This window comes from Serinus canaria, chromosome 1 (genome assembly GCF_022539315.1).
Source record: "Serinus canaria isolate serCan28SL12 chromosome 1, serCan2020, whole genome shotgun sequence".
Taxonomy (NCBI): Eukaryota; Metazoa; Chordata; class Aves; order Passeriformes; family Fringillidae; genus Serinus; species Serinus canaria.
The window spans coordinates 32,021,366-32,082,313 of record NC_066313.1 but is presented as its reverse complement, the minus strand read 5'-3'; the positions used below and the strand labels follow the sequence as shown (position 1 = coordinate 32,082,313).

Genomic DNA, 60,948 nt, shown 5'->3' with positions numbered 1-60,948 from the left:
ATGTTCATTTCTGATCTGGAAAGAGGTGAGAAGCAGGAAGGTAAAACCTGCAGACTAGTCAGTATTATTTCAGGAAGGAAAGACCTGGAGACAGAGCAGAGAGTTTTTGAAGATATTCTGAAATAATGTGCTCAGCTTGGCCACTGGGTCTAATAAAGGATATAGTTAAAAGAAAAAGGTTGAAAGATGGGCAGTAAGACTCACATAAGAATGGAAAACCATGGGTATTAAAGGAAAAATACTAAAACTTAATTTTAGCAGCAGGACAACGAGGGGAGACTATGATGAATTGCATGAAATGAACACTTAAAAGAGGCACATTGGAATTCTTCCATTCATGTAGTTTTCACAAGCCATTCACAGAAAGAGTATAGCAGTGAGCATGAAAGGAGGGAAATATTATTTCAAACACTGCACAGCCCCCATTGGCTTACAAGGTAGTAGAGTGAGAGACTAGCTGTTCTTAAAAGAGAAATTTTTATTTTTTAATTAGTATTTTCTGTCTATTCTCATGAAAAATTGAAACATTCTCATTTAAAGGAATAGTAATGAAACTGTGGTATGGAAGCGATATAAACTCTAAAATTCCATGGCATGAATGCAGCCAAACTGCAAATGAAACAAGGTAAGTAACTCTGGTTTTGATTGTTTGTGGCAGCTGCCTATATTCCAACATCTATTTAAAAAAATAAAGCTATGCCAATATGAGCTATAATAATTTCTGGGATTAGAAAAGAAAATAGAGATATGCAAAATTATTTTTTTACTCAACATTTTTCAAGACTTCTCCTTTTGGAAATGTGACACCAGCTTTTGGTAAGGAATTTATTACTTTACAAATTGCAATGAATCAGAACTACAGTGAATATGAAATCAACATACAGAAGGGGAAGACAGATGATCATAACCAGCAGTCTGATGGCCAGTGCCTGTTTAGCTGCTGTGGGAATCTATGTATGAACATGAGCATCATTGAGATATTACATTTTCTTTAAATGTGTCCCTGGGCAAAACAAAACAAAGGCTAGACTAAGTGATCACCATTGTAACAACTCCTAAACAAAAACAAGGCAGTCTTTCTTTTCTTTTCCAGTATTTAAACATCTCATTGTTAAGCCAAGAGTAAAATAATGCTGTTCTGAAGAAGCCTATATATTATCCTGATGTGCAGCAGCTGAAGATTTAATCAAGGTTGCTGACTGGGACCTTCTCCCTAAACCTCTATTCTCCTATAAGGTATTTAACACAGTGACTGCACTCCAGTGAGTATCTTCAGGGAGCTTGAAAATAAGCTGATCTCCAGCTTTCTTTGTGGTCTGTAGTCCAAGATGTAGGCAGAGCTCATTGCAACGACAATTTGGAAATGCACACCTAATATTACCTCTCCCATGTGTCTATATTGTTTTGAAACTTGACTTTATACATAAGATGGTCAGCTTTAAGGTGGTTTTAGGTCTACAGATGAATTGTGAGGATGGTGTTAACTGTGGCATTTTGCTATGAGGTCAGAAGCTTTGGGCTATGACTCATGGGCACAGGCAGATGAAAAATGGCTGTAGGCACTGACACCTATAACATGAAGGCAGATTTCAATGTCCTCCATTGCATTGACACTGGAATTTGTCCAGTCCCTTGATGAGCTAGGCACCAAAGTGCCAGGAAACTACTTCAGTGAAATAAGTGAAAGTTTTCTGGGGGTTTATTGTCTTGGAGTGGGGTCCTTGAGAGTCATATAAATAGGAGAGCTGGTACTGGCAACAAGATGGGATGATATGGGCAGGGACTAATCAGGCTGGTTTAAATTGCCACATAATTGTGACCAAAGGTGGGCAATCACATCTGTGGATGGAGATCCTTTGCTGTGCTCAGCAGTGTTTGCTGCTGCTTCCAGACTTCTCCTCCCAACACAAGGTGCTGCTGCCTGACGGCAAAGCTGCTTGCAAAGCTGCCCGGTTGGGTCACAGTGAGCCAGGACACTTCCCATTAAAATAATTAAGAAACCAAACTATTTGTGTTTGAAACAGGCTGGGAGACAGGTCTGACAGCAGAAAGAGACAGGCAGCTCCAGAGGAGAAACATGGCAGGAGGTGTGGTGGGCTGGACACACAGGATGCTGGCAGCAAGTATGCTTGTGGTCATGGCTGCTTACCATAGGTATGCTGGTTTCTACACTTAAAAAGCTATGTTTTAACTCTAAAAAATAAAAAAAATAGACCCCCCCCTCCAAAAAATAACAAAACAAAACAATCCCCAAAGAAAACAAAGATAGATTAGGAAGTGGCTTGATAACAAAACTTATTCTTACAGGGAAGAAATACCAGGTGCCACTTAATGTCACTAACGGCTGGGGCCAGGCACATTTCACAGGAGAAATAAGGCATAATTGTTCAACTGTGAGAGTGATTAATCAGTGGAACAGACTACCATGGGAAGCAGCAGATTTTCCATTTCTTCAAGTCTTCAGCTCAGGACTGGATGCTTTTGTGGAAAATACTTTAAATAAACATGAGATTTTGGGCTCAACACTAACTAATTCAGTAAAACTCAGTAGTGCTCATTAAACAGGAGGTCAAGTTGAATCATATAATACCCTTTCTACTCTTAAAAATCAATGAAGTGTAAATGAAACAGCTACTGAACTCCACTATGGAACTGGTTAGGGAACACATTCCTATGCTTTCCTTGTCAGTGGCAATGTTTTGGCTGGAATATTGCAGCCTCTGGTGTCCAGGACAGCTTCTTGCTCCTGCTTAACCCTCCTCTGAGGTCAGCCTGTCTCTGTCTGAAGCCCTTCAGCTATGATTATCTCCAATTCCATGTTCTTTGTGTCTAGTTCAAGTTGTGTTACATAAAAGCAGAAGTACAATAATATTGGAAAAAGAAGCATGCTTAGTACCACATGAAAGGTAAATAGAAAAATGCTTATTTAGTTAGATACAACAGATACTACATGTGAATGAAGTCCGAGTTATGATTTTTTCATGCAGTCTTAAATCTGCAATTTTCTCGACAACTCATCTCTAAAGTCCCTAAAAATGCTGGGGTTTTTTTCCTCCTGAAAGTAATAAAACAATACTTAAAAGTGAACTTTTCCTCAGTAGGTCCCAAAGTCAATTAGTGAGGAAATCATCTTTATTATTTGCTTCAGATTTATAGATGGAAATGAAAAAAAGTGAGTTGTTCATAGGTAGTCAGAAACTAGTGAGGATAATCCTGCTGTCTGTATGTCAGACAAGTGTCCAACAAGATTCGAAGTATACACTTATCGATATTTTATTGCAAGAAACCAAATGTATTTTCCTAAAGGGCTTTTCTGTGGCTGTCTTGATAATAATCCTGAAGGAAGTGGGCTAAGGGATGCTCTTCCTCATAGTTGGATCTGATGATTTCCGTCAAATACAGTCTCATGACAGATAATGTACAGCTAAAGCTGTAGGCATTTCTGGTACCCTCTGGAGTGACATTTCCAGCCATTTAAGATGTTCTTTAGATGCAGTTAAGCTGTTCAGAGTCAATCCATAGCCAGCAGTGTGGGTAATGTACATCCCGATGGCAAATGAGAGATACCACAGGTGGGAGAGGGGTAGCTGCAAAGTGCCTGGTGCTCAGTCTGAAATTCAGCACACAACTGCACAGCTGCTCTGCATGCACAAAGCTGGTGCCTGTGTGCCACCCACATATTTACAAGGAATCATGACTGGGAACAGTTAGCTTGTACAGACTCGGACCGTCTGTGCACTTAAAAGCAAGCCTTCACTCTGAGGATGACCTAAAATCACTGTTTTACAATATTACACCACTGTTGTCACCCATTAAAGAGTCACAGCATATAGGCAAGCACAGGCCATGGTACACATAAAAGGAACTTGAAGGCTTCAGAGTTTTCATAGTGACTTTTTTCTTACCAGCTAACTTTAGAAACCCCTTCTCAGTAATAAGCCAACATGCACACTGTGGAAATATTACCTCTTCAGTTTCTCAAAGATTATCAGAAATATGTAGCTACCCTGAGCCCAGATTTTACCTTGGCATTAAGGGTGAAGGAAACAGGCCAGCAAGACTTTCCCTGATTCTGCTGCAATGTAATCTGTTAGACTATTTTGTTCTCTACTAATTCCTGTTAATTCTGTGCTTCCTCCTTGTCTGCCCTGCATCTGGAACATGCCTATATAGAAAAGAATTCAAGTAGCCATTGGCCTCCCTGGCCTTATATGGGATCAGGTATGCTTAAAATATTAATAACTGACTTTTCTCTAACCTTGAAGCTTCCATATACTATCCTTCACAACAACCTCTTCCTTTTAATTATCCATTATATTTTCCCTATACATAATCTGAATCATCTTTACTGCAATTAAAGCCCATTGCTTCTTCTCCTGAAGAAAATAATTTATTTCTTCAATGACCTTTCCTTTTTTTCATGTCTGTTATCACCTCTCTTCTCAGCTTTCTGTTATTAAGGGTAAGAAGTTCCAGTTTTTCCATTGCAGGTCATGGTTTCAAACCTATCATCATTCCTGCTGGTTCTTTTCTGGACACTCTCCAACAGACCCAAATTATTCTTGAAGTGTAGTGCCTCAAACTGGATATACAGATAAGACCTCAGCTGCAGTAGTTGACATTATTCAAGCCTTTATGTTATAATCCCCTCAGCCTCCTTCTTGAGGCCTGGTCTTTACTTTTATGTTGTCTGCCCCATGCTTGTGCAGTTGAAGTGCAGTATCTCAATTTTACCTCCATTAAAAAGCTATTTTCAGTCCCTTCTATAAATATCTCAAGAGTGTATGGAATTCTAATCCTATACCCCAGTGTTTTTTCAGTCCCCTCCTACCTCTTTGTCATTTCCATGTGGAATGTGACCATTTTCCATCCCAGCAGCTAAACTATTATTGAATGAATTGAAAAAGACTTAACGAGGGAAAGTTCCACTTGGTAATGCTGCTACACTAATAAAGGATGGCAGCAAGGAACAGTGCAATGCAGTTGTGACAGCGCTATCCTAGTTTGGTAATACCCAGAACAGAGATAGACCAAATCTTCTCCAACCTTTTTAGGTCTTCAAGTAGAAAAGTGATGCAAAGACATTTTGGGCCATAGTTTAACCTGTTGTGTTTTAAAGCAGCAAAAGTTCATGTTTTCTATTTCCTGCCTTCCCTTTGGCACATGTACCCTGCACAGTCTTTTCTATCAGGTCAACACAACTATTTGTGTGGCCAAGTGGTAAACCAGGTTGGAGGAAAACAAAGACAGTAGAGAGCGAAGATGCATAGCTCATGGATAGATGTCTGCTCTGAACCAGTTTACTGTGGAGATTGTGCCCATACAAGGAAAGGGACAGGAAAACATGGCTGGAAGTGTATGCTCACAAAGGGTTTAAGAAAGACTCAGCCCTTGTTGCTGCTTGGAGAAATTGTCCATGCACCTCTCTGCCCTTGCTTTCTCTCTGATACTGTCTCTAATATTTCAAAATATTCTGTTCTTTTTGGCTCCATTAATTTTGACTTTGGCTGGATCCCTGATATGGCTGACCACAAGACAGGAGAGAGGCTCCTGAAAATGTAGTTTCACAAGTGGCTCTTGTCAAGCAAGTGCTGTTTTGGCCCAGAAGCATTTTCTTTACTGTGCCTTCCAACAGCTCAGCATGAGGCTGTGTGACTGACAAAAGGGCACAGCAAGCACCAGCAGTGTGTCCTGGGCTGTTGCATCTGTACCTTAGGCGCCTGAGCCATCGGTATTGCCAAGGACTTTCCATCTGCAACTCCCAACCTGCCACCCAGAGCTGGGTCCTCTCACCCTGGCTACCTTGGCAATGTTCCCCAGAGCTCCTGGGTCAGAATCTTTCCCTTGTTTTTCCCATGCTGTTGTTCTCATGCTGTTATTCTGTTGTTCTCATGTTGTTATTCTAATGACCTTGCACCTGCAAGTCCCTGATAGTGTTCTCAGCAGGTTCCCATGGGAAGTGATTGCCACCAGCGTGGGAATCACCCCTCCTTTCCCTCTTCTCCTACCCTTTGCTTCTGGATTACATTTCAGGGGGCACAAAACTTAACAACCACCCAGCATGTGGTACCTACAACATAAGTGGTTTCAACAAACAGCATTTGAGTGGGTCCCAATAACCATTATATCATTGCTATGATAAGAGCACTACAGGGCAGCCTGGAGAGAAGTCCAGGAGAGGATGCCTTCTGAGGATCCTCTCCCCATTTTTTTCCAACAGTCCACGTAGAAGAGCTTTGCCTTTCCTTTCTTTTTCTCAATCTCTCTAGTTATTTTTTTCACTCTTAGTTTCAATATATGCCCTCAGCTTTGAGCCCCATTAATAAATATTTGTGCCTGTGAACTTGTCACCACACCCTGGGTGCATCAAAGGAAAGGCTTGTATGGCAGGAATCCCCTGACATCCCCCTTGCTCTAGCAACACCACCTCCTATAGCAGTCTGCAGCATCCTGCAGGGAAGAGTGCAGCTCCATGCAGTTTAAATGAATGGGTTTAGCTGATGGGTTTGCTATCCTGTGCAATGGAGGGGAGGGAACATACTGCTGAGGCAAGACAGAAAGTGACAGTGGAATGGGAACTGCATTGCACTGGAATAGAGTGAAAACATACTCTAAGTGGAAAGGAATAAATATTAATAGCCAGGACTTTCCTCTTTGTAGAGAGACAAGAAGTTTACATGAACTGGCATGAGCAGAAGAATGGCTCTGGCACTGAAAGCTGCCTGTCACCACAGAGACAGGCAGATCCTGGGGAGCAGAGTTCTTGGGAAAAGAAGGCACAAGAGAAAAGTGATGAGGTGATAGGACATGGGAGCTGTTCCAGCAGCTGCTGGTGTGGACTGCTGCCCTCTTAAGCACTGCTGGCAAATCTGCCTGCACCCTGTTATGAGGTTTCACAGTTACTCTGGAGTTTTTCCAGTACAACTACTGGAAAATGAAACTGAAATATGAGCTGAGAGAATAAAGCATTCATTTAAATACAGATTAGCCATAGGTGTTGGACCATTTTCCACAGCAAATAACTCCTGCAGCATGCAGCGAAAGAAAGTCTGAATTACAATGCATAACTGTCTCTAAGGCATTTCTAAATCATCACATTTTGATGCACTGAAGTTTTAGCATTGTGAGTAGCTTCTGAAGATGATGTCAACACAATCATCAAGACTGTGCATTTCAGTGGAAAATGCTTGGGCTAAGCCATGCTTAAGCCTTGTGCATGGCTATTTCAATAGAAAAATATTTAAGGGAAAGTGTATTGCCATGGTGAACTACATAGAAAAACTAGGGTGTGGCATGGGAAAAAAGGCAGAAGTTACAGGCAAAGGCAAAAGCTGCATTTTTGAAAAATTTATTAATTTATCCAAATATTTTTTGCATTAGCTTCTCCTTTGGTGAGTGGTGCTGTCACAGAACAGACAATGTGGCACAAGACCTGAGTCTGTACTAGCTTCCCTACAGACTGGCTGTGTAGCAGGGTGGCTTCTCTAAGGGTATTCCGTGGTACTAAGGAGACACCCAAGCCAAGAACTGCCTGCCAAAGGAGGTCTCGTGGTAATGGAAGCCTGAGGCTTCCCTGGATGCTCCTGATATGTTGTATCTTTCCAAAGTTGAAAGCAAATTTTTGTGGAGATCATCCTTGTAGTGTTTTTGGGAAGATGGGGAGAAAATCCTAGGGAGATAGCTGCATGTACTTCTGCTCACTGTACAGATGGCAAGTGAAATACAGCTTAGCTGAATCTTAGTTTCCTATCCTGGCCTTTCAGATTCTTTGGTGTTATAGTGATTTAGTGCTTTAATATTCACACTTCTATGGACTAGTTCTGGGATAGCCAATAGCATGGACAGCAGCCCTTAGCATTTAAGACAATTTTAACTGCTTCTGTTTCAGGCCACACCAGCAGCTGAATTCCTGTTGATGGCAGAGGTTTAATCAGAGAATCTTTATTATACTTTGTCACTGAGCCAGTATGTGGGACTGTAGGTCCCCCCATTTCTTCTATAAACAGGGCTCCAAATGTGCTTCATGTAATGTAATGTGCCCCTCTGGTTCAGTGGGAGCTCCTTCACATACAAGAACAAGCTATTCTGTAAGAAAGGTCACTTTAAACTAGGCTAAAGGCTCTGTTCACATGAGCTGTGGGTCCATGAGGATTTACTTGGTGACAATACTGGCTTAAGTAATTCTGGCTGTTTTTCCTGCCACCTCCCTCTCTTCCCAGCAATTGTTCTTGCGCCACTCCCTGCACTGTGACAGCAGAGCTGTTTGTGTACTACTTTGTGAACAAACAAGGGAACTGATCTAATACAACAAAATAGAGATGTACTCGTTGTTTTCTTCTGCCAGTTCACTTGACTTGTGTGCTTCTTTACACAGCTATGTAAATCACTCCTTGGCAGAGAATAAAAGGGCAGGTGGAAGGAGGAGAAATTAGGCGGATGGGGTGGGATGGGACTGTGCGCCATGCTGCTGCTGATCATGAAGGCACAGACTGAGATGATACTTTACTGACACAAAACTGCACATTGCCCTCTGGCATCATGGCAGCAGAGCTGGTAGAGCAGCATAGAGAATCCTGCACCTTGAGTCAAACCCTGTCAACATTGAAGATAAACTATGAACCAAAGCGGCACACAGGCAGATTTCAGGACATTGTTGAGCTGCAGCTCGCCACTACTGAGATCTTGCTTCTCTGCCATCTTTCACTCCTGGCTGCAGCTTCCTTTCTAGTGGTCATCAGAGAATTTGTGTTTTACTGGTTTTGCCCATTAGCTAAAGACAAAGGATCAAGTACTTCGTGCTTGATCAATTTTCTTCTGGGTTAGTGAGCTGAACTTGCCAATTGAGAGTGTTTTGAAAAGCAAAGCCCATGGAAGAGCAGTGGTGGAAAACCAGAATTAGGAACATGAAGAAGGTTTGGAAAGGGGGGTGGGTGAGATATCCTTCCTTTAGTATCACTGAGCTGTCAGATCAACTCAGCTGTCTTGTCTTCTGATTCAGATACATCTTCCATTTATATGCAGGTTGTTAGCTCTAGCAGATGGATAACGTATGTAAGTTTTATCCATATCATCTTGAACTTCTGCAGCAAGATTTAAATATGTGAGCTGTTCCTTGCTTTCAGAGTATGAGTCAGCCAAAGGTTTGACCCATTAATCTTTTAAAAGGGAGAGAGGGGAAAAGACTGCAGCCTTTTCTGGCTGTTGCACTCCCATTACACAAAAGGGATGCTACGGATTTTCATGCAGATGCTTTTCCAGTTGTTTTCTAATGTTGCTGTTTTCATAAAGCAAAAACTATGTTAGCAGTCAGACTTAAAAATTCAAGTGGTGTTCTGAAAATCCAGCTATGTTTTCAGACTCTTAATAAAAATACCAGTAAAATAGCCTCTGTAATTGGGGATGGACTGACAGGGCTATTGACAATACATGGAGCAGAACAGAATCCACCTCAGTTGCCATGGCTATGTTTTCCTGTTGAGCTAATACAATTTTAAAAATTACTTTTATCCAGTTAATTCAGTAGTTCTGATCTATAGACACATAAAAACCAGTTAGTAATAATAATAAGAAACACTTTTTATAAAGCAGATCCTGGTATTAGGTAATTTAGCGATGGGGCACATCTCTGCACAGAGGTAAAATACTATGCTACCTAAGGGACCATAGTATGAAGCATGAAGGCCAGGGCCCCTCTGTTAATGCAGGAGCTCTAAAAAGAGCAGTCCATTCCAATGTGCAGAAAACCAAGCAAGTGAGGTAGGAGACCAGCATGGACGGATAAGGGATTCCCAGCTGAGCTCCAATACAAAAAGGGAAATGTATGGAAAGTGGAAGCACAGATGGACTGCCCAAGGAGAATACAGAGACATTGCTTCAGTGTGTAGGGCTAGTGTCAGAAAAGCCAAAGCTCATCTGGGAGATGAAACCAGACAGAGAGGGGAAGATTACCACGAAAGGTAGGTACCGTGGCAGCAAAAGGAAGGCTGAGGAACATAAGGAACTGGTGCTCCATGGAGCAGGGGGCAGATACAGTCACAAAGGACACGGAAAACGCAAAGGACACAAATTGGAGCATGTGAATTTCTGACTAATTACAACTTAAAAAAATTATTACCATGAGGGTAATTAAACACTGAACACCACAGTGGCTGCAAAATATCTTGTGTTGAAGGAATTTGTAACTGGACTCAAGGAGGCCTTGAGGAACTGGCTTTAACCAGCGCTACTTTGAGCAGGGGATAGAGATGATGAGCTTTGGAGGTTCTTTCCAACCTCCAGGATCCCATGATTCTGTGAAGAAGCCTGCCTAGTGAAAAATGAATGAAAAGTGTGAGACTGATTTACTTTCAAGCCATATATATAAAAAAGTATTTCAATGTCCCTGAATGATCCAGAAATATTGTAGTATGTATTAAAAAAACCCAACAATCGAAAACCAGACTATCTATTAAGACCCCATGTCTTCGATGCATTCCAGAGGTTTTTTGACATTTATTATTGCAATCCTATGAAAACTCGTATTTGGCAGAGTCTTTCCATATATATTAAATCCAGCCTCCCAAATATCCACCATGTGTTTTTAAAGTACCATTAAATCACTACTTAAAACTGCAAATTTTTTTTTTAAATTATTGTTCTCCTGTTTTCTTCTATATACTGTATCAAAGGCCTTATTACTTCTTAGTTAATATGTGTATGGTATTTATATAGCAGTATTTTACTAATTAAACAAATAATGAACTATATTATTTCATAGTACCCCTCTGGGATATAAGAAATGCTTCTCACATAGCACTGTTGAGAAACTGAGGTAGAGAAAAGCATGGAGGCTTTCCAAAGAGAATCTCAGCAGAGCAAAAATTGGAGCAAATTCCCTGAGCTTTCAAGCTTGTGTTTAACCACACAACTAACACTTTAAATAGAAGCTAGATGAAATGTATTATGACATTTGGAAACTGGGCTCCCCTGGTACACCAGTCTTTCATGTCTTTCAAGAAAGCAAAAGAAAAGCAAGTACTTAAGACTAAAAAGTGTCTCCAGAGGGAAGCAGAGCTATCACCTTGATATGGAAGCTATCACCTTTTCCCCAGCATCTAGAAGATAGGAGAAGGCACAGACCTGCTAGGACACAGCTGTTTGTAAGGGAGATGAACTGACTGACTCTGGGAGGAGGTGAGGAAGCTTTCTGCGTGCTGGCCATGAAGCACAGGCTAGCTGAGGCTTCCACTTTCCTCCTGAGCTGCTGAAACGTGGTGAAGTTGAACGTGCAGCTCAGCTGGCCGTCTGGAGCATGTCAGCTGACAGCTGCAGGACAAAGGGGAGCTGTCTTCCCCCTAGGAGCTCAAGGGCACCCACAGGGAGAAGTTCAAAATTCTCTCTGCTGAAAACTTTGTGCCTGCCCTTCTTTCAACAAATCTGCAGCACAGTCGTGATTTAGTGTTCATTACAAGACATCGGTCTAAAAAAATCCTGCTGTATTTTAGAAACAAGCCTGTATATTTTCCCACAAACGCTTCTAACAAAACCTCAGTCTTACAGCACAGACCTACACAGGGCTTTTACCTGTAAACTACCACCTTTTGCCATGTGTTGTGTAACGCTTCATTGGAGCCTACAGTTCTGCAGAACTGAGACTGTTTATTGCTAAAAACACTATAGTACATGCACTATTTGAAGTAGATCTCTTCTTCCTCTTTTATCTCTGAAGTTCATTCGAGATTAAATTTTATACACAAAGCACGGCATCAATTCTGTCACTGCCCTCAAAGCTTTTTTGAGACTGGAATGTCTCCCTCAGGGGAAAAAAAGACTTGTTTCTGCCTCTACAAGAATATCAGATAAGTTGCTGTGCCTGTGGGCAGATTACTTTTCCCCTTTGTTAGAAGTCTGGCTTTTTTTTTTTTTTTTTAACTGTTCATAACTATTGTGACTCTGGGACCTGTGGTTTGCGAATAAATAAATGAACAAACAAAAACCTCCAAGGGCACTTGATTTATAGCTGCAGAAGGAGCTTGCCGGAGAGTACAGAAGTAGGAAGCAGAGAAGAGCCTATCTTGCTTATCCTGAAAGACTATTTGCAGACTGAAGGGCTTTTGTGGAGTAAGAGAACACACCAAAAAAAAAAAAAAAAAAAAAAACCCAAACCCAAAACCCAACAAACCCTTTGGGCACAAGAAAAGAAGGACAGAGAGGTCGGTGACACCCGCGGCGAAAGCGGCTGTTCGTTTCTCCATCACACGCGTGCTCGGGCTACAGGCAGCGCCGGGCAGGCGCCAGCACGCTGTGACCGCGCGGTCTCACTCTCGGCTGGCCCCCCAGGACGAGCAGGGTTCCCGCCGCCCGCCGAGCCCCCGGAGCGGCGGGCAGGGCGCTTTTCCAGCGGCGGGAAAGGCGCTGCTCCGCCGGCCTGGCGGCCTCGGCCTCGCCAATGCGCCCGCTTTACGGCACAGCCGTTCAGACCTCCCCGTCCGCGCTTTGCGGCTGCGTGGCGGTGGGTGGGGGGCGGGGAAGATGTCTGAGCGGGGAGAAGCCCCGACGGCGGCGGCACCGGCGGGAGAGATGCCGGCGAAGAAGCAGAAGCTGAGCAGCGACGAGAACAGTAACCCCGGGGACCTGTCCGGCGACGAGAACGTGAGGCCGAGCGAGGGGGACGCGGCACGGGTGGGGGGGCTGGTGTGGCGGGAGCGCGCGCGCGCGCGCGGCGGGCGCGGGGCCTCGCGCCGGGGGCGGGCGGGAGCGCGGAGGGGAGGAGGGGCCGCCCCCCCCCTCCCCCCGGCCTCGCTGTGAGGGGACATCCCCCGCCGGGACCCCCTCTGGTGTATCCCGGACCGGAGGGGGAACGAGGGGGGAGAGGGAGAACGGGGTCTCAGCCCAGCCGTTTCGGCTCGGTGGCCGCCCCTCGGGGCCGCCAGAGAGAGGCCCCGGTGGGAGAGGCCCGGGAGGGTCTGGGGGAGAGACTCCCGCTTTGCCTCCACGTGGGCGAAGGTGGATTTGAGGCCCAAACTGCGAGCGGGCTCAGTCTCCAACTCTGCTTCAAACCGTCAGACTTAAAAAAAAAAATTCCCTGCAAACCAGCAGCATTTTCCATCTTTCTTGCAGTTTTGCATTGTGTGTCTTCACTGTCACGTTTTAAAGTAACATGCAGCACAAGTTTATGTGTGCAGCCTTTTGGTGAATGAGAAGTAGGAGATGGGGCTCGTAAACTACTGTCAGCAGAAGGCAGCAAAGGCAGCAGGAGTGGGGTCTATAATCTCTAAGTTAGGTGAAATTCTAGTGCTCAGAACAAAGGTAATGTGATTGATGTAGAATAACTTTCTATCTGAAAGGTAAACTTAACCTAAGGTATAGAGCAGTCGCTTTATGTAGGTGCTGGTGCGGAGAGGGGTTGTGTAGTTACTGTGTGTATGTGTTTTGTAGTGTGTGGAAGTTCTTTTTCTGCACTTTTTCAGCAAGTGAGGGATCTGGACCACATCCTCCACAGCCTTTGGAAGTGGTGCTTGTGATTTGACAGGCAGGTGTGAGATGTTCCACACTGCTGCTCTTGGATTTTTTATTCATAGCTCAGCAGCATTTGTAGATCCAAGCGTAATTTGGCGACAGAGGTTCAGGCTTAATTTGTTGTCAGTTGTAGGCTATCACTGAGCATGGAATGGGTTGCCCCATCCCTGGAGATGTTTAAGGCCATGCTGGATGTGGCTCTGCACAGCTTGGTCTAGTGAAAGGTATCCCTGCCCGTGGCAGTGGGTTGGACTAGATGATCCTTAAAGTTGCTTCCAACACAAACCACTCTGATTATACAATTCTCTGATTCTCCATGGGTTGCCTCAATGGTGAAGGGATTCCTTTTTCAAGAATTTGTTACTGGACTCCCCTAATCCTGAAAGGTGGGGGATTCTGTTTAAAAGTTGACATAATGGTGACACATTGGTTTGGAGAAAGGGTGTATTTTGCTCCACAGGTGTCCTGTGTGCAGGTTTGTTGGTTATGTGGTAGTTGCAGATCCCTGGTGTAGTTCACCACACCAGCTGCCTGGTGTTCTCACATTGGCAGTATCGGTCTAGTCCAGAGAAAACTTCAGTCTTGTCAAGTGTTAAAAGCCAGTGCACTTGGGAGATGAGAATTCAGCAAACTCCAAAGTTTTTTTAGGGTAAAGGAGAAGAAACAGGAAAACTTTAAAACTGTTAAATTTGGTTATGAATATTAGTGGAGGGTTGGCTCTTAGGGGCCCAGTGTGAAGGGAATGACAGATTTGGGCAGTACACTTATGGGCTTTTGTGATATCTTTCCTCCTTTTTGTCCTCTGAATGTCCTGTTTTTCAGAGCAGTTTGGCAAACAAAGACCAGTACACCTCTTAAGGTTTCTGATAATACACACATGAAACTGGCACAAAGAATAAATGCTTGGAGGGAATTGGTGTATCAATGTTTGTGGTTGACCTCATTCCATTTTCCTAGTGGAGTTCCTAATGCAGCTTTGTGAATCTCCTACAGTGACAGGCTGTTGACTGCCTCTGTCTCCCTTAGTTCAGCTCTAGAAATTACTTGGCCTAGGATGAGTTGTTTTCCCCCCAACAGTCTGATGGCAATTGAATGGAGTATCTTGCCAGAAAAAATGGGAAAAGTTTTTAACAAGCTGAAGGTACTCATACGGAAGCACAGAGCTGGCAGGTACAATGCAGGTGAAGGTGAGGTGCTCTGTGAGGGGTGATGCTGAAAAATGTCTTTTTAACCAGAGTCCTGCAGTCAGACCCTACAGGAAATTGTATTTTCTGCTGATTGTCCAAAGCTGATTTAAAATCTCTCAGTGGCTCGCTGGGGGGGTTTGTGTATCCCTTTCTTTTTCAATTTTCCCCATTCTTATCTTATGCTAATGGTTGGAAGGCCAGTTGGATTAGTTAGCTGATCAGAATTTAGCTTTTAGTGGAAACAAGTAAGTGTCTGTGGGAAAGAGCAGGAGGGAGAGGAAGGACTTTGTCTTCTGATGTTGATGCTGACCCGCTGCAGAATCGTGCTGTGAGTGCTGCTGAGGGTGTACAGAAGCTTCAGAATGGTTTGGTTCTTGGTAAGGTCAAGCCTCATGTTTTTACACAAACAACTGTTCTTCAGTACTTCAGAAGTGCTCATTTCATCTGGATCAAAGATGTTTTCTAGGGGAAGCAGCTGCTTTATCTCTAGACATTTTCTTAAGAGCAGCTACAGTATTCTGAAGAAACATCACTAGATCACAGTTCATATCTCTCCCTCTTGGATTCGTCCTCATGTGATTCATGTTCTGTTTCTAGAGAGGAATGCTATTATGCTGGCATTAGATTTAAATACATGAATCTAAATAACACCAAGTCCTGGGAGATCTGTTCTTATGAATGACAAGAAAAAGTGAAAAGGCCAAGTCCTGCAAGATTAGTTGAATTTATACAGCAGTTATGATCTCTCTGTGACATTCTATATAATTTTGGATGTTTTCAGGATGATGCTGTTAGTATTGAAAGCGGTACTAACACCGAGCGCCCTGATACGCCCACAAACACTCCGAATGCACCAGGAAGAAAAAGCTGGGGGAAAGGAAAATGGAAGTCAAAGAAGTGCAAATATTCCTTCAAATGTGTAAATAGCCTAAAGGTAGGTGTGCATGAGCTTCAGGGAATGCTGGGCATCACTTACTGGCAGCAATGGGAATGTTGGCTGTGAGACAGCGTCAAGCTAGATACTTTAAAATATCTCTAAGCAATTATGTTTCCTGCTAATTTGAAGCAGTTACTTTTCTTGCTTGAAATAGACGAAGTTTTGAAGAAAAAGGATACCCTTTCTTGCTTGGAATAGATAAAATTTTGAAGAAAAAAGATACTGAGAAATAGGAAACAGTAGATAGTGCTGCAGTTAACCTTGTTTTTGTAGAGTTTGCAAAGTTTTGTGTGATGCTATGATTATGTGTTTCATTGAAGTTGTAGATGCTAGAGAAATATAAGAAGTCGGATAAACAAATTGAACTAGAACAAAACCTGTGGCCACTCCATGCAAAACACAGAACCTGCTCAGATTTCTCTATGCGTTGAAAAAAACCCAGAACAAATCTACCCAAGAGTCTTAGAGTAGCTTTTTCCTCACACTTAACCAGATCAGGTATTTTCTATCCTCTGGCAGTATCGTAACTACTGTGTAGTGCAATTTGGTTAATTTATTGTGAGTATTGGGATCATATGTTAGCACCTGATTCAGGCAGTATGTATCTTCCGTGTAACACCTGATGGTTTTAAGAGCTGTGGATTCATGGTCTTTACTCCCTGTTCTGCTGTTTTAGCATACTGTTGTTTTCTTCTGCACTGGTGACAGACTATGGTGGACTGGACAAGTTTTCTTATTCATGACTATTTTACTCTGTCAGGGTGTTCTTCTTTTTCTCATTCCTCAGCCTCATGTGAGATATTTATGTGGCAGGATGGGAGTTATGGCAAACTGTGTGAGGATCTGTGTAGCTCAGCAGTGGATATTTTCTGCAGAATTGTTCTAAGAGTATTTTTTCATTCCCCCTATGCTTAACTGTGGAGCTGTGCTGATGTGGTTCTATTTCTGAGCTTTGTCTTCAGGCTGCTGTAGTGAGACACTGGGGTACCTGAGTGGGAGGGGATAAAAGGTTTGGAGCATGGAAACCTTCTAAATGACCTTTGCCACAGGAGAAATTTCGATACGAAGTTACACTGACAAAAGTATCTGGGAAGCAAATTGATCTTATTGTGTTCTTGAAGTATAAAAATTGCTTCCATGCCTTTGAGTGTGTAGGAGGAAGGGAAGTTGTTTCATTTCATCAAGGTAGGCAGTAGTTCCTGTGATTGGCGTGAATCGCCCCCGCGGATGGTGCTATTTGCAGCTTCAAGTCATATTTCAAACACAGACACTGGCCTTTGGACACCCAAACTTTTAACAAGTTCTGAGCTTTGTTACTCATGCTTGTTTTCTGTCTGCACACAAAAAGGGTTGGTACTTTCCAAGAGTCTTCTGGGAAAACAAAACATTCCCTCACCCCAATGTCAATCCAGACCCCACTGCAGGGTGATCCAAAAGACCAAGCTATGAAACTAAGCAATCCTTGACTTCCCTGGATTTGGATCAGGGCTGGGAGCAGATTCCTGTGCAAATGGAATCAAGCTGTGAGGGAGTAGATGTAGCATTTCAATTAAGTGGGGTATTATTATTAGCTTTTTTCCCCTGTTTCTCTTTGGTCTGAAATTAATGGTAATAATAAGAGCATGTTAAGACAAAGACCTAGGTAGCAGCCAAATTTGTGTTTTACTTCATGGCTGAGGGAGCCTCTCTTCCTTTTCCTGTTCTTCCATAATAACTTTGCAGAGACTCTGGAGAAAACTCTAATGATTGAATATTATATGTGGGTTTAGAAAGACACTTCTGACTCTTTGAGTACCATGTCATGTATCCCATATTTTATATGTTTTTGAACTATGCTGTAAAGTGCAGGTATTGAAGTTAATGAAGCGTCAACATGATTTAAAGGTCATAGAAATTAATATTCTTTAGGGGTGTATAAATTACATGTTTTTCTACTTTCGTACTTATGCTTTTCCCGTCTTATTTTGTTTTTTAGTTTTTTCCTTGGGGAAACAAATATGGCCATTACTGTTTGCTTTGAGTGTTAAATGGTTATGACTCAGCCTGAAAAACTCAGTGCTTGCTAAATATGTGTTTTAAACACTACTTTGGGAGTTATTTTGGGTGAAATTTAAGCATCAGGAAAACAAAAATTATGGAGAAAAAATGGAAAAACTTGGAAAATGTCAGGAAACAAAAAACTGCCTTTTTTCTGTATAGAGTAGTAAGTTACTGGTAAAATGTACTGAGAAATCTTTGCATTCTGTGGACTGAATGGAAATAGGGTTTATAAATGAACATACACAGCTAGCAGAGTTTCACATCCTCATATATCCATATATATTTTGCTGATAGATCTTTCAGCAGAAAACTGTATGTTTTGCTTTGTTGTGCTCCCTTTAAAGCAATGCAATTATTTTCCCTCCCCTTTACTTCTACTTAGGGTGTGTGCTTAAGTTGTAAGCAGCCTGGTGTTGTATCAGCTTCTCCTTGCTGTCCCCTGATCTGGGAACCAGTATGCAATGCCACGCAGAATTCTAGCTTGTTGTTTTGTAATGGAAGCTAAATGTCACTAAACCCACTGCCCACAATGGCTTACTTCCACTTCTGGGAACTGGAAATGCACGTGTGGGTTGTTGGTTCCCCACTTGCAATGTGGGTGACACGGATTAAAAGGCATTCATGCAGGTGATTATTTTTGCCATCATTATGACTTCACTGCTTTCTGTCTAAAACCAGATCTGATCTTACTTTTTGATTGAACGCAAGTTGGTGTTGAGTGAGTAAGACTGGAACTCACCAGTGATTGTTTATTTATTTGCTTTTGTAGCAATAGGTCTGTTTTCTTCTCTGCCTTCTTTCTCTGGTGCATGAAGAACCTGGGTGCTTTGGGTTTCGTGCCCTTTATTCATAGCAGGGACAAGATGGCATTTCACAATTTTACTTTTGGATGGGTATCTGGGTCACTTCTGTCTGTACAAACCAGTGTCAGATTTGTGTCACATACTTGGCATCTGAGCATAACCATCATGTACAGCACCTAGAATACAATGTTTTGGAAAACCTCCCTCATTCTTTAGCACTTGGGACAAAAATTAGAGCAGACAAGTATTTTTGAAATAGCTGTGTGTTGTCTCTGACCACCGGTGATGTTGGGAGTTTAAACAGGAGCAGAGCTTCTGCAGATACCCTGGTATCTTCCTGCAAGAGCTTCTGCCTGGCTGCTTCATCCATCAAACCCCAGCAAAACTGCAATATGTACAGTCAGGCTCCTGGAAATTGTAGCACTTGGTGTGAGAAATGTAGTGTGGGTGAAGTAAGTAGACTAAAAGACATTTGTCTTGCAGAGTAATTTTTTCCAGGGAAATAGGTTTTCTTTGAAAAGCTTGCAAAATACTTTAGGTATGTACTCAAATATAAAAATATGGAAACAGTATAGCACTCTGTTATATATTTGTACTTATGACCTTAGTCAGGGTCCTACCTAGAAAATCAGAAACTTATTACAACGTGTGCTGGAAAAATATCCTATCTTGAGGGGGAAAAACATACTGCTTTTCACTTTCCATATTTTGTTAAATTTATCAGAAACAGGACATATACAGAGGACAAGGTTGTTCCAGAAAAACAAATGCAAAACCTGCTAATATATCTCTGTAATAAAGCAGTGGGAGCCTGTGCATTTTACCTGTATCATCTTCATGTGATATGTCAGAAGCACTCACTGTTCAGCAGCAGGAACTCCTTCAAGCAGAAATTTGAAACCAAGATAATATTAGTGGAAAAACTTTATTAAGCATTTTCAATTTGATCACTCAGCTATTCTCTTCAAAAAAGACTTAAATACACTCAAAATTTAAGTAAAATTAATACATTATTGCTAAAAAGTAAAATTAATAAATATATTGCACACAAAAAATCATGGCCATGTGCATTCAATATTATGGCTTATGGTTTTCCTCATTCTTCATTTTTAGTTCAACTGTAATACTTTACAGATACTGAATACCAGCTTTTTCCTTCTGTACTGGGGTTACTAAGAGCCCTGCTACTTTTCCCTTTCTTAATATCCTATATCCCTCATCAAGCCATTAGTTTGTGGTTTTGTGTTATGGTGTGTAATACTTTGAGTTAAGATTTGAACAATTCTTTTTAATCTGTATTGAGCTTTGAAAGTCGTTACCGCTTAAGAATTGCAGGAGGGCCTTAATCTCTGAAAGATTTTCTGCTTTCTCTATCTTTTCTAGTTATTTCTGTTAATAACAGATACTGCCTTTCTCAGTAAATAATGCTATTTATAATTTTTCCAGACTTCCTTTACTTTTCTTTTTCTAAGGAGTGTTAGGCTCCCTACTCACACCCCCTCCTCGAATTTGTTCTTTGGTTTTGGATAGGCCGGAGCTGCCAGGGCTGGTACTTCTCGTGTTGTCTCTGAAGTGCTGCCATTTGAAGGCTGCTGAACAGCCATCATGAGACACTTCCTTCCTGCCTGCACTGTCCCAGACAGTCCCCTGTGGGGAGGCACTTTAATGAACACTATTCTTGCTGAAAACATCCTGTCAGGACAGGCCAAAATACTGTTATCAATTATTAACAAGCACCACCATATTCATCACAATTCATAAACATACCTCCTTTTTTTTTTCTCTCAAACTGATGTAAGTTGTATAAAAATAATACTTGGCATTTCTCTGGTAACTATTTGTAAAGGCCATCTGAAAACATTTTGTAGACATGAACTTTGTAGCAGTATTGTGACACACTGGAGAGTGTTCCTTGTGTCTATGACAAAGTTACAAGACCTAACTGTAATGTAATAGTTAAAGTGACTATTTTCCATCCTTATACCAATATAATTCTTCTCTCTCCTGGTAATTCTTCCCTATGAAGTTGCAAATCTTTGTGTTTAAGTAGTTATGATAGAAAATGCGAATAGATATGACCTTAGATGCAGAGGTTGCCTTACTGAAAATTGTAAACCAAAATACTAGAGCTGCAAATACAACTTGGGAGTTCTGCCAGCTTCTAGGCATGACTGAGACAACAGCTCTTCCTATTTACTTTTTAAAAGTTGGTGGAGAAACAAAAGGGAGGGGTGTGTTAGTCAGAATATTCCTATAACCTCCCTTTAAGACGGCCAAGTTAAAATGTGGTGTTACAAAACTATAATTGTTAACTGTTCACTGTCTAAAATTATACTGGCTGTGAACCCATTATTTTGAGGAGGGAAAATTGTCAATGAAACTGTTGAATTTCACAGCAATGATGTGCCTGTGGGTTTTGTTGGGTTTTTTATCTCTAAACTTACTTTACACGTCTAGGAGGACCATGGCCAACCTCTGTTTGGAGTCCAGTTTAACTGGCACAGTAAAGAAGGTGATCCTCTTGTTTTTGCCACTGTAGGCAGCAACAGAGTGAGTAATCTGTTTTTCATCATACGCCCTTCTGTGTGGTTCTGCATGCATTCCTGTTTTCAAGCAATCCCTTTACCTGTATTTGGTATGAACAAACAATACTTAATATAAACAAATGTATTTCTAAGTTATGTAGCATCTGTTATCTGGGAGAACTGCATCCTTTGGATTGTTCCACTAAGTCATGTTAGCTAGTTGGTAATTTAACTGTGTAATCAAAAAAAAAGTCGTACAGTAATATGTATATGGGATAAGGAAGAGAGGTGCTTAACTGTATCTTCTCAATAAAATTATTCTTCATAAATATTGTTATCTAAAAATAATGTACTCATATATACAGGATGAGAACTCTCTGCAACAGTGGCTGGCTGATGCCAGCCAGCTCAGTAGCTAAATTCATGGCCTGTGTGGAGGGAATTTATAGACTTCCTCTGAACTATGTTTGATGTCATTTCAGTCTTGAAAATAACCCCTGAGAAGTGCATTTTATGCAAGTGTTGTGAATAAATAAGTGTTTCATTTCTAGGTTTGTTCTGCCTGGCAAGTCACCAGACATACTAAGTTTAAGCAAGGTATCAGTGACTCATTACAAGACCAAGTCACATTAGAGATAACTACAGTAATTAATTCCAGCAAGGGTTTATCTTATTAAGGCAATTCAAATAATAGACTTCAATATCTGGGAAGGACAGCTGACAAGTCCTGGAATGGTGCTTTAATGAAACTGCTGTGGGCATTCTTTTATCAAACCATTTCCACCTGGTAAACAAATGGATGGTGGATGGAATCTAAGCCGTAGAGGCACTCTACCTCTCCCCATCAGGCAGTCAATAGATGGGTGCATGTGATTTCCTTTTGAAATGTGACAACTAAGCAGCAGTGTCTCCCACTTACTTATTTTTGTTTTATTTTTTTTTTTTTCTCCAGGTTACTTTATATGAATGTCATTCCCAAGGAGAAATCCGTCTGTTGCAGTCTTATGTGGATGCTGATGTATCCTTTTAAGTTAAATACCCACGTGTTTGCTTCTTCTTTATGAAAAATCAAGAGGCTTTGGAGAAAAAAACATGAAAATGTTTTGTCTGTGATTTAATACTTTGCTCATGTGCTGCATTCTTTATGTTATGTCCAAGTCTTGCCTCTTTCCCACATTCTAGAATCCCTCCTATTGAAAAAATGTTAAAAACGCAGACTCAGGGACCAGACTGTATTAAAATATTTGAAAACTGATTCTCCATCAGTTTAATCTTCCTAACACTAATATTTGCATAATGTTTCCCTGCTTTACAGTGTTTCCCTGTGAATTGGAACTGGGTTTAAAGCATAAGAATTGTGTTTCATGCTCTGAAGCATTAATAATTTGTGTTGATCATTTGCAATACACAAGTCATTAACTTGTGAACTTGGTCATGATTCATTATTCCAAATCAACTGTGATGCCATGAAAGAGAAAATGTTCCTTCAATGTTATAGAACAGAAGTGAGGAAATCAACATCTGTAGAAAAGGTGATGTTGCTGGTATTTGCAGGTGTATAACTGAATGTGTGTTTTTTTCTTATTGGATCCAGCAGAGACTCCTGGGCACTTAGATAAAATAAAGATAAAATAGCTACAGGTTTGTTCAAAATAAAATGTTGTTAAAAAAAAAGAAAAAAAAAATCTCCTGTTTGTTCTGTGATCCTTAACTTGAGGCATTGTAGGCAGATGAAAATTTCTATACCTGTGCATGGACATATGATAGCAATACAAGCCATCCTCTTCTGGCTGTGGCAGGATCCAGGGGTATTATTAGGATAATTAATCCCATTACAATGCAGTGCATAAAGGTGAGTGTGCAGAACTTTAAGATACAGCTTGTGTTTTAGTAAGGTATGAAACTTTTTTCTTCTAAGTACATGCAAACATGAGGGGAAATGGTAACTTGGTCTCTGAATTCTATCCCAGCACTACGTGGGCCATGGAAATGCAATCAATGAACTGAAATTCCATCCAAGAGATCCAAATCTTCTTTTATCTGTAAGCAAAGGTGAGGAAAAACCTATGTTGTTTTTTGTGTAAATGAGGATACTTTGGATTGGAGCTTGGTCTTGAATATGGCCAAAAACCTTCATGAATTTTTTTTTTTTTTTTAAATGAAGGACGCTTTACAAGTTCAGTTTGAAAGTTGAGAGCAAATCACGCTTTTACATGGCTATATATTTTATACTTACTAAATCCATGGCCTTCAACCATAACTCCAGCTATGGTGCAAAGGGATTGTGAATAGTGCTGCTTTTTAGGAAAGAAGAATCCCGAGCCTTGGGTTTGCTCTTTACTTTCTGACAGTTGAATTGAAATTTTTTCAGTTGTTGAATCACATGGCCATCTAGTGGGGACTCTTAACGTTGCAGACAGCATTCACCGTCCTGTTCATGGGGAAAAACTTGGATTGTCTGTTGCTTGGGAACTTCAATTGGACTCTGTGTAAAAAGCATTTTAGTAAAGGAAGTTTTTGGTGTAGTGTCTTATGGGCTTGTCCAGAAAATTCTAACAGTCACAACTTCCTGATCTTGACTGTTCTGTTAAGTAGGGAATGATCTGCCACAAGGAGCCAGCCTTCAGGATTTTTTGAGTTGGAAACATTCACTTAAGGGGACTTTTGACTTTAGTATATTTGAACTTACTGATGAAGAGATGAGAACAGGAGTTGGGAAGCTCTCTGATGCTTGTAATGGTCAATTTGGTGCTGTGGGTCTGTAAACATCCAGTTTCTGTGTATTTTTTAGGTTCCCTTTGTAATAAATGTTTTGACATCAGCCATAGTACTACAAGTTTTAATGTGCAACCTCTGGACCAGGTGCTATTGCTGAAAAGGCACGAGGCAGGAGAATATTTGGGCTGTTAGAACTGCTTGGCTGAGAGATTATTAAAAAGGGAGGAAAATATTTGGGACTGCGTGGCCACCTGTTTCCCCTCTGGGATTTGGGTGTTGATGTAATTCAATGCAATGTACTTGTGGAATCCAACAGGGAAATACCCTAGAGGTTCCCATTTCCAAACGGGAGATACACTAGAGGTTCTTCATTAGAAATTGTTAAAGCTTCCTTCAAATAGGTGGATTAGTCTGATTGACTTTAGAATACATATTGTTTATGTAAACAGTTTTTCCCTTCCTTACTCACTGTTGTTCACCAAGAATAATGTTCTGAAAGTTAAAGAATGGAAAATCACAATTTTTCTGAATCTGGATGTTGGAATGGCAGAAAGGAATTCTAGCATTTTTTGATACATAAAATTGTTCTTATGACTGACTAAAAGCATATTTGTCTGAGATCAGACTTGCCTTTGCTTCTTTATGATCTAAAGATCCAAGCTTGTTTTTGCTATAAACTGTCCCTAGGGGAGGGGGTGGGCACACTTTTTCAATTACAGAATTACTTTCAACAGTAAGTTAGTTAAAATAGCAATTTCAGTTAATGCAGTTCTTTTGTTTCTAACAAAAAAAAAAAAAATTAAGTGCATTTTTGATGTTGACTTAAACACCTGTTACTCAAAGTGATTAAGCTGAAATATATTATTCATATGTACTTATAAAAAGCAGCATGTAATTCTACTTGTTCTTTATAGATCATGCATTGAGACTGTGGAACATCCAGACAGACACGCTGGTTGCGATATTTGGAGGAGTAGAAGGGCACAGGGATGAGGTGTTAAGTGCAGTAAGTGGAAGACCGTGGGGCAGTGATTTAGATTTTCAAAGTGTAGTAAGCAACTTTATATCCTTTTGTGCACTGCTTGGATATTATAGCTACTTAAAAATAACCACCTGGAAGTGCATAAATACTGTTTTAAGGGGATAGACAGCTTTAAATGTCAGGTGGTTTGATTGATGTGGCCACCTCTTACAGACAGGATCTGTGTGTCTCACTAACTGGTTTACTCAGGGAGCAGTCTAGAAATGAGCAAAATAGGGCTCAGTGGGTCTAGAAAGAGTAAAACCATTTCATGATAGTCCCACTTTTGAAGTTCTTGAGTTCTCATCAAGTCAAAGCAGCATAAGCAAATAAACCTGGAGAGACATGGTGGTGAAGGAAAGAAGTTGTTTAAATTAAATTGTTTTTCAGTGGCTGTGAACAGACACTGGTACCCAGCAAACATCAAGTAGAATAGTTAACTTTTAATATGCTGTTCTTAAGAACTCTTTCCATTCCTGTTGTCTGACCTGTTGTGAAAGATGAGGGCTGCATCTGTAGGAAACCTGACACTGTATTATTATTCACCCATGTTGTAGCCCTGGAATTCTGCCAAAGTTGCTCCTAGGGAACTTAGTGAAGGAAGAGAACTAGCTGTAGATTCACTGTCTGTCAGTGCTGTTGAATATGTCTCTCTTGAGAGAGACAAAATATAATTATTAAGATGCTGTGCTGCTTTGCAGTGAGCTGGATTACATTCTTAGTCTTTTTCTATTTGAAATATTCAGTTTTATTGCATGCTGTATGCATAAAATGCTGTTTTGATGGAAATGATGGAATAAAATCTGAGTTGATACAATGCAGCATAGGGTGGGAGTGCTCAAAATTATTTTATATACATAGGATTACGATCTTCTTGGTGAAAAAATCATGTCCTGTGGGATGGATCACTCTTTAAAACTCTGGAGAATTAATTCCAAGAGAATGATTAATGCTATCAAAGAGTCTTATGAGTACAACCCAAACAAAACCAACAGGTATGTAGTCTTCATCTCCTTGTCTGTCTTTACAACACGTGTATACTCCTATCAATGGTCCAGGTTAATTCCTTTCCTTATTGGGAGTCTTGGGGTAGTGATGTGGATGTTGAATCTCACTAGATTGTGTGTCTTATTGTTGTTTCCTTCACTGGAATTTTATTGAATTCTGATTCAAAGTCCCAAATTTTTTATTTTTAAATATCTCAATTGTTTGCTAGACTAGAAAATGTCTAAAATTATTCTCTTAAAGCTTGTATTTCACACATTTCAAGATGTCAGTATCTTTTCTTCATTTCATCTTAGCTCAAAACTTCTAGAAGGGAATCAAATCTATGTAATTAAATGTGTCAAATAATCTTATATTGAGTAGTTAATTACTGGGTATTATTTTACTTTGGGGTGGGGAAAAATCTGTTTACATAGTAATAACTTTAATTTTCATCATTCTCTGGTTTGACCTCAGAGATAAGTAAATTATCAAGTAAACATAGCAATTAGATACATGATAGATAAATCCTTCTTTATGAAGTTCTTCAACTTTTTGATCTTAACTTCCAGTTAAACCATTGAGAGAATTGAAGAGTCTAAAACACAGTGAACATGTTCAGCAATGAGACTAGCTGTGAAAGTACTCTGGCTTTTTTTGGTAATGTTACCAAATATTAAATGATGCTTTTTAGCGTGCTTTTTTAAAATGATGATTTTTTTTTTTAAGTGTGCATTTCTATTTAACAATTTGGATGTTGCAGAAGCAGCATCAGGAAGACTGAGCTTTAATTAGTTCTTGAAGTATTTGGTGACAGGATTGTGTTCAGCATCTGAAGGAGTAGTTTTACTCAGCATTATCTCTGCACAGTCTTTTACATGGGAAACTTAGTTATTTCATTAGGAATGAAGATGAAAACAAGGACTGTTCCTATTACTATTAAAAAGAAAAACAAGCTTCATACAAAATCTGCTTTGTTATAAAACTGTTAAAAAGTTGGGCTTGTTCTTGTAAAATTGAAATAGGTTAAAACTGGTTATTAAAAATTACACTTGTGCTTCTGTGTTTGTTTTTCTGAACCTCACTTGGCAATTTTCTCCATAGGCCTTTTGTTTCCCAGAAAATTCACTTTCCTGACTTTTCTACAAGAGACATACACAGGAACTATGTTGACTGTGTACGGTGGCTGGGAGACCTAATTCTTTCCAAGGTAATGCTGCATTTTTCAGCTACATTACATTGATTTCTTGGTCCTGAGGATCCTAAAACTTAAAAATTTTATTAGCATGTGGTTCTTAGGTTAAATTACTATCTTGTGTCAGATGATTTTGTGAAGTGTGCTGGGAATTTTGTCACCTGTCGGGATGTGTGGGTAAGTGGTTTATACTTAAAAAGGAAAATTCTTACTACAGCTGCACTCTGCTACAATTAAAGAGTTTTTGGCTAGCCAGAATCTGCATAGAACATATGATAAAGGAATCTCTAGATACTATTTAGGGATCCTGCTAAAGAGTGAGATGAGGAGTAACCATAATGGAGTAACTTTGATTTATGTGTTGTATCCATTTGTAATGTTGGCTTGCAGATATTAAAGCAGGCAGCCCAACTACCTTGATGCCAGCAATTGGTGAGTGCACCAACCTGTTAGTCAAAAGGATTGGGTAAACAATCCTCAAACCAATGTATGTTTAGGCTGCTTATGAAATTGTGTTTGAGCCATGGGTGACTTCATCTGAAGTGAGGGAGGGCTCCTGTGGTCCCATTACCTGTGAGGGCATCAGGTTGCCAGTGATGGACAGTGATTATTATTGGTGATGTGGCTGTGATCTAAGGGCAGAGGTGAGATTTTCAGTTCTGCTTTTCATAGAGTCATTGGGGAAGATGTGAGATGAAATGTTTGCTTCTACTTGGACTGATTCTGCAGTATAAATTATAGGTGATTTTTCTTTTCATTGTTTCACTCCAGTCTTGTGAAAATGCCATTGTTTGCTGGAAGCCTGGCAAGATGGAAGATGATATAGATAAAATCAAGCCCAGTGAGTCAAATGTGACCATTCTTGGGAGATTTGACTATAGCCAGTGTGACATATGGTACATGAGATTTTCCATGGATTTCTGGCAAAAGGTATGTGTCTGACTTTGCTGTATTTGAAAGTGTGTAGCTTTTTATTGATTACATGTTTATGAGTATAGGAAGAGTCTTGGTTCATGTGATGTTTGAGAAACAGAATGGTTTGCTGTAAGGGACTTTATATGAACCTTCAGGCGCTCCAGATTTTTAATTCTGGGTTCTGCCCATGGGAAGAAATTCCACAAAGAAATAATAATTTTCCACCAGAAATAAGTTTCCTGTTGTCTTCATTCCCTGTCTGCAGAGATTGATAAAACGGAAGAAAGGAGGCAAATTGTACAGCCTTTCTGTCTCCTCCAACAAACTCATTAAGTCATTCACGTTTAAATGTTCACACACAATTTATCAGCCCTAGAGCCTTTATAAATGTCTGACTTTATTCTTTGAGGGAGTATTTTAAAACCTCTTTATCCTCTGCTTTCTTTTTAAGATGCTTGCTCTGGGCAATCAGGTTGGAAAACTTTATGTTTGGGATTTAGAAATAGAGGATCCACATAAAGCCAAGTGAGTACTTTATTTCATTTTTGCTGAGACAGGGACCTAGGGTACTTTTCTTTTTTCTTTCCTGATTATAGAGAAATTCTTTACAGTACGTCTTACTTTCCAGTATAATTAGTAGGGAAATAAACATTGTGAGCCTCTGAAGGTTAACGTTTGTTATATCTCACTGATTTATAATTTATATTATATTAATGTAAAGAGGTCCCAGTTGGACTGTGCTGGCTACCATGCATAGATATAGTAAAAGACAATTTATTTCTCACAGAATTTTTGCTAATTGGGTGGAAATTTTGCAAAGCCATTAGGAGAAGATGTGCTAGGTGGGTGTTGCACATGACGAAGGTGAGATAGGTTACAGCACTGGAGTAAAAAAGGAGAGTGTAAAGTTGAGCTATGAGCACAGTGTGGAGAAAGCACTGTGGCTTTCCACTTCCTCACCTATGCTGCCGGGCAATTTCACAGTATGTCTCTTAGATACATATAGGTGCAAATGTATGTGTGTAAACATACAAATGCAAAAAAAACATGAACACAAAAAAAGGCCCCAAACAAACCCACTCCCAAAAAACATTGTATATAAAATGGATATACACTGTGTATATAAATATTTTATGCATTTTATTTTTATATACCCTATATAATATATTATACATACCTTGATATATTTTTATATATAATTAATGTAAATATGTATAAATGAATACATGAGTGTATGAAATTCCTGGAAGTGCAGCAATCTTTAATCACATGATTCTGATTTTTCATTCCTAACCCTGTGAAATAACACTGATTATGCAGTCCTAAATAATGTGATTCAATAAGCTTTCAATCTTTGCTTCAATAAAAATTGGGTGGATGAGAAACAACTGAGGGTGAACAGGAAGCTGCTGTCCCAAGTCATGAAGGCATAATCTGTTGCCTTCAATTCCTCCTAGGTCACATAAATAAGGGATTACTGAATAGTGCTCCGTAACATAGTAGGAAGATTTAACATTGCAGCTGAATAATTTTCTTTTCTTTCTAGGTGTACAACTCTTACTCATCCCAAATGTGTTGCTGCCATCCGACAGACCAGTTTTAGCAGGGATAGCAGTATCCTTATAGCTGTGTGTGATGATGCCAGTATCTGGCGTTGGGACAGATTACGATAAAGTACTTTTTCTTAATTCATAGAAGAAAATATATTTTCAAATTATAATATAGTCTGTTAACATGCTAGTACAGTAGATGCATTTAGTGTAGACTTTCTCGAAGGTTCGGCAGGCTGGAGCTGGACTTAGTGATGTTTACATTCTGTGTATTGTTCTGCTTGAAATTGCTGCTTTTAATAAAAAGAAGTATTTTTGTAAAGTTTTCTGAATTGTCCATATTAATTATTTCCCACAAGAAGCTTTCACTTATGGCCTAGGAAATTTCTTTGTTAGAGTTAACACATGAATGTATGTCAGCTTGCTAGAAATTTGGTATATTTATGCTTGCAGTTGTATTTTGTGCCTTTTGAAAACCTAATGAAGCTTTTATTCAGGGACAACACAAAGGAAATGCTACTCTTAAGAATATAATATAAACAATTTGAACTCATTCTTTAAGTTAGTTGCAGATTGAAATTAATTTAATTTTTAGTAATCGTAAACTGGACTTTGCTTCTCACCATATATGTTAGTGACTAGGGGGGTAAAAAAATTACGGGCTTTGTTTTGTGGATCACATTGTTCTGTTGTTTGTATTCTGTCTAATTATTGCATTTGTCTAAAAAGTTAGTTTTTGGAAATATATTTTAATTGCCTCTATTGTCAGTATTCCCAAATAATCTCAATGTTTTTACTTGCCTTAGGAATAATGAATTCTAAAATCAATCATGTTTCATATCAGATAAAAATGTATCTACAGAAAATAAAAATGAAAGGGGGAATAGATAAGATGGCAGAAATTATTAGCAGTGATAATCTGTGTTCAAAACACTTGTGTGTATCTTGTCAGCAGGTAGCTGAAATGCTCATGTCTGTGTTGAGAAGGTGGTCCAGGACATGGCTCAGTAGCTGTGGGCACCTGAATGAGGAAGAAAGTAAATAACATTTATTGAGGCTGAACCATTTACATACTTTTTTCCCTTTCCCTTTCCCTGGCCTTATCCTTCAACATAGCATGTTACTTGAGAAGAATGTTTTGCGTTGTGATGCAAATACAAGTACACTGTCACTGTCAGTATCATGGTGCCTTTCTGATCAGTAGACTACATAGTCCTGTCTGCTGCTGACTTCTTAAGTGCATATCTGACTTTTCATCTTTCAGGATATTGCTTTTTTTCTGTGTGTTACAGTTTGGGAAGCTTGTAAATGCTTTGGTTAGATAAACTACCTGTTCAGTTGGAAGTAATATGACTAAACTAGTTTTGATTTGTGTCCTTGGAAACCTGAAAAAAAATGAAGCCCAGAACAATTGACTGACAAGCAGTTTACAAATTTTAGTCTGTAATATATGATTGTTTTCCTTTTTCTTTTTTCCTCTTTTAAATCTTTGATCTTACTACTGGGGAAGTGCAGTAGTACCACAGGTCTGTCCAAAACTAGTGTTTAATTGAGCTGGATTTTGGACCTTGTTGTTCTTGCACAAGCCAAATGGCCAGTATAGTCTTTCTTGTGCCCATGAGTGTCTGGTGGAGAGGACATGGTCAGGAAGCCAAGAGTAAAACCAGAGTTGGGCAGAACGATTTAGATGCCTGAATAGTGGAAGGAGGAAACTGAAATTCCTGCAAAATTGAACACAGATCAGCTGAAGGAGACAGGTGAGACTGGAGCTTGGGGAAAGTGTTTAACTTCCTGCATCCACAGAACTGCTGGCATAGTATGAGCCAGTGTTTACCCAACAGCAGTGGTCCACAGACCTCATAGATCATTCTGTGGAAAGTATGAGGGGTTGGCAGAGCCTGAAAAATTATGAGGCTGGGGTGTGGTTGGGAGAACACTCCAGAAAGGCAGTGGGAGTGCTCAGGCTTCCTGCAGCCTCAAGGAAAGAGCTTTGATTGCATTAGCTATACTAGGAAAACTTGGCTGCTGCCACTTAGCCTTTGCAAATGCTTTATTGAAGCATGGCATTAGACTGTCTCCTGTGTTTTCCCATGACAGGGGTTGAGAGTGAAATGGGATACAAAAGCAGTAGGGATTTCTCAGCCATGGGTGTTGTTCTGGGACATAAGTGGTACATTCTGACAAATGAGCTGCTCTGTTTGAGAGGAAGGAAAGGAAGGGTGGTGCTTGACTGGAAAGAGGCCTAACAAAGTTAGGGTCAGCTTTAATTTCTGTTTTAACTCATGAATGTACTGAAGACTGTCCTCTTAAAATGCAGACAAATGTCCCAGGAGCTTTGCCCTGAGAAACCTGGATGGAGCTGAAATTGGATGAACAGTGTTAATGAAGGGAAGAACTTGTGTAAGTAAAGCTGTAACAAGCCAAGGGGAGAAACAAATTCTATTTTGCAACAGTTAGCCCCATCTGTGTGTAGAATTAATAATATTTTGAAAATACACAACAGGGGGGAAAAGTCTCTTTGTCATCAAGAAGACTGATAAAGCTCAAGTGGAAATCAAAATTATGTATTTATTTAATTGGGGTGTTTTCTTTCTACAGTTGCCTAGTTCTAGACTAAAAAAAAGGAGAAAGATTAAAATTATTGTGTGTCTTCTGGAAGATACAGAGCTATTAGAGTTATAATCATTGCAAAGGAATTTAAAGAAGACTAATATTTTCCAAAACCTTTTAACCTTTTAATATATACTTTGTTTAACATACCTTAAGAACTCCAGTGCCTAAATTTTTCAACAATAGAAGTGTGGTTTAACCCTAGTATTGGAGATAACTACCAAAAACAGCCTGAAAGAACATGTGTTTTTCTCCATTGTCTTCAGGCTACCTTTGGGTCTGTTCTTTGGCAAATTCTGTAATTGACTCCTTCTGTTCCCCATCTCAAGACAGGTGAGGGAGAGGTAAAGTCAGGCTGATGAGTAACTGCAGTACAGTCAGAAAACTTTCAGAGGCTGCAAGTGTTGTTATAGAGGTCTGTTCTTTATGAACTCTGCATGAAGAGCATACTAAAATTTGAAGGTTGCTGATTCCCTCAGTTATTGCACACTAAATATCTCCCTGAAGAGGTAAAAAAAAAAAAAGCTGAAGGGTAGAGGTACCTGGCAGCCCATCTTATTTTACCAACTTTCAGAAACTTAGAATAGCATAAGTGGTAGGCTTGGACTACAGTTCTAACCTTTAGGCAGAGACTTTGCCCAGAGACAGCAAGAAGGTTTGCACCACAGCTGGAAGTAGAAATAGAAAACCGGTTCCTGATTGTTAAATGAGTGGTTCCCTTAAAAGGTCTCTCTTCTCAGAGTATGGTCCTATTTCCTGGGGTGATGCTCCATCTGGTGGTGTATGAATAAAGAATGTTACCACAATGCAGTTTTAAATCAGGTTCTTCTTGAGGCTTTTAATGTTAAGCCAAAAAAAATTTATGCAAATATGGATCGATTTTTGCCCTTCCTAGTATAGGTAGGAGTGCTTGTTTTCTCTGGTGCATTTCATGCTTATGTTTCACCACTGTGTACTGGGGAGCTGTGGTTCCGTGGCTAGAAGTCAAGAAATTAACTTCCTCTGCAAGTGCTACAGACACAGTTAGGTTCACCTGAGAATGCTTCGCTGTCACTATGAGCTGTGTCAGAAAAATATTTACAATGAACAAGCAATGAAGCAACTTTTAGAAAACAAATAAATCCTGTGCATAATTAGAATTTTGACTACTTGCTATGAATTTTGCATCTGTTTCTGTATAAGCCAGCAGCCATATATGCTCTTTATTGCTTCCTGTAGTTTTAAATTTTTCTCTGGGCATGGTGGTAAGGTGAGGGCAGATACAGAAACAGGTAGGGCCCTTGTGACAAGAATCCCCACTCTAACTAACAAGTCCTGTTGTCTTGGAAGGGAAAACAATTGGGAAAATGTCCCAAAGTGGAGGGAAATATATCTACCCCTGTCATGGTTATGAGTTTGGCAAGGAAGGGTATGTTTAGCCTCAAAGCCTAACAATCAATAGACAGTATTTTATGGGTTTTTACAGTTTTCTTTAGAACTGGAACTCCGTAGTATCTAGAAACTGGGAATGGGAAAATTACTCTAAATTTTTTGTAGGAGGATCATTACAAAATAATTTGTATTACATTGAAGTTGTTATTATTACAGGCATTATACCTCTGGCTATACCTGGGGAAATGAATTTTAGTATTTCGTGTGTAGAGAAAAAAAAAGTATATATTATATATATATATATATATATATATATGATATGTTAAAGGCAAAATAGATGAATGTATGTATCTTTGTTACTCCTCCGATTTTTTCCTATAATCCTGTTCTTCCATTTTAGAAGTATTGTTGGGAGACAGGTTAGAAGACCCTGGAGTTTCTTAAATTAAATTTCCTTAGACAAACTGAATGTGTGTTTCCTCAAGCATCCTAACTAGTGATCATATGACAGGATCTCACAGAGCTAGTGAAACTCACCCACCATAATCCTATGCTTCAAAGCTGAGGAAAATAAAACACTTAAGCTTCAGAAGCATAGTCTGGCCATCCACAGAGCCTATAGAAATGAATCAGTTCATACTTGCACAACAGTTGTGAAAGGCAAAATACTGATACTGAAGGGGGATAGATTGTTCCCTCTGTGAGTTTCTGATCTGTTAAGCTGAGTCACAGCAGGAAAGAAAATTAATTTACAATGATGCTCTCAAGCCTGTGCTACATTCAGTGAGCTCAGAGACACCTGCTAAACCCACAGTGGCTGCAGCACTGGGAGAAGTTCCTAATCTACACTACTGAATTATTCAAACCCCATATAACTACATACTTTCATTTATAGCCCTAATGACTGGAGCAGGGGCAAGAGCAGCCACAGCACTCATGCAGGACTTAGAGATCCCACCCACATGGTCTAGTCTGGCCTGTCTGGCTTCCTGAAGCCCAAACAACAATCCCACCAGCATCTGGAATAACCAGAATGCAGCTTTGGTCAGAGCAGAAGTAGCTTGTTATATCTAGAAGAGAGAAGAGTGAGCAGCAAAGTGACAGCCTGTGCCCAAACAGGGCCCTTGGGTTTAAATACTGTTAGTTCTATGACTTTCTCTTCACCAAACCATGACAGATAGTGAGAGCTGTAGAACGTTGCCAGAAGGAGTAGTGACATGAGGATTATTTCATAGAGGGCAGCTCTGGCCAGATGAGGAAGTTGTAGATAATACCTGTTTTTCTTACAAATAAATCACTCCTTTGTTAATTAAATTGTGCCCTAACTTGTGATGCCTTGCAATGGCTTGTGAAGTGTTAATTACTACTTCCACACCAGCCAGATCCTTCCTTAGTTGTGTGAGAAGCTGAGCAATGACCACTCTCACTTCCATTTGGTCCCTCATCTCCTCTGATCCACTTCTATCACCAGCTCTGTGAGGCATCTGCCACCTGTGTGACAAAACTACCACATCCTACAGCAGAATTTGACAGGTCACACAGAATGATCCTAATGACCCATTTTGATTAAGGAGTTCAGCCTGGGCCTCTGCTAAGTTCCTCATTGCTGCTTCTCTACAAACATTTGGCCTACAAAAGTGTCCTTTAGAAAATTAAGGCTTTAATCAAGCAGGCAACCTCAAGTTTTCAGGTCTTGCATCTGTGCCATGGCTTCTAGGAAATAACCATGAGCTTTATTCCATAAATTAGCTGGGGGAGAATTAGTTTTGCTTTTCAAAAGCTGTTCTTACAACAGCTTTCCTGGGTTTCATCAGTCTGTTTTCCTCCTCTGCCGGGCCCCAGGTTGAGCTCATTCCTTTTATTCCTTGAGTCCCTCTGCTTTTCTGCAAGGGAAGAGTCCATTTTAAGCTGAGCCAGAAATGACGTGGGGTGTCATTGAGCACGTTCGAAGGATGGAATTTCCATTCTCAGGACACGTGAACCTAAGGCTGACTTGACTTGATAAAGGATTCCTTAAAGGCTTCGTTCCCCAGTCAATGAAACCAGTAAAAACTTTTATTTTCATGCCAGTGGTTTGGAAACAAGTCTTAGTCCTTGGTTACAGAAAGTAATTTACAAAAGCAAGATCTATTGCTCAAAATAGTATTTCTGATCAAGCTAATCTAGTGAACAGAAGGGCCAGCTGGAGCTCACCTATGAGATACCTGGGTATGTGTGGCACTAGCAGAAACTGTACTGGTCATGAGAACCACTCAGACCACCCCAAAATCCTGTGGATTTATGAACAAATGTGACAGCCTTTGGTGCCAGTAACCTAAACAGCATTATCAGACACCCCACATCCATTTCTAAGAGAAACAAGATTTACTCTTATTACCAGGAAAAATTCTTCTAGCACAGCCAAAGTTCCCAAAGATTCCTCTTCATTACATTTTCATACAGGAAAAGTTAAAGATAGGTTCTCCAAGATTAAGCTCAATAGTGTCTTACTGCCAAAGAGGGAAATACTGCTGTACCATTTATATGAGCTGGGGACAAGAATATTGGTTGTCCACAAAGTGGAAGGACTTACAGTGCAAGTACCAGCAGGAAAACCATCAGCATATTCACAGTTATTTGATCACCCTTCAGATGAGGTAAAGAAGGAAAAATCTGCATTCAGTTTGTGTACAACACCCCAGAGCATCACACAAGTATGACACAGTGCTGCCATTTTTCATCTTGTAATTTTTTCCACTTTAAATGCAGTTTCAAAGAAGTATTTCTACATGGAACACTGATTTCTTGTTGTAGCCAAGCACTTCAATTAAATAAACCAACATGCAGACTAGTAATTTTCATTGATTTTAATTTTAAATACTGTTCAAGAGTAATATAAAAGTTACTAGCTTGTCTATTTAGACTAATCGTCGTTTGGGTTTTTTCCCTCCTCCCCCCTGAAAATCTTCAGTAGAGTTACTTGATGCATCTTTCAGATAACACTTTAGAAAGAACTCCAAATGACAGAATTTAAGCTTATGTTTTCCAGAAGAGAGGGTTCTGTGTCAGACGTCTCTGGAAGTTTTCATACCTAGAAAAAAAAACCAACCAAAAAATAACACCTCCTGCATATAAAATTGTTTTTTTTAAAAAGGGTACAAATAATTTAGTCTATGCAGAGAACATGATAAATTATATCTATTTCACACCAGGAAATTAGTAATCACAAGTCCATTTGCATATCTAGAATATTTGCAGTTAGACTTGTGTATTTCCCCATGATGAATTTCATTAAAGCAGTATCCCAGAGGAGACTCATTCAAGCTTAGTAAAATTGTAAGTCAATTTAGATTGGACATAAGGAAAATTTTATTCACTGAAGGGTTGTCAAGCACTGGAAGTGGTGGAGCCACCATCCTTGGTAGTGTTTAAAAGACATGTGGGCATGTTTTATTGGCCCTGGCTTTGTGGTGCACTTGGAAGCAGGAGGTGAATGGTTGGACTCCATCTTAAAGGTCTGTTCCAACCTAAACAAGTCCATGAATTCTAAGTGACTGTTTTATGCATAGCATTTTTGGGATAGGAAATCATAAATGAATGTATGAATCTGAGGCTGGATGCTCATGTTTTAGTAAAATCAAATAGGGAAATGAAATTCTCTAACATAGAAGGCAAACATGTATGCACACATGTTGTCCCAATTTCACTTTCCATACTCACAAAACCAAGCAAATCATAAACAGCATCAGAATTCACTGTTGACACACAGTGAAGAAACAGACAAAATATACAATTTCTCTGCCTTTCTACAAGAAAAAAAAATAGAGAAGCCTATAGGCTTTGAGCCACAAAAGTTAAAACCCCCCTTTTAATCCTCACAAACCCCAAATATAAGGAATCAAAAGGTGCTGCCAATGAAACAAAGGAAACCACAAAGTGTTCTCCTATACCTCATAATTCATAGCCCAGCTTAAGTGAGAAAAGACTGAAGGGTTTTAAACTAATTCAGCCTCACCCAGGCACTGACCAGTCACATCAGAGACCCTACCCACATACAGTTCATGGAGTTTGTAGTTACCTTCTAAACACAAGGCATCTGCATCAAATTACACTCCCAAACAATATATATGGCTCTCATCAACTGCTTGCATATTAATGAGATCTCACTAATGATAAAACTGTATTCAGATAGTCTCAAATACTGATTTTAAAAGGGCTTAGGTTAATACTGCAGAGGCCAAATAAATAAGGCCAAACTGATAGGAAAGACATTTCAGATAACCTAAAGGATTGCCTGCAGTTCACAATTTATCTCCAGACTACACAGGCTATCCCCAGACAGTTATTAAACCAGTCCCTGGAAAACAACTCCCAGAGGGACTTGTGTATTTACACTCAAGGATCTTGGTGACAGAACCAGGTCAACTAGTAACAAGATTTCATCACCTCTAACATATTCTTAATTAAGGCAACTATGCTGGAACTATGCCTAGAAAGAGACCAAATAAAACAAATAAGCATAAATTGACAATATCAGTGTGCCCTGTCTTCCCAAACTCTAGAGCATTTGCATTATCTGCAACACAGTGCAAATGCACTTATGTCAAAGGCAACCTTTTTAGAACAAAAAAAGTTTCACTGGTTGCATAGCACTTGTCTAACAACAACAAAAAAAGCTGACAAATAAATATAAAAAGAGTGGGCAGGACTTGTCTATACTAGAAATAAACACCAACAATTTGAAATACTTCTGCATCATCTCACTGAATAGCATGACAGTAGTTCAGTGCTTAGAAATGATGGTCTAATGCCTGGGAAAAAACACATTTGTTACTAGAGATCACTGCCATTACCATTTCAGAACTACATTTGCAGGAATGAAAGCTTCAGAAGGATTTGGGGTCATCTGTGCCTGAGTGACAGCAAACGAGGAAGCAAAGTTATAGAAGTTATCCAACATCTTCTGAGTGAACTGAAAAAGAAAAGAAGAGATATTTTAGGGAAGTTCTTTCTTTGAACTTTTGTGCAAAAGTTTAACAGATATACAGCTCCTACATGAAGTAATTTTAGCATTGTCATCTAAAACACAGTGGGAAGGTGGATGTAGTAGGTCCAGAGACAATGATCAAAACATCCTAAGCTTCAGTCTTGCCCTCAGATCCATCTGGCATCCAGAAATCATTTTAAGAATCTTCACTTGCCCTCTCCCTGCTCAAGTTCATCCAACTGGACAAACAGCTTTGGGAAGAACTTTTTCTGTTTGTGACAAAGAAGTGATGCAGTGACAAGAGCTGTCTCTCTCCTCCAAACTGAATAATCAGAAGAACTCCAGACTGGGCCAAAGCTGCCATTCCAGCTCCCAGAAAAACACTTGTTAAATGACTGGAAAAGTCTGCAATCTATTTACATCTCATCAGACTCCAGTGACAGGGCAATTTCCTTTAGCATTCCCCACAGAAGGACTGCTGTCCTGGCATCTTTTACTTCAAGATCTTGTGGGGAAAACACCTAAAGGATGCACAGGGCACTCCTAAACTGTAGGACTAAGAAAGAAAAGAGTGAAAGAGAGGCCAAGAAATAGCAAGCCCTGTGTGCAGATGATGAGGCTGTAGGACATTCCCAGCCAGTCTACAAATATGCAAGTCTATGGTACCTCCTTATTTCCTCTACTGTGGTTTTTTTTTCTTAAAAAAAAAAAAAAAAGTTATAACTTGTTTTGATGGGACAACAAGGTATTTCCATATAGAAAATTTCACAGTCAGTGAAATGATACAGAAAAACAGAGCCTGAGTTAATAAATGCACAATCTTGTGCTCTCCTCTGACAAAAGGAGCAGAAGAAATCATATGCCTTACCCTCAGTCTCACCCTACTCACATGCAGATCTCAATGGTTTTGTCCTACTTCTTTTTTATAGACGTTTATATTCATAAAAAAGACATATTTTTTCAATCATAAATCTTCATAAAACTTACTAAAAACGTAACAGGAGAGCAACGCCATAGAGTAGCAACAGATGATTTTGCCATTAAAGAAATACTTTTATTGCTATAATGTAGCAGTTCCAAAGAGCTGATGTCAAATATTAAATGAAAGCTATTCATTATTCACATATATGCTCCCAGTCATACATGCCCTTCCTCTGCAATCTACTCCCTCTCAAAGGTTTCCTTCCACTTTGACCTCACACATTTTCTCTAGGAGTACGTAGTACTTCACCATTTGGGTCAACTGCATTCCTTGAAGGCAATTACAATTTCAGTTAAGATGCTAAGAGTTAGATGCTGCTCTTTTTCAACAGAAAAATTCATTTAACTGAAAATAACATTTGTAAAAATGTTATGCAATCATGAGGTGTTTTTTTTTTCTTTCAATACTACTGCCAGAAAAATCCATGAGACACTTTGCAAATGACCTGTTGTGGCACTTTATTCCTCCTAACTTAACTACTGCTATAATAAAAATTTGTGGAATCAGAAATATTATGTAGGTGTCCTTAGCCCCTAACAACTCCGGAAAAGCTCAATTAACTGTACTATACACAAATAGCTGCTGTTCAGCTCCTAGTCATGGTACCTTTCTGCATGAAACATTACCTATTTAGAGCTACAATGTGTGTAAACTGCCAAAGAACATCAGCTACAGTATTAGGATTACTGTACAATTACCAGTCTCCCTCAGCAAGCACCTGGAAGGAAAGTGAGAAGGTAAAAAAGGCCTGAAGAAAAGCCTCACCAACTGCTGACATGTTAGAATAAAATGCCAGAGCCATCAGTGTTAGGGAAATCAAGACCCATTATGCAGGTCTAACTTGCCTTGGACTGCTGTCAGACTTCCAACTAACTGCCAGAGCTGGCTGAGGATTTCCAGAGGTTCAAACTAATGGGCCAGGCTGGGTTAAAAAATGGCACATTGTAGCCCAAGGCCTGATCCACAGAGAAGGCACTGGGGAAAAACAAATGAAAATCTTCCTGTGGGAAAGGGCTTAATTCTGTAGTTCTGCAGAGCAACATCAGAAAGATTTCTCCAGGGAAAGTGGTACACCTGAATATCTCTCTGCATCCATGCCCACATTTGCCTTAACTTGTGAGTAATTTCTGACCATCCCTGCAAATCTATATACTAAAGTTTCAGCACCTGCAAATCACCAAAGATCTACTCTCTCTTACATGTATTTAGTCATAGCTGCTCCCATAAGAAGAAGAATAAATAATTTTACAGTAGAGTGACACTGACACAAATGAATCTCTTGGCCTCATGTCACTGAGGACGCAAATTCCAGTCTTTTACAGGAGACAATTTTTCATTGTAAGAAAAAGCAATTTCATAGTATCAAAGCATCCAATCAAATTATTTGACTATTATTAGGTTGCTTACAGTCCTACTGCCACCCCCAGCAGCATCCCCTACCCACTCCCCAATTAATGCTTCAGAGGCTCAATTCTTGAGACTTCCATAGAAAGAGAATTTCTGAAAATGGAAAGTCCAGGCTACCTCTGTGAATGAATCTACTGATGACACAGCAGCACTTGCAACAGGAGTCTGCTGGGCCAGGTTCTCCAGCAGTTCCACTGAGATTCCAATCTGAGCCACTGTTGGTGTCTGTGGGAGGTTCATGGCACCAAAGGGATGTTGACTTCCCTTCCCTGAAAGCACCACGAACAGCACACGTTAGGTCTGGCAAACACGTAAAGGCTGTGTAACTTCAACCACCGTGTTTCTCCTGTAGAAGGCATTCCCCAGCTCCCACCAGAGGGATCTCCCTATCCCAGGAAATGCAGAAAAACCACAGTCCAAGCACAGGCAAAAGTACACACAAGCACAACAGATAGAACAGTGTGATTGGGACATTTAAAAAGCACAACAGATTATTAGGAAAATTCTAAAAGCCAGAAAAACATTACTTTACAGCTCCCTATGAAGTAAATGGATTCAAGAAGGAATATGATCAGTGAATGAAAAACAGCAGAACCTTTCTCTACAGGAACCAAGCTTTTAATTCACATTTGGGCAATTGCAGATAAACAGGAAATATGCAACACTGCTGCAGTTGTTTGATTCGCTCATTAAAGCCACACTCTAGTGAACCCACTCTGAAAAAGTAGAGAGCACTGGTTGGTGATCCCTCTGACTCAGAGAGGGCTGGGCAGCTCCAGGTCTCATCTGAACTGCTAAAACCCACCAAAATCAGCAAAGGTCAAAGAAATAGTCATGGAACAGAAAAACCTCTGGCTTAGCAAATGTCACAGAAAAAACAAGGAACCATCCCCAAACTGCATGCCACAAACACAGGCATTATCCCAGCCCTCTGCCCTCACTTCTGACCTTTCTGAACCTATACTTTCAGTCCCAGCTTCAGCCAAGGTCTCTGCAAAGAAGGACAGACACTCAGAGTCACTTAAATCATGTACTCTTCTGTCAGCATCTTTAAAGGAAAATGCAGGAAAAGGCCTGTGGGACCAGAGTGCTATCAGTAAACAAATAAACTAATATTGCACCTGTGTTTGTGGGAACACAATAGTCAAGTATCCTCTTAACACAGAGGCAATGTTTCTGCAGCACTCTCTGGCCTCTTAGTAGCAGGAGAGAGCAAAGCTAATCAAGAGCTGTCCTGCAGACCAGTCAGCACTGTCTTTAGCTTCAAGAAAGGCTAATGGAAATCCAAAGCACCATCTCACTTAGTAAAAAACCCAGCCAGCAAAATCAGTCTGACAAGTTGAACTGAGATCAGGACTGAAGACCTCAGGAACTCGACCATTCCTCTGCAGAGACACAAGGCACAAAGAAACAAAGATCCATACAGAAAGTACACTCACAAACTCAGCACCATTTTCATCTGAAGTGCTACTCCTTAGTCCAGATCCTACAGCTGCAATATAGTGCTACCTTATGAGTAAAGCACTCCTATTAAAATGTTACTTTAACACAAGGTAAGTGAGAAGAGAGTTCATTTCCTGAAATTATACTTAGAACCTCTTCTGAGAAACGCCATTTTATTGCTGTATGATCTCACATTTGCTGTTGATAGATGCTTGCTTGATACAAGCTATCAGAAACCAAGACTCAAGTTCATTCTTAAAATCCCAACAGCAGAGCTGTACAGCAAGAACTGGTACAAGTTTTTCGTCTTGTAACATCTTCACCTGAGAAACTGACATTGAAATAAAAATGTAACATCTTCATCAACCGGCTCTGTTACAATGTATGATTACTTTAGACAGTCATGATCCAAACAATAAAACACATCCATTCCATTCACTTTCCAAGAACTCCCACAGAACCACGGCCTTGGAAAGATGTCTGCCTAAAAGTATGAAATAAAAGCACCCATTGCCATCCTTCCACCAGGAGAAATACACTCTATGTTTTCCATGCCTGGCTCTTGCAATTAGCATTCCAAACCTTACAAATGCGAACAATGTTAATCAGTACTGAAATACAAGCTCAGTTTTTTGTATTCAGACCCTACATTCTCCAACACATTACATCACTGCAGAGCAACTGCTATCAGAAAAGTATTTTTCCACCATTTCTTTCCCTTCATTGAACCTTTAATTCAATGATTGAGCCCTTATTACCTTTCAGCCCAACCATAACAAAACCTTTACCCATGTGTAGGCCTCAAATGCAGACATCATATTAGAGCATGAACAGCCTCACAGCAGAAAAGTCCGTCATGGAAAAGGCTCTGCACTCTTACCCTACTTAAGAACCTACTCCCAAGTAAGGGTGCAAAATACAAGTCCAGAGTTTGTTTTCTATTCTACCACACCTTCAGGCACAACTGAAAGCATAAAAACCTTTCAATTCCAAAGCAGGGAGCATTTCTAAGCCCCTTCTTTATGTGTAAATGAAACTCTGCTACAACCACTGCTTCCCAGGGAGCTGACAGGGACACATCTTTGGTCCTCTCAACCAGGTATTAAACCCAAAATGCAGAGTTCAAGCATCAGCAATGTCTTGCAATGATTCCAGCTCTCTGTTATGTAGTCTTCTCCACCTTAAAACTGTTTATGACCATGGAAACTTAGATTTTGTAGCTTAGACTGAGTCCTCAGTCATAGCTAAGCTGCAAACAATGGGAGTGGCACAGCTCTGTGCTACTCAAATCAAGCACAGCAGTGCAGTGCCTCAAGGCACTGCAAATGTGTTCAACTATGTCACTGAGTTCTTCCTTGAGAGCAATGCTTACCAAGAAATTATGGCTAATCATGCAAAAAGCATCTGAAAATGCATTTTCCTCCAAAGCTGTCTGAGAGCACACACCAGTGAGTCTTTCAAGCACGAGAAATAGACACCAAAAGCACTGGTGATATGCTTTACTGTTGCACAACTACACAGCTTTGAGATACACAAAACCACAACCCCCAAACCCTTCTGGAAGGTGCTCTTTCTTCTGAAGAAAGCCCAAATTTTTGAGGAATGTGTATGATCAGAATTAATTTTGCTTAGCAGCTTAAGAGCCCTTATCTCAACCAAACTGCCACATACCATTGACTCAAAAAAAGAATGCCATGTTATGAATGAATACCTTTTAGCAGAGCAACCTCAACATTTAATTCAACAGAAATTTGAGTTACAGATGTAGACTAAAGATGTAGATCCAAGCCTACAAAAGATGTGTACTACTTTATCACTGTAACACTTTAAGCTGCTTGACTGATGTATCTTTCCCTTTTATAGAACAAAGGTGTGTCATTGGAATGTCTCATCATTTTTATAATGCACACAGCACACCCCTCATACTTAGGAAAACACACAGAGACACACTCACTCTACTAGTGTGCCAGAAGTACTAAAACATTTGGAAAGCTGCTTTCCAATGGGGACACCCTCTGTTGGACAGTTCTATAGAGCAACTGGCCCTGGCTGGGTAGTGCCAGCTGTCAGAAACCACTGCCAGGCTCCATTCCCTGCAAAACCTGTCTGTGCTACAAAGAATACAAGCACTTAGCAGAGGAAGCTGAAAGAAAATGCTGCTGGTATGTCTAGACAAACACCTAAAAACATGGCAGGGAAGTTACAAGATCGTTTTTCCTCCGTGCAGAGGACAAAAACACATCAAGTCTGCTTAGAAGAATTTCCAGATCAACACCACACACAAGAAAGAAACTTCACAAGGAACAGTAACACACAGACAGACTTCCATGATGATGACAGGCTGCTTTTAGTACATCTGCTCAAAACTATCTGAAAACACAGTGTGCTGCCTTTTTAAGTAGCTTTTTGTTCAAAGTAACCTTCACACGTTTATCCCTTATGCCTTCAGGAACACATCTGTTGCAGCAATTGCTATGTTCTACCAGTCTTACCGGATTTGAGACCAGAAATTTTGAAGATGGCACTTGGCTTCTCATTAGTGACAAACCCCAGCAGCTGCCACACTGCCATCCCACTCTGGTCTGGGTAACAAAAATAGACAGATCCTCCCATTCCATCTGGAAATGGTATAGTTCCCAGCATGAAGACCACTACATGGTTGATGTTTTCATAGTCTGGTAAATCAAATACAAATTTGTCTTCAGCCACTTGTTGGGGCGCAGCTTGTACCTAAAGAGAACAAAACCTTTATTAGTATTAACATGTTTTTCACCTTCATCTGTCTGCGAATTTCCTTTTACAGAAATACACCTAAAGTGGTACATAACAAAAAGTGAGGAACGTACTAGCCTAAAGAGCAAATAGCCAGATAAAAATCAAACACAGCAGAAGAACAACTGCAAAAAATATTACCAGAAAGACACAACAGTCTTGTTCTACCTGCACTGAACACATATCCCACCCGGGACTACAGGATCAGAATACCTTCGCTCCCCATGTGCGTAGGAGGAAAATAGGGTGCAGAAGAGGTTGCCAAGTCACTAAGAAGTGGCTGTTGACCACCTGGCTGGCACAACCCCAGGATCATGGAAACCTGTTCACATAGGAAATACAATAGACCTTGAGAAAGGCAGCAGAAGGATGGCTGAATGCCAGAGCAAAAGATACCCTCCTCTTTACCCGAGATGCCACATCCTTGCAGCCAAGGCACAATCTAGCCTTAAAAAGCTTCTTTTAAGCTCCCAGCTTGTCTCTGAGGAGACAACACTGCCAGGGGGTTGGCAAGCGCCTCCCGGCAAGGACGCTCGACCAGGCAGCAGCCTGTGGGGACGCGGGGCAGGAGCCAGCCGAGCGCCGGGCAGGCGGGGCCCCTGCCTGGGGCCCGGGGGGCCGAGGGCCCTGCGGCAGCTCCACCCCGCCCCCGAGCGGGTTGAGGGCCCCGCCCGGGCCCGGGCAGCGCTCACCAGCCTGCCCGCCACCAGGCAGCCGAACATGGCGGCGGCCGGCGAACCCCCTCAGACGCCTCGCTACTCCCGAGCCTCCATGAACGCCGTCCCCGGAAAGTCAACACGCCCCCGCTCACCCCGGCACCGCCGAGTCACTTCCGCGGCGCCGCCGATACGGACTACAACTCCCGCGGTGCAACGCGCCGCCGCGCACAGGCGGTGTGGGTGGGTCGGGGTGGAGCATCACGGGAGATGTAGTTCTTCCCCGTCACCGCTCTGACGTGCGTGATGGGTGGCAAGCGGCGATGCCGCCCGGCGCTGCCCCGGGCCAGCCCTGCCGCCGCCTCAGGGGCTGCGGGCAGGAGCGTTCTCAGCAAAAGTACCGCAGAGTCTTTTGCCCTTGTGTTTTACTAGCCTGAGTTGTCATAGATCCATGAAAATGGCGTCTAGGCATGGGATGAAATCGGGCAACAGAGGAAGAAAATGAACAGGGAGATGAGGAAAAGTGGTTCATCTGGTAAATCTATAAGTTATGACAGAAGTTCCCCTCAGCTCAAGACGCAAAGATTGTTTTTCAGTCTCTGTTTGCAGGGCGGCTCTCTTGCAAGCTAGTGCAATGTCAGCTGCACCCGTGTTCTTTGGGCCGAGGGGAGCTGCTGTGCTCCATTGCTTGCGGCCTCCTGGCTGTCAGAGCACGGGAATCAAATGGAAGCAAATCATTCCTTGCTTTGAGTGAGAACAGTGTTCTGCACTTTCTGTAGAAGCTGTTCCTTTAAATCTTGTTCTCATGTGTCATTTGGTGTTTACACAGGTATTTTAATTCATGCTTCAATCTTAATCATAGCCGTGTTTACACTTCTGTCACCAATCTTTATGAAACCTCTCCCGTTTTACCATGCCAGTGTGCTGCTATGGACTGTGAAACCTGTGATTCACCCATCTCTGTAGGCAATGTCGGGGTCCTTCCTGCAGCCAGGATCACTGTTGGTGGACAACTTCTCCTGTCCTCAGCCCTCCCAGACCCTGGGCACTGGCTTATGGCAGAGGTCTGTCACTGGGGAAGCTCCCAGGGTTGCTTCTGTTGCCCGCTTTGTGGTACTAAAGTTTTAGCAAAGGATTGTGCTGCCTTTCCAAATGCTAAGAACTTAAAATGAAGACCCCAGTGCCTGCTGCCAGATGGAGTAACCAACCTGTCTCTTGCAGTGTGCAAATGTGAGGGAATTATGAGAGCAAGACCTATTAAAATGCTGATGCTAGCCCACGGTTATTTGTACAGGCAGGGTGCAATATGCATTTCTGCCTGGTTCACCTCTTGCATGTAGTAAGAAGCCCAGGTGTAAGAAGTATTGAGGCAATAGAGCAGAACTGCTTAGTCCCAGGCCTCATTTTGGATTTGAACCTTTGCAAGTGAGTTCTCTGCTTGGCAGGTGCTTTTCCAGCTGGCCTCAATGAACTGGAAAGAAAGAAAGTGTTTTAAAGCTTGAGATATTGCAAATTAGTGGAGGGTGGCCAAGCTCTGCAGTGCAGCCACTGAGACACAACAAGAAATCTGGTAATTAGGCAAGAGCTCATCTCAGATTGCCAGCTTGCTGCAAACCTCTGAGATTACACCATGTCGAAAAGGCTCAGGGCAGCCTGATCTCAGCAGGGCTCTCGTGCACTCTTGCTTAGGCATGATTTTTTCCCCCCTTAATTCAAACCTAATTATTTACTATTTATCTAAACTTGTGGAGCTTTCTGTGCAATGACAGCAGCAGAGCCATTGCTGCTCCCCCTGCCAAAAGCTAATCTCATCCTGTTTATGAAGTTGCTCTAGAACTTGTGACACAGATGTTCACTTGTACCCCTACTAAGATCCATGCCTTAATGCCATTTAGGTAAAAGAAGGTAAAAATGTGCCATACAAAGCAGGCACATTCCCTCTGTGCAGTAAGGAAAGGTATTTCCTATTCAATAGTGACAGATAGTGGCACTAGACACAGAAAACAGTTATTTGTAGAGAACTTCTGAGGAGAAGTTTCTGTTCCTAGGTGAGGCAAAGACAGGGGAAAGAGGAAGAAACCTCAGGTAAGTTGAGTCCAGACTGACACAAAACTTCACCAATATAGTAGTGGGTGGTGTGCCAGAATATGTGCTGGGATCCCAGCTGAACACAGAGACCAGAAGCATCTACACATGTCTGAACATGAGGGCAGCAAGGTGTGGATGCTGGATGAGCAAGAACTGTGGAAAGTAACTTTTTCTCCTGAATAAAGAGTAATTTTCTTTTACTTCTTTTCACATTAGTCACAGTTGCAAAAACAGCAATAGCTTGTAAAATATTCAAGTGGTAGGTTGGGAGTGGATTTTGTTGTTCTCCTTTCCTCTTTCTCTGGACACCTTCTCCTTGTTTGCCAGTGTATTTTTCTGTTGTTTGTCCAGTCTCCAGGCCACTAAGGATTTCATAAACTTATGTCATTTGCATGTTTTCCAGCCTGAGGAGTTGTAGCCTATGTAGTCATTTATTGTTGAGAAGCTGTTCCACATTTTTTGATCGTTCTTGCCCCTTCTTGGTCTTTTTCCCCTGGATTCCCTGTAGGAGAGCCTGCCCTGCAGGCAGTTCTAGCTCTCAGCAGTCAGGAAGGCAGATCTGCCCACTGGGCAGATCTGCCCACAGGTGCACGTCTCTCCCATTTTGGGAAGGTGTGGAGGCTCTCGTTTTTGTCCATGTGAGATCAGGTGATATAGAAGAATGAACTCTCGACCTGTTCCCCTGACCAGTCAATCCTGGGATGTTTCAAGAATTGTTTTCTCTGTGTAGCTGAGGAATCCTAGAGCTCATGAAATCCTTAATGGCCTTGAGAGCACAGATGGGGCTGCTGTTGGGTACCAGGAATAGGGCCGAGGGCATTTGGGATAGTGGGAATGTGTGATAAGAAGAACAGGGTTATGTAATGGTGAAGAAGGAGCTGCCTCGTGGGACAGAAGAGGAACAAGGCTAAATGGAGCATGCAGGAATGTGATGTCAAGTGGTTCAGGGTCAGTGACTCCAAGGTCATTTCAGAAAGAGATTTTAATTGTCTTTGTGCTGGGCAGTGGCCTGTATTTGTTGTGGAGCTGCTTTCGTCAGGGCTGTTGACCCATAAGTGTTAATCTTCCTTTTGAAATCAGTGAACATTTTGTTTACAGAAATAGTGATTGGGAAAAAGTTACCAGATAAATCTACAAAGGTTGAATATTTACTTGGAGACTGGAAAAAAGAGCCAAAGTGCCCAACTTAACTGCAGACTAGTTATGCTCTTTTGAGTATGTTCAAATAACTGCATAAAGCAGTCAAAATCTGGAGACAGTGAACACAGATGCAATTGGTGGCACTGTTTTATACTAAAAGATTTTAATTTACATTGTAAATTAATTGTAATTGTAATTATCCACTATTATGACCTTTGTAATTTTCCACTATTATGACCTTTGCTTACCTTCTTCTCAACTTTTCCAAACTTTAACTGTTAGGACTAAAGTTCTTTTCAGTAAGTACTTCCATTAGTTTCTATTTTAATATATGTAAAGGTTTCAGCCAGAATGTTTCTGTTGTTTCCAAGACATGGGTCAAAAATGCACTGTTTAGCTCAAGGTAAAAAATGAAAATCTGGGTAACCTGTTCTTTCAGAAGCCCTAATTCCCTCATGTTGTAAGAGAAGAGACTTGCAATTTGTTGGCAGGTAGCCTTGAGTCAGAAAAGGTGTTGTGAAAATAAGCCCACCTGTATCTACATATGAAATATTTGGAGAATTCCAGTTTATATATGCTCAGGAGAAATTTATGCAGCACCACAGGTTCCATCCGTGCTGAACATGGGGGCTGGGGAATTTTGTCTCACTGAGGCTGCAGAATTTTGCCTGTAGCTGCCTCTAGGTTGAGCACCAAGACAAGAAGAGAGTATTGAGCACTTCTTACCCAACCTAACAACCTGAAGGAAGTACCTAAATTAAAACCAGTTTCCTTCTGTTCTTTCTAGACAGTGGCTCCTCTAAGGCAGAAACCATCCTCTGGAAGAGCGTCTTTGTTGCCAGTAATTAGAGAGACATCTTGGCACTCAGCCATTTATCTGAGGAGCCTCAGTTACATGGGAATTTAAGTGGGAAGAATCCAGTCTTTTCTCCAGCTCACAGTGCTGGTGTTTAGGTGTGGTAGGAGGTACAGGGGAGGAAAGGAGGAATAGTGAAGATGGGGGAAGGCATAAGGTTGCAGCAGAGGTCAGGAAGAAGAATGTAGTTTACTTTTCAGTAGTGCTGATTTTTTGGAATTTGGGAAATAGTTTTAAAACCCCCTGGGCAACTGAAAGGGGTGATGACTGGTTTGGTCACAAAAAAGTGCCTGGCATATTGACCTTGCATGACCTGTTCTTTGCCAGTGGTGGAGAGGAAATTCGTGTCTCTACTGTGAATTTAATTTCACTTACCAGCGACCTTGAGGCCTCTGTTAGTGTTAGCTGACAGCACCTGACTGTGGTTATTTGAGAGCTTTAGCTATGACAGAATATTTGTAGAGTATAGAAGATCATGTAATCTGTTCCTCAGATGACTTTTTGGGACTTGAGTTCCACGGATGTCTTACTAGTCTTTGCTGCATTTAAGGTATCTGAATCTTCATGGAGAGAATTATTTTGTACATGCTGAGACTGAATTTACATTTTTTAAGTGAATGACACTTTGTCACCAGCAGATGGTGATAAAATACCAGGGTTTGGCATTTTAAAAAACCACTCTTTGTGTCAGGAGACTGGCTCTGGTTGTATCTCTGCTGAAAAACTGCTCTGTTCGGTTTAAACCTTAATGAGGATGAAACAGTTCATAAATATATTAATGCTATGTCATTAACTGGCAGGCAGTGAACTATACTTTCAGGATCAAAACTAGTAATGGAACAGATAAACCATATAATCCCAAGGACCATCAGTCTCCCACATGCCACACACACAGGGAGTCCCCAAGACTTGGGGTACAAGCAAACCAACCTTTTTTTTTATGCCATCTGCATTTGGAATTTAAAATCAACTTCATAGCACAATAATTTTTTATAGATCACAATGTAAGGATTTTTTTGAAGACATTTCTTTTTGGTTATGTAAAACATCATTAGAGACCTACCCTGTTTGAGTATCTCTCCAAGCATGTCTTAACCACTTCAAATGGACAAGTCTGGCTTCCCTAAAGTTAGCAGTTTAATTCTGTTTTATCTAAAGTTGGCCTACCCCCTTCTTGCATGCACAAATAAAAAGAAACAAGCATACAATTACTTTAGGAAAAAGTTTCAATTGATTTATAGCATAAGTAAGACACTTATTCTCTTGGCTTTATTGATAAATGTTAACAAAAGGTTAGCTTTCAAGGTTCATTGTCCAAGCTTAGCTTTCTAGGTCCAGCTGTGCTATCTCCATAGGTTGGTGTCTTCTGCTCAACTGTACATGTTCATCACTCCTCCTGGTAAAGTATTTTGCTTCTTCAGGTTGCTTGCTAAGCGTTCCCCAAACTGTTTTTGACACAATAATCTGGATTAGTTTAAACAGATTCAGTATTAGATCTGCTAACTGAAGTTATTGTGAGTGAAACAGTGGGTGAAAGAAACACAGGACAAAGTGACAGTCCAGCTTCAGGTGGTGGTGTTGATCTACAGCATATATGGAGGCTCCTTACCCTTAGTTCTTGCTTGCAGTGTCCTGTCATCTACAGCTCATTAAACTCCGTTTCTCAGCTTTTGATGATGGCCAATCCATGATGTTCCCCTCATAAGAGTGTTCACAAGAGCTAGGAGATCTTAGGTGCCTGAGATCCTCTGATACATTGAAGATGGCTCACTCCCAGTGAAGAAAACTGTTCCTCCAGGTAGAAGGGGCTTTCTGCCTTCTGTGCCATTGGTGTTGCTATTCTGAGGGCCAAATTGCCCTCTTTTTCTTAAAGTCTGAAAGAAATGCATAGGAAATTCTACACCACCATGACTGAGTTCACTGCTGGTGTTGGGAGAATTCTACTTGAAGGTGAGGTGTGAACTAATCTTGGGGGATATTCACAGGACTGCAGGTGGTTGACTTTGCTTGTCTTGGTCTGTTACAACTTGACATTGAGACATCATAGCTGAGCATTTCTGAACTCATTCTGTCCCAGGTGAGAGGGTGATCTCCTTGTGTTTCACTTGGCAGCATGTAGTCAGGCAGACCATGACAGCTACATGTCTCAAGTAACACATACTAACTTTGTGGCTTGCTGTGTGTGGAATGGACTAAACTTTGTCAGTAGTTAATTGCACGGGTTGTTGACTCCTGCTCTTAGAAACTGGGGTAACTCTTCATCATAGCTGACCATTTGCTTTCCTGTTCAGAATGGAGAACCTCTTTGCATGGTCATTTGGTTGTGCTTTGAGTCCTCAACTTTGCTGACATCCCTCCCACTACTGTTTTTCTGGTTCTCATGACTGCAGACAGCTACTGTCTTGGTGGGGCTAACCTGCATGTCCAGAAAGGTCCCATTACATTTCAAAACTGTCCAAGTGCTTTTTGTTCAGTCTCATCTCACTAGATACAATAGGGGTGAGATTAGTGTCAGTTTAAACTGAGGTGCACTTGGATTCAGGATCTGTGCTTGCTGTTTGTGTGGTCTGGAATACTTCCATGAAGGACAGGCACTACAAGCACTACCTACTCTCATTATCATGCTAATAAATCAGCTTTATACAATACATGCACTCATATCTTTGTTAGCAGAAATGTGGCATAAGTGGTGTGTTTTATTCAACACAAAATAACTTTTTTTAAGAAGAGAGCTTGCTTTTTTGAATTGCATAGAACTTACCAGTAAAAATACAGAATATAGCCCTGTAGCCCTTCTTTGTGAAAGCAGTCTAATGAAGCTCTGTCAGGGTTACGGGATTTCCATGTTTAAAGACTTGATCCATAGTAACTAATCTTTGCCTATCTGCTAATTAAAAATATACATGAGAAGTGTGGTTTGCCTTGGCTTCCAGGATTTGGAAAAACATACTGAGATACATGATCAATCCTGAGACGCTCTGAAATTCTTCAATTCCTAGTAAATTCAAAGGCTGTTACGGTACCCAGCAGCCCTTGGATGGGAGTCTGGAAAAACACCAAGGAAAAAAAGAAATGGTTTTTCCTTCGCAAAACCTTATCTGCATTTCAGACAAGCCAAACAGGACAGACTAATGCTTCCTACACTGTGGTGGAGAAAGGTCATAATGCTGAAGGATGGGTAGGAAGTATTACACATTTGTAGGCACTTGCTTCAATGAAATGTAGTAGTTTCCATCAGGGGAGGTTACTATCCATGTTTTCCCAAGTTTCCTTCCAAAAACTAGTCCTTGTGCTTCTGGAGAGCTTTGTAAATGAAAAATCTGCAGTATTACTAAACAGTGATCATTAAACAGTTTGGTTAGTATTTGTGTACTGGACCCAGAAAGAATCAGCCTGAGTTCAAAATTGCTTTCAGTTTTGCAGCCAAATTGTGCATTTCTCCCATGAAGACGCTTTGACTACTTTCTAGTTCTTTTTTCTTGTATTCTAGCCAGTCCTGCTGAACAGTCCCTCAGAGCTCACTATAACTTATCTCTGTTTTAAACTGTGGGTCTGTATTTCAAATACAACCAATGTTATTTAAGAATTTGCATACATCAGTCCACTGGAAGAGATGGACAGTGTCACCCAGCCAGCATTTATAAGCTCCCTTGGGAAGAAGTGATGCTTTTTCGCTCTCATCTGACAAATCCCTGTCCTGTCAGAGATGCTGTAATTGATCTTTGTCATTAAATTCAATAATGTCCAAATTTACAGATCTACCTTGTTTCAGGCTAATGCAGATAAATGAGGTTCATGGTAAAATATTGACTTTTACTTGGCACCTATGCGCCTCAGCACTTTATGCGTTTGATTAACATACAAGCAAGGCTCTAAAATCAAATAAATGAATGCAAGGAGTAATGTTTTATTCTCTTTAAATGATATATGAGACATAGCTATTTATAGCAAGGGGTTGGGAGAGAAATGTAAAGCTAAGCCAATTCTAGGAATGCTGATACAGGAGATTCAGTGCAAAATTGATATTCGTATGAAGAAGCTTCTGTAGGGAAAATCAGAACACCATGTAGTGGTGTAGAGCTCATTTATTTGTGCTTTGATCATGGTCTCTACCCAGTGCAGCCAAACATTACATAAGAAACATTTTTTAAAAGTAAGGCACATGTTTTTAATACTCAGTTACTGGAATTCCTTGCTAGGGACTGTGATAGATCATTTATATGGAAGTCTTTAAAGCAAGATTTTATACTTCTCTGCAGGCAATGCTGCAGCTGAGCTGTGAATGCGGGACTTACTAAAGAAACTTCTCCAGCATATGATCATTATGCAGGAGTCCAGACTGGATGGTCATGCTGGTCTCTGTATGGATGTGACACACTTAAATTAGAGAATGCTTATTATGCAAAAGCTGTGATGAATTCAAGCTACTAAGAAATACCAGATATTTTAATAATTTAAGAGAGAATGTCCTCAGAGAGGTGATTCCTTGAAAAAGTGTTTATCCACTGCAAAGGAAACTGCTCAGATCTCACTGAATCCGCAGCCAGGGGAATTTTCAAATTATCTCACTTGAGCACATCAAAAATACTGACTCATTTCAGACTTATTCCCTCACTATGCAAAATACATATGCATAGTGATCCATGCAAAATACAAATAGGCAGGTCCTTAAAGGATGGAAATTGCAAAAGCTCTGTCAAGGGAAAATCTTTAACAGATGAGAAGGTTGCTGCATCTGAAACATCTTTTTCCACAAATAATGAGGCGAGTACAGTAATGTGAAAAGTGTGACCAATGTAAACACAGACCACTTGTCTGTTTTCCTTGCTGTCAGAATCATTGTGGATTTAGACAGGAACTACAGAACCTTGTTCAGCTTTCTTTGAAGAGGGGAGGGTTTTTAGCACAGATGCACTGGGAAATGGCTGAATGGGGAACATAAGCAGAGCAGTTTTCCTGCTAAAGCAATCCAGAACTAGATCACTATAGTTGTCTATTTGATTTCAGACTGAATGTTGTTTGGTTGCAGATACTTATCTTGCTCCCAGGACAGAACCAGTTTTCAGGAATAGGAACTTTTAATTTGGAATAAGGAGTCCACAAGGGAAGATACTGCAGAAGAGCAGTCATCCATCTGTGTATTTTGGCTGGCCTGTATTTACAGGGTATCAGAAAACTCTGAAACAAAATGCTGTAGTGGCACTGCTTCCTTCCACCTCCTTCGTTATGTGGCTGCCCTGTCCAGAAAAGCATTCCTGAACCATTTTCTCATACTGCCAGTCTCTGAAATAAGGAGGAACTAGTTAAAATTCCTCTTTGACATCAAACTATAGGAACAAGTAAAAAAGTTTTTGGAAGGACTAGGTCTCCTTTAGAGCCCACTTTCAGATAAGTATCTCTGTGATATCTTACCCTAAGGTTTCTCTTTGTCATAGTGTTACTTCTGGGGATTTTGCTGCCTCTTGGATTTCCCAGCTCTTACAAAAGGGAAATGACTTTACTTCAGCAGGGAAGTTGTGATATCTTGAAGTGTCACAGGAGTCAGCATCATTTTCTCTTCTGAAGTTAAGAATGAGATAGCATTACCCAAATGGATCCTGGAAGGTGTGAGTACATTACCAGGTCTGACAGAGACATCTGTGAATCCCAGAGCAAAGTCATGGGATCCATCCTGCCTACCAAATGTAGACTGCTTCTGAGTCACTGGATTCAGTACTCTGGGCTGCCTTTACAGCTAATGGAAGGAAATATGTACTTTCATCTGAGCTATTCCAGATACTTGCCACAGGATGCAATATCGCACAAAGATAAAGTGCCTGTTTGTTTCCGCCTTACAAAGCTAGCCAAGGATGACTACCCCAGGTATAGAGATCTAAACTGTAAAAATGTGCAGTTAAGTGGATTAGGCTGAAGCTCTCTTGTCTTTTAATACATTTCATATAAATGTGTGCCTTTAATTGTAATCCTCAAAGAGGGATAGAAGAGTGTGAACATGGATCATATTCCCTCTTCCAGAAATGGGCTTTAGATCAGGACACTGAGAGGCTCTGAGAAGGATTATGTCCTCTTCTATCACAAAAAATGTTTAACAAATCCTGGGAAGTTTTGTAAATTTATGTGTGGGGGGAAAAAAAGAAAGCCTGAAAGTCCTTCACACAATTTCTTTGTTTCAAGGTCGTAATGAATTAATTTTGGAGAACCATGGAATCAGTTGTGTATGTCAAATAAATTATGGAAAGTAATTAAGCTATTCATTTTAACTTCAGTGCTTCACTTTAGTGTCCTTGTGGATCTGCAACACTGGGTGCTTTTTTTGCCATAAAAATTTTTGGATAGACCCATTAGTCTGATAAAGGCCTTGGTGGAATGCTGTCATGTGATTTTCTTCTGTGAAGAGTTACTGTAATTAGTTCTGTGAGCAGATAAATCCGAGTTGTTACCTTTATTTTACAAATGGAAAAGCAAGACACAAAAGCGGTTCCATTGGCAGCAGTGAGCTTTATATCAGGCTGCAAATGTCCCACTCAAGATGTCATAAACTTTGTGGCACATTTGGGAAAAGAATGCAGAAAATCTAAATCTTACTGAATGCATACAAAAGGTAACACAGATCATGAGGATGAATAAGATGGCAGATTGCATTCAGGCTTGTGTAGGTTTTGCCTTCTGGTTTAGATCCCCAGTGTTCTCTACACAAGTGTAATAAGGGCTAAAATATGGAGACATGCATTCATTTCAGCTGGTGCACTTTTGCTTGTGTCTCTGGCTGTAGTAACATCCCAAACACAATTGCAACCCAGTTTCATAGAGCACAGGGACATGAACCAGGCAGTCTTCTCACCCTCTCTGTTCCCAATGTCTGCCTGTTGCACAGCCAGTGGTTTTCTGAATGCCTTGGGTGCCAATCCACTGGAACTGCAAAGGATTTGACATCTATGGACTGTTCTGCAGGTCATTAGTAGTGTGCAAAAAAGGTATATAAAGGTGATGTAAGCAGAAGGAGAAGCTAGTATAGAAATGATGCTAGTAGAGATCATGTGGATGTTGGGATTCATGGGAGTTGCCTTCCTGGTCAGCTAGAGACAGGCTGTCTCCTGAGGTCCAGTGGCAGTGGGTACTCAGAGTACAGACATTGCATCTGCCTGGTAGCTGTCCCTCAGACCCTGACCTCCTCCAGTTATTGGCATCCAGACCTAAGAGCCCCTCAGTCTTGTGGCTGGTAGACATCAGCTAGGGCCAGTAAAATTGAAGTTCACCAGTGGATCGTGCACACAGAGGGAGCAGGGACCATGCTCACACAGCTTGCTAAGGAGACAGTTTAGGTGTGATGTTGTGGTGGGGACTGGATGAAAATGCTGACCAGCAACAAGCAGGTGGCCTTTTCTGTCCTCCTTTTCCTCTGTACACAATTGCTCCTCCCAAATCCAACTTGTTCTCTCCCTTTCCCCACCTTTGATCTTTCCTCTGAACATCCCACAGTATGTTTTGTGTCTTTCCACAGTTCATTTAAAATGTCCTGTAATAAATTTTTTACAGTCTTCAAGCAGTCTCTGCTCTATTCCCATGTCTCCCATAATAAGTTGTACACAGCTTAAGGCAACAACCCCTTTCAGTTTGTGCAGTTTTCCAGGGAGAGAGTTTTCTTTGGCTGACACATCTTGGAGGGTTTTACATTCAGGTACAGCCAAATTTGCCAAAATGCAGGTGTAGTCTTTCCAGAAATCTTTTTCTCCAATCCTTTCAGTTCCTTTCTGCTGTTGATGTCTGAAGCTGAGCAGGCCTAAACAGCACTGTTCACCTTCTACATGTGATTTTTGATTTCACAGGCCAATATTATCATTATTATTGTCATTAATTTGACTCTTTTTTACAAACAGAAGTCCTAGTCTATTCAATTTCTCTGTGTACAGAAACTATTCTACATCTTTCTCGTTACCTCTGTGGGTTTCCTTGTTTGTCTCTCATCCAGCTGAGACAGGATGAAGGTGTACTGGCAGTGGAATTTAGCACTGTTGAAATAAAGGAAAGCAAAAGGGTCTTATGGTTTCCAGGACTGGGCTGCTTCTGCCCTAGTTTGGTCTGAAAAAGTTCACTTTAAACTAAAAAATAAAGACAAAAGACCCAAGTGAATAACATCATCTTCATCATGACCCCATTAAGGTTAATTAAATGTTAAAATGAGGCAGTGCTCACTCTCTGTTTTATCTTTACTTCATTGCTTTTTCCTACCAGCAGTGCATCAATAACTTGCAGTATATTCTAAGTGATTGAATAAAAAGTTATATTTAATTGGGAAATCAATGAGCAGGAATAGGGCACTGAGGTCATATAGATTGTATCATCCTGACCAATCTAACTCACTTGCCCTTTGAGCTGGTCTTTCATCATTATATTTCACTTGCCAATTCCTCAACAGTCTTAATTATGGGCACAGCAATTTGTCTTCAAATATCACACTACAGTGAAATCTATGCATCAATAAATACAGCTCAAAAGCGGTTTTCCACACTGCTGGAGACTTAATTGCTTCTATGGTTAAAGTAAATGCTGTAATTCTTTACATTTGTGGTGCTTTTCAACATCTTCAAGTGACTGGAAGCCATTCAGGATGGCTAAATTCAAGGAAAACATGTATTTAAATGCGAACATTCGTTCTGAGTAATTTCAAACACTTTATCTGTACACAACATTCTTCCCAGTGCTGCAGTTGGAGCATGGCTAAGAAATAGCAGAGGACACTTCAGAAAGAATAGCTGGTGTCATTGGAAAGATCTGCTGGCTGTTCAGTTTCTGACTGACTCTTTTAAACCCCAGCTATATGCAGGGGAAGAGGTGAATACCACATTTACAAATTTTGCCTAGTCTGGGAAAATCAGCTTTTCTTTTCATTAAAATGCAGTTTTAGTGCTGTCCTTGTGTTTGCCCCCTGGAGGAAGCAGGAATGTGGGAATACCACTTGGAAAGCCTGGGGTGCAAGTGAGGCTTAAAAAATCATTGTGTGAGCAAGAATAGTGGAGAAGTCCAAAACTGTGGAATATATTGGCGGGGATCAGTGGCATCCCTGCAAGATTTCACTGAGTTCCTGCAGCCAACCCTCCTCAAATGTGATACAAAGCATCTGTGTTTTACTTGTGCTGTTCTCTTTGCATACAATATCTGTTGTGCTCCCTGCTTCCTAAACCAGTATTGGTTTCTGCAGTGGCAGCTTGACTGATTTCTGAGTGGTTGTAAATATTTTTTCTGCCTTTAGAATAGGTAGCCTAAGTCCTCCTAGAAGAGATTATGGCATCTCTTCTGCTTTGATATTACCTTACCAAGGGTGGATAGGACAGGGGCAGACCTAGGGCCACTCATATCATGTTTCAAGTGTGCTCTGGGTGCTCTGGAATCTTCTGAGTCCCTCTACCAGGCACACCTGCTCAGTTGCTTGAGAAAAGGCATTTCATGAGAAGCAGCATGCTTGGGTGATTAATTTAACCTGGAGCACATGAGATGTTCCAGTCCACATTGTATTGTGGATGCAAATAAGGAATCAGTTTTGGGGCAAAGAACTCAGCAAAAGTGTGCTCAGTGGTGAAGAACAAGATCTGGGCATTCTTGTTATCTCAACTCCTTGCCTGCAAACAAAGATGGTAATGATCCCCTCTCTGATGGTTTAAGGCTGCCATTTCAGAAACAGATGAAGAAGTATTGTTTAGAATTCTTGGTTTCTGACCTACTCTACAGTATTTTCAGCAGTAGTTCTTAATGGTATGTGAGTAACCAAATATGCATCGGTCTCATTTTGTGCTGCATTCTAATATTTGTGATTGGCATTTACATGAGCCAAGGTCAAATCCTAGCTCTTGACAGAGTTAAAAAAACATTCCTTAGCAGGCAGAACATGCTGTTTTGATTTTTCTTTATCTAAAACTTCAGTCATGCAGCTGAGGAACCTCTTCTGATCAAAAGTTTTTTAGAAACAGGTCAGTGGTTGTGAAAAGTTTCAATTTTGATGCTTCATCTTTTTGTGATAAAACCACTCTGCTGAGGCATTTCTGACAAGCTGTAAATTGTATCTCTGAAATATCTGGAGAAATTTGTTATCTTCTGAGGATTATTTTCTGTGGAAGATGTAGCATGATCTGAGCTGGTGCTACAAGGGCATCTGGAGTACCTGATTCTAGGAAATACATGGAGGAATAATATTTCTTAATTTTTTTTTCCAATAAAGATGCTGTTTAATGTCCGAGATATAGTTTCTGAGCCAAGCAGAATAATACTATTGAATAACTGTGCCATTGGATGTATAAATATCCAGAAGCTAAATCAATTATATCTACTTTAGACATAATGGAAATAAAGCTACTATAATTGAACATTATCACAGGTTTTGATGTTCTTGTCTTGGAGAGCAAATATCTCAGCTTCTGCTCGGAATATTACCTTGGAAACCTATCTGCCCACACAGGGGTACTGACAAGACATACACTTTAGGAAAACCACAGCACAGTCTCTGTGCCTCAGCATCTCTCAATCCCCAAAGTCTGTTTCAAAAATTGACAGCCTCAGGAGAGGTTTGTGCCTTGGCTATGCATTTCTACTTTGGAAAGCTTTTTCCTAGACTTTTCATGCATAGAACCAATGTGTTTGGCTTACATGATGCTCATGTCCATCTCTAAAAAGAATTTTAAGACTAATTTCTTGCTATAGGGGCATTAATACTGTTGAATTTCATCCCTACTATATTCACAGTGCATTATCAAGGATGTCAAGACCAGTACCTGCATTTTCATGGATAGGTCTGAAAGCTCTGAGGATTAAGTGTTGCCTCCAAGAAACATCTAAATAATATGATGTCCATCTCCAAATAGACACATATCATTTAATCACTGTACTTGCCATGGGAAGTGGTGGAGTCCAGAGAAAATTAGGCAGCTGGTCAGAACACATGGGAATAATCATAGGATACAGAATGGTTTAAGTTGGAAGGGACCTTAAAGACCATGTTGTTCCCACCCACCCTGCCATAGGCAGGGACACCTTCCACTAAACCAGCCTCCTCACCAACCTGGCCTAGATGTATATGATGGTAAATATTGACTTTTATCTAGAATTTCAGGCACCTTCCAAAGTTTGTGTGGGTTTTTTGTTTTCTTTTTTTGTTTTTTTTTCCCCATGTTCTGAGTATTTATTCCAGTAGTTCTTAACTTTACTGTCCAAAATGCAGCAATGCTGAGAGAGCAACACACTGTGTGCCATCTCCCATTTTGAGCTCTGTATTCCTGGGGACCTCAAGAAGCAGG

General features: G+C 40.7%; 2 protein-coding genes across 7 annotated transcripts; one reads left to right on the top strand and one right to left on the bottom strand.

Annotated features, from left to right (window-relative positions):
- Positions 1-12,465: 12,465 nt before the first annotated feature.
- On the top strand, positions 12,466-29,699 carry EED (embryonic ectoderm development). Of its 2 annotated transcripts, none has more exons than XM_050979574.1 (12): positions 12,466-12,630; positions 15,466-15,618; positions 20,922-21,014; positions 21,942-22,007; positions 22,716-22,841; positions 22,960-23,041; positions 24,622-24,713; positions 25,590-25,723; positions 26,817-26,922; positions 27,679-27,837; positions 28,274-28,347; positions 29,369-29,699. In XM_050979574.1, the coding sequence occupies exons 1-12, from the start codon at positions 12,511-12,513 to the stop codon at positions 29,493-29,495; spliced, it is 1,332 nt and encodes a 443-aa protein (XP_050835531.1). In that variant the 5' UTR covers positions 12,466-12,510; the 3' UTR covers positions 29,496-29,699. The 2 variants fall into 2 exon arrangements, with proteins under 2 accessions (XP_050835531.1, XP_050835529.1); XM_050979572.1 differs by having other exon boundaries at positions 24,622-24,758.
- Positions 29,700-36,184: 6,485 nt separating this feature from the next.
- HIKESHI (heat shock protein nuclear import factor hikeshi) lies at positions 36,185-45,810 on the bottom strand. Of its 5 annotated transcripts, none has more exons than XM_009102717.4 (6): positions 45,616-45,726; positions 45,137-45,245; positions 44,644-44,881; positions 40,826-40,977; positions 38,186-38,304; positions 36,185-36,423 (listed from the first exon to the last, which is right to left on the bottom strand). In XM_009102717.4, exons 3-6 carry the CDS (start codon positions 44,792-44,794, stop codon positions 36,369-36,371), a joined length of 477 nt encoding a protein of 158 aa, XP_009100965.1. In that variant the 5' UTR covers positions 44,795-44,881; positions 45,137-45,245; positions 45,616-45,726; the 3' UTR covers positions 36,185-36,368. The 5 variants fall into 5 exon arrangements, with proteins under 5 accessions (XP_009100965.1, XP_009100966.1, XP_050835545.1 ...); XM_009102718.4 differs by lacking the exon at positions 45,616-45,726 and adding an exon at positions 45,332-45,597; XM_050979588.1 differs by lacking the exons at positions 45,137-45,245; positions 45,616-45,726 and adding an exon at positions 45,735-45,810.
- Positions 45,811-60,948: the final 15,138 nt, after the last annotated feature.

Bases quoted from the DNA above. Each gene is read 5' to 3' on its own strand.
- HIKESHI (XM_009102716.4), bottom strand. From the start codon at position 45,645: ATGTTCGGCTGCCTGGTGGCGGGCAGGCTG. The intron at 40,978-44,643 runs GTAAGACTGGTA...TGGTGCTTTCAG, and splicing joins AATTTCTGGTCTCAAATCCG to GGAAGGGAAGTCAACATCCC. The intron at 38,305-40,825 runs GTAGCCTGGACT...TTTCTTTTTCAG, and splicing joins CAGTAGATTCATTCACAGAG to TTCACTCAGAAGATGTTGGA.
- EED (XM_050979572.1), top strand. From the start codon at position 12,511: ATGTCTGAGCGGGGAGAAGCCCCGACGGCGGCGGCACCGGCGGGAGAG. The intron at 21,015-21,941 runs GTGAGTAATCTG...TTTTTTCTCCAG, and splicing joins CCACTGTAGGCAGCAACAGA to GTTACTTTATATGAATGTCA. The intron at 23,042-24,621 runs GTGAGGAAAAAC...TGTTCTTTATAG, and splicing joins TCTTTTATCTGTAAGCAAAG to ATCATGCATTGAGACTGTGG.